We start from the raw sequence: 72,089 nt of genomic DNA on the forward strand, positions 1-72,089 counted from the left end.
AGCAGCACTAGCACCTACTGTAGAATTTCATCTTATGTCACTGTTTTTTTATGACACTGCAGAGCTGGGAAATGTTCACTGATTGACTTAAAAGGAGTCAAGGAGCCTGGAGAAGAGATTCCAAGTGGTAGAAGGTGGTGCAGAGACCCAAGCCAGTGACAGAGTGAGGAGGAACCCTCCACTTGCTTCTTCAGTCTGTAATTTATACTTTGATATTTTGTGTCACCACCTCAGTTGCTGTACTGACACATCTTTGTCTCCTTTTTTTTGCCTATTTAACTATCTTCCCACTTCCTTTAAGAGAACAGAATTCTTGTAAAGATGCCCCAACTGGCAATCGCAAGCGCTCATCAAATATTTGCTGTGGTTGAATAATATGCTGACTCAGAGATAAGAGAATCCCAGAGCAGAGACTAACATTTATAGAGAACTTGATACATGCCAGGCATTGTCTTAAGCACTTTACGTGAATTAGCACATTTAATGTCACAAAAGAAAATCTATAAGGCTTTTATTCTCATACCTATTTTACAAATGGGGAAAACGAGGCACAGCAAAGTGAAGGCTTTTGCCCAAGTTCACGGCACTAGAAGCATTAGTACTGGATTTTGAACCCTAAAAGTCTGACTCCACAAAGATACTAAATGCTTGGGGGTTGAGGGGAGGGGAAATGCATTTTGTTCAGTTGTTTTGTTTTTAGCAGCTGTCCATACAGAGAAGAGGAAGCTCTGTCCATTCCTTATTTCCAGGTTATCTAACATGGCAACTAGAAAATAATTAAATTGGCTGTAAATCTTCAAAGAATTATGTAAAGGCAAGAAGGTCCTTGATGCAGGAAGAATTTCTATAAGCTTCTGACAAGTTCCAGGCTCAGAGGTGGGGCACTTGGATTCGGAAAGTCTTGTATTGGTCTAACCTGCCTGACTCAGGGTACTGCCTTGAGTCCCGCAAGTGATTGAATGCATATATTCAAGTCATAGTAACCCCTACTCTGACCTGCTAGGGAGTAATGATGTCAAGAAGATTCACATTGTTTATAAAGATGCCAGAGAGGCCTGGAGGAACAATGCCAGCCCGCAGCATCTCCTCAATGCAGGCTTGGTGGATGGATCTGTAAATACATGAATGATTCACCTTCCCCTAGTAAGAGATGTTAGCTTTGCAAAAAGCTCATTGTGGGATTGACATCTCAGAATCATATCCTTCAAGGAAATTTTGGGTTAAACACACCTTTTTGTAATCAGGACAATCTTGAGCATTACCTCTTAGGTGAGGCATTTTACCTCATTTTTCCCCCACAAGAAAGAGTTAGAACACTGGGTGTTATACCCGACTAATGAATCGTTGAACACTACCTCAAAAACTAATGATGGACTATATGTTGGCTAAATGAACATAATAAAAAAAAGAGAGAACATGATGAGGAAGATAGTTACTGAGGAGGGATCGCCCTCTATGAGGCTGGGAAAAACCCCTCCAAGTCTGGGAAGGATTTGAACACAACCACATACACATACACCCATATTCTGACAGACTTGCAACCCTCTGAAAAGGAATGTGTTGCAGGAACCAAGTGTACTGAGGCCTTTTGCTAGGAAAATCTCCATTACCAATACTTTCTGAGCCTTCCAGACACCTTGCACATAAAGCAGGAACCAAGCCATGCCCAGTTACCTTATTTAAAGAGGTTCTGGTCCCCAGCTAGCAAAGGCTCTTGTGCTCTCTCTCTGTGACAAGGCCAGTATAAGAAATCATTCTAAACAGTCCCCTGAACCACAAGAGGTCCTTCTGGAGAGGGCCAGCCACAATCCTAGCGCTCCTGATGCACAAACGACTCAGAAGCCAATTGTTACGCTTTCCTACAAAATGAAGTAAAGACGCTTTCTCTTTTTGTACACTGTTAAACTTGAAGGGCTACTGGCCGCCATCAATTTTAACATCTCATGTTACAAATGAAGAAACAGTCCCAGTGAAGGCGCCGGGCTTGCAGCAGTCGGGGACGAAGCTGGGACTGGCATCCCAGTCACCACTGTGGGAGGTACTTCCTTTCTCGACTCCATACCACTTCCTTCTTTCTTATCTACTTTCTCTGGGGTTTTCTTCTCGTTTCATTCACATTTATCATTTCTTCTGTCACTTTCCTTCTCTTCCGCTCTCACTTTCCCTCTCTCTCTTTCTCCCACAGAATTGAGTAAAACAAAAATGGAGTCCACTGGACGTCAGTCTCTCCTAAAAGAAGATAGAACGGAACTCCTAGCCTAGAAAGTGCCAGTTGTGGGGCCCTTTGTTTTGGGAGTGGAAAGGGGTAGAATCTAGAGAGCCTCACCTTCCGTAGTCAAACACCTGTAGTCTCTTCTCCTGGACCTTAATAATGATGGTCATTTTAATAACAACATTAAAAATAATAATAATATGAAGTGAGGCCCCAAACACAGACAACTATGTTCCAAAGCAAAAATAAAACACATAAAATGACAGTAATAGCACTACTACATTATTTATGTCCAGGTGTTAGGCATTAAACTAGCTTCTTCCAATACATAATATAATTTAATCTTCTTTATAAATTCACAGGTATGGTTTTCATTCACCCCACTTTGTAGAATAAGGAAACCTACACAGAGATCATACGAATCTTGTGCAAGAATACTCAGCTTAGGTATTTCTGAATCCAGAGTTTATTTCCAGTGTTATAAGCAGCCTCCTTACCCCCAAAACAAACAAGTACAAAAGCTTTAAAGGAATGAGTAGCTAGACCCAATAACCACGCAAGTATAGACAAGAAACTAAAAATTACAGAAGTCCTGCTATGTGCCAAGTGTCTCCAATGCAACACCAATGGAGGGACAAGAGAGTCTTTGGTTATCTCCCCCAACACACACCCACACTTCCCATCAGTGTGTTTGCATTCTGTAGTATAGCAAAATGACATTATTTCAAGCTTACATAAGGGGTCAGCCTACTCCCCTGGGCAAGCCGTTTACCTGCCCCTGACAAATTTCCAACCAGATTGTTGCCCTCAAACCTCAATTATACTGAAATTCTGCAGGTAGCCTGAATGTATTTGCATAGCCTACAAATACCAAGGGTATATATGTTGGATTCATGAAACGTCCATACAGAAGTCATGGAAACTACTGAGGGTTTCTGTAAATACCACAGCGTTTGTGTTAGTTCAATGTAATACTGAGAATAGTGCTTCTTTCATTTTACAGATGGGAAAACTAAAGCCCAGAGAAGTAAGGTGATTTGCATCATGCTCTACAGCTAATAAATGGTAAACAGAAATATGATCCCAGGTTCATCTAGCTCCAAAATTCATGCTTTATATATATTTTTTTCTTGGATCCTTATTTTTATTTTTTTAAAGATTTTATTTATTTACTTGAGAGAGAGAATGAGATAGAGAGAGAGCACGAGAGGGGAGAGGGTCAGAGGGAGAAGCAGACTCCCCGCTGAGCAGGGAGCCCGATGCGGGACTCGATCCCGGGACTCCAGGATCATGACCTGAGCCGAAGGCAGTTGCTTAACCAACTGAGCCACCCAGGCGCCCCTCTTGGATCCTTATTTTTTAAAAAACCTGCTTTTTCTAAATTATAAAAGCAACATGTATTCATTTGTAGAAAATCTGGGAAATACTATTAAAAATAAAGATGAAAAATGTTTCAATAACACTATAATCCAAACTAATGGCAATATTTTAACATTTTCCCTTCCAATCATATACTATTCAGTAAATAGAATTTCATCAACTGATATTTTTGATTATATTGTATACATGAGGCCATGAATTTAAAAATTCTATAAAAACTTCTTTTTAAAATATGTATATAATATTCAACATATACATAGTTCATCAGCCTTCTTTCTTATTGCTGGACATTTAGGCCATCCCTGATTTTTAGCAATTATAAACAATACTAGAATAAAACCCTTAGTATATAAATCTTGGGCTGAATTATGGATGATTTACTTAGGACTGATTCCCAAATATAAGAATCGGTGCTTTCTGTCATTTCATGCTCCTTCTTTTCTTGAAATTAAGACCCTTCCCCCCTACCACCACTACACACTACCCCAGAAGCTCTCTTTCTGCCTCATTTCTAAACCACTGAGTCAAGTTATTATCATATATGTCTAGACCCTAGGTTTGAAGAATGCAGGGGAAAAAGTCGGGGATCTGGAATCTGGGAAGTCTAAATTCCTGCACCAATTTACTTGTCACTGAAGTGATTCTGGCATGTTACCTGAGGTCTTCAGCTCATGTTTTCTCACCTGGAAAATGGGACACTAAGAGTACCTCCCTCAAAAGATTGATGTGAGGATTAAATCAGTTATAGGATGTGACAAGGGCTTTGTAAACCATCGTGCATTCTGGCAAACATCAGTTGCTGTTTCCTTTAGGAGTGCGACAGAGTTAGACAGCTTTCAAAGATAAAAGAGAAAAACTAGTTTTCTGCTCATTGGCTTTTTTGGCAAACCTAAACCATTATTTTTTTTATAATATAATTTTTTATTATGTTAGCCACCATATAGCACATCATTAGTTTTTGACGTAGTGTTCCATGATTCATTGTGTGCGTATAACACCCAGTGCTCCATGCAATACGTGCCCTCCTTAATAACCATCACCAGAAACCACTCTTTTAAAAATGTTGTATTAAGAAGTGTACATATTGCATGGAGCACTGGGTGTCATACACAAACAATGAATCACGGATCACTACATCAAAAACTAATGATGTGCTATATGGTGACTAAGATAACATAATAAAATAAAATAAATAAAATTTAAAAAAGTTTGAAAACTCTAGGGAGAAATAACAGCTGTCACAAAGAACACTTCCCAAGTCCACCGAGCATTCATGTCATCCTGGAGATTTTGAAAGTTTTTGCTCCCGTGTGGAATTAACAAACCTAAATGTCTCCATCCACAGGCTTGCCAGAGACCTGATGAACCGCACCCCGTGGGGTAGCAGTGTAGGACAGCGCAGTGACCTGAGCCTTGCCCCTCCGCCCTGGGGCGGGCCACAACTTTCAGAGCGACTGATTGGCTTAAGCTCTTTCTTAAGGGACAATTAATGCGGAAGGAGGATGCTGCTAAGACACCTGCCAGCAGAGAAAGGAGAAGTGAGGAGAGAATGTTGGTCTCACCTGCCAGGAAAAAAATGTGATCCAACCTCTATCAGTGCAGAACAGATGCAGGGCAGGCAGAGAAGTGAGAAGCTGGGGATGTGCTCACGATCAGGTTTGTGAGGAGGTAACGAGGCTAAAAAGTGTTCTGGGCAGACATCACATTGCAGTGGAATAAGAAGAAAGGAAAAGAGTCATTTTATGATTCAGTCAGAGGCAAGGATTAGAAATTTCAGGAGTCAACCCAGAAACCTCAGGGGTGCGGTGACAATGAAGCTTGAAGTCAAGCATGCAGGTAATGGGCGCCTTGCAGGAAAGGGTCAGCAGCATCCAGGTGAGACACGTCAAGCAAACGGGAAACCAGTAACAAATGAGAGAAGTGAGGACTCTGTAAAGCAGGAGGCAAATGGGAAATGTAACGTGCCCAGAAAAATCCTCAACATGTATAGCTGGCAGGAGATCCAGAGACACAATCGGGAGGCCGATCAGTGGCTGGTGATCAATCGCAAGGTCTACGACGTTACCGGCTGGGCCAGGAGGCATCCAGGTGGGCACCAGGTCCTCAGCCACTATGCTGGCGAAGACGCCACGGTAAGGAACCCAGAGCTCTGCCCTCTCTCTTCCAGCTGCTGGGTGGCTGGGATTCGGCTCTCTTCCCAAAAGTATTTTGAGTACGTGCTCAAACTCCACAACGGCTCATCTCCTCCCAAACCAATTTCTCAGGATTCCTATCCAGCAAGAACCTGAAAGCAAATTAAGCCTCAAGGTCTACCTCCCACTTTGGGATGAGCTCAGATGTTGACAGTGGATACTATTTGCGTATTTTGGATTTTGTTTTGTTCTTGTTTTGTTGTGTTTTGAATTAAAGTCACTGTCTGTTTTGCCTTGTTTTTTGAGAACAGTTGACACAGTGTTAACATTAGTTTCAGATGTACAACACAGTTCAGCAACTCTATATATTATGCTTTGCTCACCACAAGTGTGACTACCATCTGTCACTGTCTTTTAAGAAGAAAGTAACAAATAGGTGAGTAAAATCTGGGGGAAAAAATGTCTGTGCCCAAGGAGAAATTTCTCAGACTCTTATAAGTGGGGTGTGTAAAAGATAGACAGCGATTCATCTGATAGGTATCAAAATGTTAACAACCATAATGCAAACCTACAATTATAGATGGTGCTTTTCTAACCCAAGTCACAGAATCATCTCAGACGATGTGTTGGCAAAGATGTGGTCCTTCAACCACCTTAGAAATAACTGATAAACCCACTCAGCTTGAGACAGCTGGGTGGATAGATCTGTAATTTGCTGATGATGTTTATCTCCCAGAAATTAGGAAAAGGCCATGATTCTGCATCCAATTCTAGCCAACAAGGAGGAATTGAGTAATAAAGTAGAAACCATCAGAACCTTAGGGGAAAATACCCATGCCACCTAAGGATTCATATCTTAAGAATGAAAATCCTGAGCATGATCAGCCAGGCATTTATTTACTTAGGTAAAGAAATCCAAAAATATTCAGAGAAAAGTTTCTTCCAAAAGAAGATGGCTCAAGAAGAATGGGAGACTCAGAAAGAATGCTGACAAACGTAATATTCCATAGCTAATCAGAATTCGGGGAACCTGAACTTTGTAACTAGTTGTGTGAACACGGGAAAGTTATTGAAATTCTCCCAGCCTCTACTTCATGATTTGCAAAATGGAAATGACCTCACCCATCTGATGGGTTTATGGTAAATGGGCCTAATACTTGTAAAGTGTTTAGCATAATGCCAGACACTTAATAAAGTTTCACTAAATTGTACCTATCATTATTTATCTCACTGGCATCCTTAGCCTCAGAAGTGTAATTATTATTTCCTGTTTACCACCAGCTTAGAAATTCTGATTATATTTGGTGTCATCTGACTGGGAAAAGAGGGGGCCCGTGGTGGAGAAGCTTCATACTCTCTAGTGAAGGAGAGCAGAACATACAAGACCTGCAGTCAGATGCTTACTCTACAACTTTAGAGGTGTTTGCAGGTTGTGCCCTGAAAGGCAACTGTGGACCAAAGAAAGTATAGTCTCTGTGTGGTGGCCCTGGACGCAAAGGTGCCCAAAGGTAGACACCTTTCTTTTATTTACATGGAAACTCTTCTCCAAGCTTCCATCCTCCTCATAAAAGGTGAATAATGATAGTCTTTGCTGTAGGATGATTAATTCATTCACTCATGTAGCCAGCCATTCTAAAACCCTTGTTAAGAGTCCAACCTAATGATTATGGGTACAGGTTTGGGAATGAAACAGGCCTGGCTTGTATCTGAGCTCTACCACTTACAAAGAATGTCTTGAGGGGAGGCTGCTGAAGCTCTTGGAGCCTCAGGTTCTTTATCTAGAAAGTGGGGATAATAATACCTTCATCTTAGCCTTGTGAAAGTCAATAATGCCTATGGTGCTTGACATAGATTAAATACAGAAAAAATGGCAGTGTTTGTGCTTTATTGTTACTTAGTTCTACTGAGATGTGTTGTAATCTTCTCCAAAGAAAAGACAAGACAAATAAGTCCATAAAAAAAAAAAATGGGTACATCAGCTCCTGTTTTTGCATGTATGCGTTATCTTACTGTTTTCCAACTATATGATTTACAACTAATGACACGATGGGGCACCTGGATAGTACAGTCGGTTGAGCATCCAACTCTTGGTTTTGGCTCATGTTGTGATCCTAGGATCATGGGATCCAGTCCCATGTCGGGCTCTACGCTCAGTGAAGAGTCTGCTTAGGACTCTCTCTTCCTCTCCCTCTGCCCTTCCCCAGCCCCAAAAATGGATAAAAAAATCTTAAAAAAAAAAAAAGGAAACTAATGACATGGTGCTAATAATTACAGTCTAGGCCTAGTCTTCTTACCTGAAAAGAGCTTATGGGAAAATTCCAAGTAGGATTGATTATATAATTAACAGTGTATCTACATGATGGGCTATTTTGCAATTATTGAAATGAGGCTTACAAAGCATTGAGGGCAGGACATAAAACACTACTTGGCCACAGGTTTTATGTAAAGCAACAGTAGGAAAGGAACAAAGGCAATCTTGTGATGCATGCACATGAGCAGCATGTCCAGAACAAAGAAAGCAAGTTAAGTATCCTCCTTATCGCTGGACAGTCACACTCTAAGAAGGACGCTGAGAAACTTGAGTTATCTCTTGTGTGGGTCAAAGGTCAGTTTGACAAGGAAGGGATGACAAAAACTTAGAGGAAATATAGAAAAGTCCATTTCAGCTATTTAGAGGACTACCATGTGAAAGACAGAAGCATTGTGTCCAACTCCAAAAGGGTGGTATGGAGCCAAGGGAGGTGACGGTAGGGCAGGAGGAGGAGAGGATGTGCATAGAGGTGCAGTGAAAATGGGATTCACCTCGGGACTAAGCACCCAGCCAGAATGGGCATCCTAGCTTAGCCACTTCCTTAGCTTAGCATAATATTGGCACATACGATGTGCTCGGTTAGCATCAGTGACTATCATGGCATGAAGAGGAGAGGATGGAGAGGAAAGGTAGAGAAGAGAGAGGGTCTTAGAGAGCTGAGCCATGTCTTCCTCTTCTTCCATGACGCAGAGTGACACTGCCCTAGCCCAGCATCCCTCCCCACCGTCAACCACCACAAAACCAACAGGATTTCTAAGCTGTTGACGAAAGGAAAGTAATAATCAATAATCATAGTTGCATCTCTATGGGTTGTCAATACTTCTTAAACAATCTGGTTCTCACTGAAACAATGGTTCCTGTAGAAAAATAGATGGAGAAGTAGAAAGAGAGGGGTGCTGAGGTGCTCACAGGTAAAGACAGGCCGTGAGGAGATGCTTTCTTTCTGAAAGGCCAGCCTGGCAGCTAAGTAAAGGCTGAACTGAAGAAGAGTCAGCCAAAATGAAGGAGGGAGCCCAGGGAACATGTTGAAGGCCTGAACAAGACCTTCACTATAGGAATGGAAAAGAGGGGGTGGGTGCTAATGATACACAGGAGATGTAATCTACAACATGTGGTGAGTGACTGGTTGAATAATCAGGGAGAAGCAGCCTGGCTGACTTGTGCATGTGCAGTATAGGGAAGTAGGTGGCTATATCCATTACAGGATAGGGAAGCCAGGAGGATGGCATTTTCCATAGAAATAGAATAAACAATCCTAAAATTTCTGTGGAACCACAAAAGACCCCAAATAGCCAAAGCAGTCTTGAGAAAGAACAAAGCTGGAGGCGTCACACTCCATGATTTCATTACATACCACAAAACTATAGTAATAAAAACTGTATGGTATTGGCATAAAATACAGACACATAGATCAATGAAACAAAATAGAGAACCCAGAAATAAACTCACACATATATGGACAATTAATTTTTGACAAAGGATCCGAGAATATGGGAAAGGATAGTCTCTTCAATAAAATGGTGTTGGAATAACTGGACAGCTACATGCAAATGAACGAAATTGAACCACTGTCTTGCACCATACGCAAAAATTAAAAATGGATTAGAGACTTGAACACAAGACCTGAATCATCAGGGTAATGCAAATCAAAACCACAATAAGGGATCACCTCACACCTCTTAGAATGGTTATTATCAAAAGACAAGAAATAACAAGTGTTGGTGAAGATGTGAAGAAAAGGGAACACTTGTACTCTATTGATGGGAATGTAATTTGTGCAGCTACTATGGAAACAGTATGGAAGTGCCTCAAAAAATTAAAAATAAAACTACCGCATGATCCAGTATTCCATTTGTGGATATTTATCTGAAGAAAACAAAAACACTAACTCAAAAATATATTTGCCCCCAAGCTCATAACAGTATTACATACAATAGCCAAGACATAAGAACAGCTTAAGTCTCCACCAACAGATGAATGTATAAAGAAAATGTGATATATATATATATGTAAATATATATAATGTGATATATATATGTTATAATATATATATTAGTCAGCCATTAAAAAAGAATGAAATCTTGCCATTTGCAACAACATGGATGGACCCAGAAGGCATTATACTAAGTGAAATACGTCAGGCAGAGAAAGACAAATACCATATGATCTCATTTATATGTGGAATCTAAAAAAGAAAACAAAAAATCAAGCTCATAGATACAGAAAGCAGATTGGTGGCTACCAGAGGCGGAAAGTATGGGGTAGGAGAAAAGGGTGAAGGGATTCCAAAGTACAAACTTCCAGTTACAATAAATAAATCATGGGGATGTCATGTACAGCATGGTGACTATAGTTAGTAATACTGTATTGTATATTTGAAAATTGCTGATATTAAATCTTAAAAGTTATCATCACAAGAAAAAAATTTGGGGAACTATGTAAAGTGACAGATTTTAACTAGACTTATCGTGGTGATCATTTTGCAATGCATACAAATATCAAATCATTCTGTTTACACCTATAACTAATATAATGTTATATATCAAGTATACTTCAATTAAAAAAAGAAAAACAAAAAGACTGCTAAAGAAGGAACAATACACAGCTTCATTACAATATAATTTGAAAAGCTAAAGGAGCTATGGGAGCCCAGAGGAGATCATAAATAACTTTCCTGAGTGAGTTAGGAGAGGCAATATAATCTGAATCTGGAAGGGTAAAGAGGAGTTTTTATAGAGAGAAAATGGAGGAAGGCAGTCAAGGCAAAGGAACCAATATGCAAAGCTTCAGAACATGAGGCATGGAGTGTTTATTGAACGGGGAGAGGTCTGGTGGACAAGATGGTTCGTGAAATGTAATGGTGAATGGTGAGCCTGGAGAGGCAGTTTGGAGCCAGAGGAAAAGTGATCCAGGGGATTAAAACCTAATGTGGAGTGTCTGCTGGTGGTGGCCGCATTGCTGTCTGGTAGAGGAGTGGGAGTTGGTGGCTGCGGCCTTTGGGCTGGGATGAACCGCGCTCTTGGTGGAGGCCGGGGAGCTGAGCCAGAGCCATGGCCAGTACAGTGGTAGCAGTTGGACTGACCATTGCTGCTGCAGGAATTGCAGGTCGTGATGTTTTGCAAGCCATGAAACATATGGAGCCGCAAGTAAAACAAGTTTTTCAGAGTCTACCAAAATCTGCCTTCAGTGGTGGCTATTACAGAGGTGGGTTTGAACACAAAATGACAAAACGAGAAGCAGCATTAATACTAGGCATAAGCCCTACTGCCAATAAAGGAAAAATAAGAGATGCTCATCGACGAATTATGCTTTTAAACCACCCAGACAAGGGAGGATCTCCTTATATTGCAGCCAAAATCAATGAAGCTAAAGATTTACTAGAAGTTCAAGCTAAAACATGAAGTAAATGTGTGATGAATTTTAAGTTCTTGCTAGTTTATGTATACAAGTGCTAGCTTTTTATAATAAAATGCCTCAAAGCTACAAATTTTAAAAATGATTTGGCACAAACTAAAAAAAAAAAAAAAAAAAAAACCTAATGTGGAAAGACATCATTACTACCCGTTCAGCAGATACATACTGATTTTTAGCATCATCCCAAAACAATCTGGCATCATTTCTCTCTAGAGAGGCATTTCAGAAAAAGAATTATGCATGTTAAGGCTGGAATAAACCTTTACAGCTGCATGGCTTTAAAGTCACGAAGTCTTTAGTTCAAATCCCTGCTCTACTATTTACCTATTTATTGTGGCATTGTGGACAAGATGTTTCTCTCCTCTGAGATTTGAAGAGGGAGTCTCACAGAACTTAGGTGTTGATTATGAGTTGGTCCAGAGAGTGCCTTGTACATAGGATACATTCAACAGATGTTGGCACTGTCCCCTGACCCCTTCATTTTACCCCCTCTCCTTTAACAAGATTATACTATTAACCCTATATCCTTTAGCAGGACTATACTTGCCCAAGAGTGTTAATAACATAGCTTATTTTTATAGGTCTTTCAAAAAGAGGATTTCATGACTTACACAATATCCAGCCTCTATTAGGAAATTCTTTTAACTGAATATTCTAAGACTACCTAAATTCTTTTGTTTTACTGCTCATCAGTACAATGAAAAGACTTCCACATAGCAGGACAATGCCTACTATTCTGGAAAACTCTGTAGGTTTTCAGGATCTGTTATCACCATATTGCCTGCAAATCTTGCTGGGAATCAGAAAAAAACAATGAACCCAGAAGAACATTATTGTCAGCACACTGTTCCAGGACTCTGCATGACTGGTCAAAGTAAAATGAAATTTCAATGGCTTACCTTTCTTCTACACTCGTACCTCGATCTATCAGAATGTTTTCCATCCTAATCTGCTCCTACACAAGCAGAATATGATTTTTCACTATGGACAATCTCAAAATACTTTAATCACCTTCTTAATCATTGAATGGCTCTCTTCCTGGTTCAGGGAACTAAGTTTTAGACTTGTAGAATGTGACAGTTAAGAAACACTTTGAAATCATACAGTGTAGCAATTCCCAAGGAAAGTATGCATAAGCAGAACGGACAGTAGGGCCTGGACTGGTTCTAGCAAATACAAAGCCCTTTTTACATCATTGAATCTAGAGATCCTTAGGTGAAGGAAGTCTAAAGAGTCAAAATTGTACCTCTCTAATTAATGGTATTCATTATATAAACACCTTCTAGTAAGTAGGCTTCTATGTAGTTCATCAATGTATCTAAAGTTGCTTTACACTTTGAAGATGGAGGATTCATTATATTCACTAAGTCAGAGCTCATACCACATTAGGCATTGGAATATATGAAGAAAATCTATGAATTGCTGTACCGAAGAGAATGTAGATAGTAAGTTCTTAGCACTAGAAGTATACATACAAGAACGTTGGCTACTAGGTACTGAGAATTTACCATATGCCAACTGGATTCTAGTTTTTTTCACTTAATCCCTACAATAACTTTATGAATTGTTTGGCTATTATCATCACCCTTATGTTAGAGAAAATGGAAGTACAAACAGGTCAAGAGGCTTGTCCACAATTACACAGATATTAAGTAGAAACCAGAATTTAGATGTAGGAATGCCACTCCAGGGTTCACTTTCTTAGTGAAGACTATGGAACACCAGTGCTTTAGAGTCATGTGTAAGACTTCCATGTATTCAAGTTACAATCTTGGTTCTATTTCCTCATTTTTAATCACTCCTGTCCCCAATGCCACACTAGCAGAAAGTCTAGAATCTACCTCTTGGAGAATTCTCCCTCCCCAAAAACTGTTTAAATCCCTGGGATAGAAGAGAACATCTCTTACTTCCAAATATAAGCAGGATATAAGAACCACCACTGCTTCTCATAGACTCTATGAGGTGCTACTTAACATGGAGCTGAGATGGGAAAAAACACAGTTGGTTACCTCTATTCTGTGCCTGGCTGTTACAAGCCCTTGCAGAGATTGTCTTAGCATTTTTTTTAGAAAAAGTGAGGACTCCCCTTCTGTGCCAAACTGTGCCAAGAGTGTACTACTTTAGACAACCCAGACCTCAGAGCTGTGCTCCCATGCTCTCTTGTGCACTTGTCCTACACTACCATTGTCAACTTTAACCTGGCCTTGTTTAGAAATAATGTAATTCAAAGGCCTCATTCCTCTTGGTTTTGGCCAAGAACCAAGAGGGCGATTTGATGGGAGATGGGATTTTCATAGCTAGTCGTGTTTACTCCGTGCCTCAGATAGTGTGAGCAACTTCCACCAAGCCTTATGTTGGGCTTTAAAGAGTCACCATGGCTCATTAACTCAAGCCAACTACTTCTTCTGGTGCTCAACAAAATAAAGAGTGATCTCTTTCAATGCTCAGGAATGTCCTGCCTGAGTTGGTCTTGCCTAGTGAAGCAGTGCATTAAGTAGGTGGATCTCCAGCCTGAGGCTTTCATAGAGGATTTCCAAGGGTAATTGTGATTATTCAACTTGAAACATCCACCTGGAGTTAGACGAAATCCTCTGTAACAGAGTCTACTGATTCCCAAGATGGGTGCAGGATGAGGTAAGGAAGGGGACTATTCTGTAGGTAAGTGTGTGTCTCCTAAGCGTCCAGCAATTCTCTTTGATTTACAGGATGTTTTCAGAGCCATGCACCTGAAGCTTGACATTGTAAGATTGTACCTTAAGCCACTGCTCATCGGAGAGCTTGCCCCGGAAGAGCCCAGCCAGGAGAGAAACAAAAATGTGAGTGAGGTCTTGGGACCCAGGAGCACGTGGAGGGATGGGGACAAGAGCCAGTTGACTCTTTCCTGATATATCCAAGAACTGATCATTTTCCGTGAGACACCAGCCGTCATGCCTCGGTGAGCCTGCCATAGCATGAATGAGTAGATTCTGCATATTTCAAAACAATGTCATCCTCTTGAGACCCTCAGAACACTTAAACTTTTGCGTAAGAAAGGAATGAAATTTTTGGTCCTGCACCAAACAGTAATTCCATGTCTCTGAGTACCTACTTCATGCCAGGCAATGTACACATACAATTTTTTTTTCAGTGGCTGCTTGTAACTGTTTGATGTCTGTGTCTATGTTTCCTGCTAAAGTAAGTTCCATGAGAGCAGGGAATATGTGTATTTTGCTTATCCCTGTGTCCTCAAGAACCCATCTGCACAGGATCAGACATGTAGTAGAGACTCCATAAATAGCTATTGAATGAAAGATGTGAATAGATCCTAAAACATCCCCTTTTAAATTTGGTGAAATTATAGTCCAGGGAGAATAAATTACTTTCTGGAAGTCCCACAGTTGGTGGGTCAAAGAATTCGGACTCCAAGTCACTTCTTTCTGGCCCCAATCCCTTAGGTATTCCCAAGGAAGGGTGTCACTCTTTCTTTCTCTAACACTTTGGCTACCTGAAATACTGTCTTCCAAAGGCCAGGGTCTCTGTAAGATTAATAGCAAATACAAAGCCCTTTTTACATCATTGAATCTAGAGATCCTTAGGTGAAGGAAGTCTAAAGAGTCAATATTGTACCTCTCTAATTAATGGTATTCATTATATAAACACCTTCTAGTAAGTAGGCTTTTATGTAGTTCATCAATGTATCTAAAGTTGCCTTACACTTTGAAGATGGAGGATTCATTATATTCACTAAGTCCGAGCTCATACCACATTATGGTATGATTTTACATAAAGCTTAAAGGGATTTTAACTAATATTGAGCATTTTTTTCTTGCAATTTGTTTTGTTAAAACTGTTTACATTCCGTGTAATTCTTCAGAAATAATTTGTACCAAGTGCTGATCCATATGTCACTGTGAGGAAGATAGAATAAGGATTATGTTTCTGCTTTAAGAAATGAGGAGACAGGGGGCGGAGCAAGATGGCGGAGGAGTAGGAGACCTAGATTTCGTCTGGTCTCAGGAATTCAGCTGAATAGGGATCAAACCATTCTGAACACCTACGAACTCAACAGGAGATCAAAGAGGAGAGTAGCAACAACTATCTGAACAGAGAAGCGACCACTTACTGGAAGGTAGGACGTGCGGAGAAGTGAATCCGAGGCGATATTCGGGAGGATAGACGGCGGGGGAGGGGGCCTCCGTCCGCCGCTTCTGGCAAGTGCTAGAGCCGCGGAGCGCAAAATCGGACCTTTTAGAGGTCGGCTCCACTGAGGGACGTCGCTCCAGTGGCTAAGCGGGGGGTGGAACCCTCGCGGGACACTGGAGTCTCAGGACCCTTGGGGTCACAGAAAGACCGGAGGTGCCTGAGTGCGCCAGAGCTCCCAGGGATCGGAGTGGGGAAGCCGGCTGCAGAGACGGAGCCGAGGCGCGGGCTCTCAGCTCGGGGTGGCCATAAACTGTGATCCGCGGCCCAGTCGGGCCACTGCTCCTGCAGCAGGGACCCAACAAGCGGCAGATCCGGGGAGACTCCCCTTCCTTCCCGGGGAGGAGTGGCGCGGGAACGCACCGCAGGGATCTGCTGGGTTTGGAGACTCCACACGGGGTCGGGTGCCAGAGATAGAAACGCTCGGTCACAGGCCGGGTGAGCACGGAGTGCGGCCGGAGACCGGGGAGATGGGAGTGACTGCTTTTCTCTGGGGGCGCACTGAGGAGCGGGGCCCCGAGTTCTCAGCTCCTCCGGATGGAGATTGGGAGGCCACCATTTTTGCCCTGGTCCTCCAAGGCTGTACGGAGAGCTTGCAGGGAACAAAAGCTCCTGAGATCAAACCCGAGCAGCTTGCTTAGCCCGGACCGACAAGGGCGGGGCAATTCAGCCTCCGGCAAAGACATTTCGAAACCACAGCAACAGGCCCCTCCCCCAGAAGATCAGCAGAACAGCCAGCAAGCCAAGACCAAGTTTACCGATCAGGAGAACGGGAAAACTCCAGCGCTAGGGGAATACTGCACATAGAATTCATGGCTTTTTTTTACCATGATTCATTAGTTCATCAAAGTTAATTTCTGTTAACTGTTTTTTTTCTTTTTCTTTTTCCCTTTTTCAACCAACATCTTATCAATCTCTTTTAAAAAAAAAAATTTTTTTTTATTTTTCATTTTTAGAGTCATATTTTATCCCTTCATAGTAGTTACCCTTATTTTTGGCATATATATATAAGTTGTTCTCTCTTTAAAATTTTGAGATACAGTTTCTTCTAACAGATCAAAATATACCCTAAATCACTAGTGTATGGCTCTGTTCTAGTCTCCGGCCTGATCACATTCTCTCCCTTTTTTTTCTTTTTTCAAACAACTTCTTATCTTATCAAGTCCTTTTATAAAATCTTTTATAATTTTCATCTTTACAGTCATCTTCTATCCCTTCATTCTATCAACCCTTATTTTGTACATATATGTCTTTCTTCCTTTAAAATTTTAGGAGGCACTTTTTTCTAACAGACCAAAATACGCCCAAAATCTAGTGTGTGGCACTGATCTATGCACTAGCCTGATCATATTTGATCACATTCTGCTTTTTTTGTATTGTTCTGTTTTTTGTTTGTATCTTTTTTTTTCTTTTTCTTTCTTTTTTCTTTCTTTCCCTTTTTTTTCCCCTGGTTTCAGGTCTTTTCTGATTTGTATACAGTATATTTGCTGGGGACGTTGTAAATCTGTTAGCATTTTGTTCTCTCATTCATCTATTCTCCTCTGGACAAAATGACAAGATGAAAAAAATCACCTCAGCAAAAAGAACAAGAGGTAGTACCGTCAGCCAGGGACCTACTCAATACGGACATTAGTACGATGTCGGACCTAGAGTTCAGAATCATGACTTTAAAGATACTAGCTGGGCTTGAAAAAAGCGTGGAAGTTACTAGAGAAACCCTTTCTGGAGAAATAAAAGAACTAAAATCTAACCAAGTCGAAATCAAAAAGGCTATTGATGAGGTGCAATCAAAAATGGGGGCACTAGCTGCTAGGATAAATGAGGCAGAAGAGAGAATCAGTGATATAGAAGACCAAATGATGGAAAGTAAAGAGGCTGAGAAAAAGAGGGAGAAACAACTACAGGATCAGGAGGGCAGAATTCGAGAGATAAGTGATTCGATAGGACGAAACAACATTAGAATAATTGGGATCCCAGAAGAAGAAGAAAGAGAGAGAGGGGCAGAAGGTATATTGGAGCAAATAATAGCAGAGAACTTCCCTAATGTGAGGAAGGAAACAGGCATCAAAATCCAGGAGGCACAGAGAACCCCTCTCAAAATCAATAATAATAGGTCAACACCCCGACATCTAATAGTAAAACTTACGAGTCTCAGAGACAAAGAGAAAATCCTGAAAGCAGCTCGGGAGAAGAGATATGTAACCTACAATGGTAAAAATATTAGATTGGCAACAGACCTATCCATAGAGACCTGGCAGGCCAGAAAGGACTGGCAAGATATCTTCAGAGCACTAAACGAGAAAAATATGCAGCCAAGAATATTATATCCAGCTAGGCTGTCATTGAAAATAGAAGGAGAGATAAAAAGCTTCCAGAACACACAAAAACTAAAGGAATTTGCAAACACGAAACCAGCCCTCCAAGAAATATTGAAAGGGGTCCTCTAAGCAAAGAGAGAGCCTAAAAGCAGCAAAGATCAGAAAGGAACACAGACAACATACAGTAACAGTCACCTTACAGGCAATACAATGGCACTAAATTCATACCTTTCAATAGTTACCCTGAATGTAAATGGGGTCAATGCCCCAATCAAAAGACACAGGCTATCAGATTGGATTAAAAAACAAGACCCATCCATATGCTGTTTGCAAGAGACTCATTTTAGACCCAAAGACACCCCCAGATTGAAAGTGAGGGGGTGGAAAACCATTTACCATGCTAATGGACACCAAAAGAAAGCTGGGGTGGCAATCCTTATATCAGACAAACTCGATTTTAAAACTAAGACTGTAATAAGAGATGAGGAAGGACACTATATCCTACTTAAAGGGTCTATCCAACAAGAAGATCTAACAATTGTAAATATCTATGCCCCGAACATGGGAGCAGCCAATTATATAAGGCAATTAATAACAAAAGCAAAGAAACACATTGACAACAATACAATAATAGTGGGGGACTTTAACACCCCCCTGACAGAAATGGACAGATCATCTAAGCAAAAGATCAACAAGGAAATAAAGACTTTAAATGACACACTGGACCAAATGGACTTCACAGACATATTCAGAACATTCCATCCCAAAGCAATGGAATACACATTCTTCTCTAGTGCCCATGGAACATTCTCCAGAATTGATCACATCCTAGGTCACAAATCAGGTCTCAACCGGTACCAAAAGATTGGGATCATTCCCTGCATATTTTCAGACCACAATGCCTTGAAAATAGACTCAATCACAAGAGGAAAGTTGGAAAGAACTCAAATACATGGAGGCTAAAGAGCATCCTACTAAAGAATGAATGGGTCAACCAGGAAATTAAAGAAGATTTAAAAAAATTCATGGAAACCAATGAAAATGAAAACACAACTGTCCAAGATCTTTGGGATACAGCAAAGGCAGTCCTGAGAGGAAAGTATATAGCAATACAAGCCTTTCTCAAGAAACAAGAAAGGTCTCAAATACACAATCTAACCCTACACCTAAAGGAGCTGGAGAAAGAACAGCAAATAAAGCCTAAACCCAGCAGGAGAAGAGAAATAATAAAGATCAGAGCAGAAATCAATGAAATAGAAACCAAAAGAACAGTAGAACAGATCAATGAAACTAGGAGCTGGTTCTTTGAAAGAATTAACAAGATTGATAAACCCCTGGCCAGACTGATCAAAAAGAAAAGAGAAATGACCCAAATCAACAAAATCATGAATGAAAGAGGAGAGATCACAACCAACACCAAAGAAATACAAACAATTATAAGAACATATGATGAGCAACTCTATGCCAGCAAATTAGATAACCTGGAAGAAATGGGTGCATTCCTAGAGATGTATCAACTACCAAAACTGAACCAGGAAGAAATAGAAAACCTGAACAGACCGATAACCACTAAGGAAATTGAAGAGTCATCAAAAATCTCCCAAGAAACAACAGCCCAGGGCCAGATGGCTTCCCAGGGGAATTCTATCAGACATTTCAAGAAGAATTAATACCTATTCTCCTGAAACTGTTCCAAAAAATAGAAATGGAAGGAAAACTTCCAAACTCATTTTATGAGGCCACCATTACCTTGATCCCAAAACCAGACAAAGATCCCATCAAAAAGGAGAATTACAGACCAATATCCTTGATGAACATGGATGCAAAAATTCTCACCAAAATCCTAGCCAGTAGGATCCAACAGTACATTAAAAGGATTATTCACCACGACCAAGTGGGATTTATCCCTGGGCTGCAAGGCTGGTTCAACATCCGCAAATCAATCAACGTGATACAATACATTAACAAAAGAAAGAACAAGAATCATATGATCCTCTCAATAGATGCAGAAAAAGCATTTGACAAAGTACAGCATCCTTTCTTGATCAAAGCTCTTCAGAGTATAGGGATAGAGGGTACATACCTCAATATCATAAAAGCCATCTACGAAAAACCTACAGCGAATATCATTCTCAATGGGGAAAAGCTGAAAGCTTTTCCCCTAAGGTCAGGAATGCGGCAGGGATGTCCACTCTCACCACTGCTATTCAACATAGTATTAGAAGTCCTAGCCACAGCAATCAGACAACAAAAAGAAATCAAAGGCATCCAAATCGGCAGAGAGGAAGTCAAACTCTCACTCTTTGCAGATGATATGATACTTTATGTGGAAAACCCAAAAGACTCCACCCCAAAACTGCTAGAACTCATACAGGAATTCAGTCAAGTAGCAGGCTATAAAATCAATGCACAGAAATCAGTGGCATTCCTATACACCAACAACAAGACAGAAGAGAGACAAATCAAGGAGTCGATCCCATTCACAACTGCACCCAAAACCATAAGATACCTAGGAATAAATTTAACCAAAGAGGTAAAGGATCTGTACTCAGAAAACTATAAAATACTCAGGAAAGAAATTGAAGAAGACACAAAGAAATGGAAAAACGTTCCATGCTCATGGATTGGGAGAACCAACATTGTGAAGATGTCAATGCTACCTAGAGCAATCTACACATTCAATGCAATCCCCATCAAAATACCATCCACTTTTTTCAAAGAAATGGAACAAATAATCCTAAAATTTGTATGGAACCAGAAGAGACCCCGAATAGCCAGAGGAATCTTGAAAAAGAAAAGCAAAGCTGGCGGCATCACAATTCCGGACTTCCAGCTCTATTACAAAGCTGTCATCATCAAGACAGTATGGTACTGGCACAAAAACGGACACATCGATCAATGGAACAGAATCGAGAGCCCAGAAATGGACCCTCAACTCTATGGTCAACTTATCTTTGACAAAGCAGGAAAGAATGTCCAGTGGAAAAAAGACAGTCTCTTCAAAAAATGGTGTTGGGAAAATTGGACAGCCACATGCAGAAGAATGAAACTGGACCATTTCCTTACACCACACACAAAAATAGACTCCAAATGGTTGAAAGACCTAAACGTGAGACAGGAGTCCATCCAAATCCTAAAGGAGAATGCAGGCAGCAACCTCTTCGACCTCAGCCGCAGCAACTTCTTCCTAGAAACATCGCCAAAGGCAAGGGAAGCAAGGGCAAAAATGAACTATTGGGACTTCAACAAGATAAAAAGCTTTTGCACAGCAAAAGAAACAGTCCACAAAACCAAAAGACAACCGACAGAATGGGAGAAAATATTTGCAAATGACATATCAGATAAAGGGCTAGTATCCAAAATCTATAAAGAACTTATCCAACTCAACACCCAAAGAACAAATAATCCAATCAAGAAATGGGCAGAAGACATGAACAGACATTTTTCCAAAGAAGACATCCAAATGGCCAACAGGCACATGAAAAAGTGCTCAACATCGCTCGGCATCAGGGAAATCCAAATCAAAACCTCAATGAGATACCATCTCACACCCGTCAGAATGACTAAAATTAACAAGTCAGGGAATGACAGATGTTGGCGGGGATGTGGAGAAAGGGGAACCCTCCTACACTGTTGGTGGGAATGCAAGCTGGTGCAACCCCTCTGGAAAACAGTATGGAGGTTCCTCAAACAGTTGAAATTAGAGCTACCATCCGATCCAGCAATTGCACTACTGGGTATTTACCCCAAAGATACAAATGTAGGGACCCGAAGGGGTACGTGCAGCCCAATGTTTATAGCAGCAATGTCCACAAGAGCCAAACTGTGGAAAGAGCCAAGATGTCCATCGACAGATGAATGGATAAAGAAGAAGTGGTATATATACACAATGGAATATTATGCAGCCATCAAAAGGAATGAGATCTTGCCATTTGCAATGACGTGGATGGAACTGGAGGGTGTTATGCTGAGTGAAATAAGTCAATCAGAGAAAGACATGTATCATATGACCTCACTGATATGAGGAATTCTTAATCTCAGGAACAAACTGAGGGTTGCTGGAGTCGGGGGTGGGTGGGAGGGATGGGGTGGCTGGGTGTTAGACACTGGGGAGGGTATGTGCTACGGTGAGCGCTGTGAATTGTGTAAGACTGTTGAATCGCAGATCTGTACTTCTGAAACAAATAACGCAACATATTTTAAGAAAAAAGGAAAAGAAGAAGATAGCAGGAGAGGAAGAATGAAGGGGAGTAAGTCAGAGGGGGAGACGAACCAGGAGAGATGATGGACTCTGAAAAACAAACTGAGGTTTCTAGAGGGGAGGAGGGTAGGGGGATGGGTTAGCCTGGTGATGGGTATTAAAGAGGGCACATTCTGCGTGGAGCACTGGGTGTTATGAACGAACAATGAATCATGGAACGCTACACCAAAACAAATGATGTAATATATGGTGATTAACATAACAATAAAAAAATTTAAAAAAAAAAAAAGAAATGAGGAGACAAACTTGCCAAGAAACAACAGAATCTGAGGACAAAGAACTGGTTTGGGACGGACCTCGGACAAACACTTATGCTCGCCCCTCAGGTCCACGTGCATCCCGCACAGCTATGTGTCAGGACGCACAACAATGCATTTGAAAGCAAGGGCTCTGAGGCTGCACATTGGAACTCACAGCCCAGCCCTGCCATAGGTTGTATGGGTTCAGGCCAGTTACTAAACCTCTCCATGACTCAGTTTCTCTCTCTCTGTAAAATAGCAACAACAGTAGCACCAACCTCCTAGGAGATATTGGGGGATTATGGAAAGAGTTAAATGCATTTCAAGTTAGCACAGTGTCTGGAACATAGTACATGCTCAATAAATTTTAGATACTATCATTATCATGAACTCAGCGGTGACACCAGCAATTGACAAACCTCCAGATATGTCCCCATCATTTAGAGCAGGAGGCTTTCGGTTTAAAAAGAGAAAATGATGCAGAACTTAATTGTTTTTCCTAAAATTTTCTCAGTGGAAAAGAAAGTCCACTAATGGTTGAGAGCTATAAGACAATCATTCATTATCTAAAGGAGTATTGGTCTGTGGGAGAAAAGGTCTGTTGTAAATTTTCTTTAGTACATCTATAGGGATACACAGATATATTCATATGTGTGTAAAATAACACATATATACTCAGATATATGCATACAGACAATTAGTTTGAGCACAACACTTGTGTCAGGTGGCATAAGTTGAAGTCCTGCATCTGTCACTGACTTGCTGATTTCAGAGCAGTCACTCTTCTGGGCTTGCTGAACTCCTGCTCTGTACAATAAATGGGTTGGAAAAGATGACCAGGATGGAAGGCACTCTAAGAGATGGCCTCTTAAGATTATCCGTGGCTACCAGAATTCCGAAGTTGATAGCAGCTTGAGAAATGAACCTAGGCAGCAGATCTTTTAAAAGTTGAATCAGTGAATTTTGAAATGAAAATGTTTGCTTCTAGAATTTTGTTCATAGTTTTTTCTTCTGATACTGCAAATGTCTCTCCTTTGGTGTATCTGAACCATCCTGGTCTCTTTCTCATACCCTGGTCACTATGTCAACTGTCCTGGTTTCAAACCCATTAGTCGTTAAGCTAAAAGATATCTCTTTGCAGACCTTGCACTGATTCTCCAGTCTGATTGGCAAGCTGGTAAACCAATACTAGCCTTGTACATACACACACATGCACGTACACCTGTTACACAAACATGGAACCAGGACCCCCATACAGGGCAACAGACAAACACTAACACCACCAGAGATCCTGTCTTGTTTCTAGGGCTCCATCAAGCAGCTCACAGGAAAGTCATCCTTTGAGCTAATCTAAGTGAACTGTATTTTGCTGTCATAATCTTTAATGAAAGATACCTTCACACATACTAAACTGCTGATGACATAGAAAACACTGTGTAAACTGTACCCCTAAGTATGGGGTATCCATATAGACAATAGCATAATCAGAGATCAATCAACACCTGAAACAATACTCATGGTTTATCACTACTCATCTTTCTCTTCTCCAGAAAAAAAAAAATATATATATATATATATATTATCATAACTTTTTAAAAGGTTTTGTTTGCTCATGGTTTTATGTTTTTAATTTTGCCCAATTAAACATATTAATATCAATAAATTTCTATTCATTAAGATTAAGATATTAATAAGCTAATAAAATAGATTATTCACTGTGTTCATTTGTGTTCCCTGAGGGAACTAATTCCTTCCCTGAATATTTATTTCTCAGTCCCAGTTGGTGGAAGATTTCCAAGAATTGCGAAGAACATTAGAGGCCATGAACATGTTCAAGGCCAACCGGGTGTTCTTCTTCCTTCACTTGGCCCAGATCTTGATTTTGGAGACCCTGGCTTGGCTAATGGTGTGGCATTTTGGCAATGGCTGGCTTGTGACAATATTCATTTCCTTCCTTCTCGTAATTTCCCAGGTAAGCAGGTAGCCTAAGCTCAGGCAGTGGCTTAGGGGGAAGGTTCAAAATGTTTCCTTCTCTCTTTAGACTGGCACCAGCTGCTGCCTGACACTTCCTGGCAAGCTACTCATCAGTGTCTGACACACCTTGCCAGACCCCAGTTCTTTTTTCTGTAAAGTGGGATAACAATTGTTTATGGAAATATTCTGGACTAAACAAGTTAATATGTAAAATGCCTAGCACAGTGACTGGCACATAGGAAATACTCAATTCATGACACATTCTACTTTTCACCCAATTCTCTACATACCAGTTTAGTAACTGAAGTCCTTTGTCAGCCATGTAACACTCACTTTTATCTTGTATTCACCTTCCAACCAACAAAGAGATAGAGGCAAACCAAGAAACAGAATCTCAACTACAGAGAACACACTGACAGTTGTCAGAGAGGAGGGGGGTAAGGGGGTGGGTAAAATAGGTCACGGGAACTAAGGAAGGCACTTGTGATGAACACTATGGGGGTTGTATGCAAGTGTTGAATCACTATATTATACACCTGAACCTAATATTATACTGTATGTTAACTAACTGGAATTTAAATTTTTTTAAAAAAAGAACGTATGGATTCCACCATAAATGATAATCAACTGGCACATAGCAGAACATTTGATAAATCTTTGTTGAATGAAGTATGAATCTCTGATCATGGCCTTCTGTGAGCGCAACACTGTTGTGGACATGACAGGAAATGCACCTGGTTCCTGCCTTTGGGAAGAGTCTTCAAGTGCAGGAGATTGATGTTCAAATTGCTAAACATACTACATGACAAAATGACATTAATGACAAGAAGAGGAACAAGCGTGTGCTGTTGAAGCAGAAAGAGGCATTTAATTCTCATTGGAATATCTAGGGAAGGTTTCGATGTTAATTCCAGAATTTTATGTTAATTTTTTTCTTGAAATGTCAACTTGCTTTTATTGAAAAGCAATTCTTTTGGAAACTGGAAAGGTAACAAACATTTTTTGGTGCTTACCATAAGCCAGGCACTTTGTAGGTATTTAAGTTACCCGATGGTCCATGAGTAAGGTATTATTATCCCTACTTATCATATGAAGAGTTGAGGTTCAGATTGCTGAGTATCTTGCCAAGATCCATGCAATACATACATGGTGAAGAACAGTTGAGAACCCAAATCTGCCTGACTCCAAAGGCCGTACTCTTTCTAATTCTCACTGGAAGATTTTGACAGTGGCAAGGAAAATGTTCTAAGCTGTAAGAACCCCATGGACAAAGGCACACAAGCAGGAAAGAATGCAACATGTGGGAAATAGAAAGTGACTGTGGCTTGGGGTCAGAAGAGATCTCCCACTGTTCCTCTCCAAAGGGCTCCTAATAAAGAAGCAGGCTTATTTATTAATTTCTTCTTGACCCCCCTCCCCTGCCAACTTCTCTAACAACAACTTCTCTCTTCTAGGGTCAGAGTTCATTTCTGCAGCATGACACGGGACACCTTTCCATGTTTACGAAGTCCAAGTGGAACCACCTGATGCAGAAATTTCTGTTGAGTCATCTCAAGGTACAGGATGTTAGGGGAGTGTGATGCGATTCTCAAACATTTCCTAATGCAGTGGTTTCCAAGTTTGTGCACTCATGTCAGTAAAAAATGTTTGTGTACAAATAAATTTGCAAATAAGTGTAAATATACTAATAATGTAGATACTATATATATGCTAATATGTATATAATGTTATAGCGTATATGTTAAAATGAGGATGTTAAATTTTTCAGAGGAAAGCTTTATTTTTATTTGAGAAGTTCCAATATCTTTTCTTACCCTAATAAACTCTTTGGCCTAATCCCTGGAACCCCATTAAGAAACCACCTCATTGGAGAAGGACTGTGCCCTGTAAAATCACGAATGGGAGTGTTCATAGAAGGAGACTGAACATTTACTGCTGGGAAGCTACAGGAATCCAGCAAGCCTGATTAGTCTTGGAAGGATAGGGTATGAAGAAATAAAGGAAAGCCTGCAGAATAGATAAAAGTGAAGAGAAAGAGAATGGACAAGAAAGTTCAGATGGCACCATTCAAGAGTTGAGGATTGCAAACCCCAGACTTCTGGAAAAAGCAGTGGTTATGATGGTAGTTGATCTTGTCTCCCCTCACAACCCAAACATAAGCTCTAGGAGGGCAGGCACGCTCTCCTATGTGCCACTGCAATGTAGCTAGCAGAGTTCCTGGCGCATATTATGCCTTCAATAGCATTTGTTGAGTGGATGGATGGATGGATGGATGTGTGAACCAAGGTAACAGTACAGGACTGCTAGAAGTGGGTTCTAGCCTGGCTATGATAAGGCTCCCTGTGTGATCTTGACTGAGTCATATTCTATCTCTGGCTTTCAGTGTTCTCATCTCTAATATTAGGACTTAAACTGAATCTCTGCTTTTCTATGACATTCTGGGATTTATTGACTATGTACTCTGGCCCAAAGGGGGAGAGGTGCGTCTAAGGCTTCCACTAAGCTGAATCTTGCATCCGAGCTAGGTCACTTTAGGAAAAACTCATAAGCACTGACTCAGAGTCTATTTGTTTTGCCCTAACACACTGGTTTTATATTGAACTGGAAGATACTTAAAATCACAGTCTTATCAACCCTCTTTCCAGGTGAGAATACTAAGTTTAAGTAGATTAAATAGCAGAGTTGGATCTAGATTCATATTAGAATTATGTCTGTTACTCAAAATGGTTAGAATAAATAATATATTGTCATTTTGCATGACAAGTCTCATTTAACTGGAAAATTCCTGTAGGTACACTGCTCTGCCTTCTATCCACCAGTGCTAGATTGACAAAGTGTTTCTGTATTCACTCAGAAATCTTTACCACAGAATAAAAACAAAGACAGTTTCTTCTGTCCTTGTGAGAATTAGGTAATGGGCTCTCCAATTCTCTCTGTTTTGAGGAAGTCAGAGGAAAAGGGGGACTCATGTGCCCTGGAGATAATTAACAGTTGATGTGGTGCCACTATAGGTAATATTTCAAGCTCCACCCTTGCTGGTCCTTTTAAAAAGTCACTGCTTTCCCATTGGTCCAAATTCTTCCACTGCTCTCTCTCTCCCTCTGTAAATTGTGTTGCCAGAAACAATTTTGCGCTAGTTGAAATGAATATAACCTTGATGATTCATGAACGGAGTAAGTAAATGGGAAATGCTCTAAAGGCAAATTGAGTGTACTCTGCCCTTTTTGCAGGCAAAACCAGTGATTCATGAGAAAAATGAATATAAGCTTCACTCTGTGCAGGAGAGAAAACTATCTGTGAGAAGGAAAGGCAGGCAGGAGGGAGGTAACAAAGAAAATTATAATATAAGCAGCAACACCTTCACCTTCTATGTACATAGCAATTTTAAATTTCAAAACTTGATTTCATGTCAATTTACCCTCCCCCTGGAAAAGCACAGATATTGAGATCTGGGGGGGGGGGATTTTTTTTCACTCACTGCACTAAGTAAATGTGTATGTCTGGTCTTCATAGTATTTGTGCAATAAAAGAGCCCTTCTGAAAGCACACTGCCAAATATCTGCACACATTTTGGACTTCTGTGCAAATCCAAAATCCAAATGGACTCCCTGTAGCATATCTTTCAACTGCCCTCCCCCAACACCCACACAGTTTGAAAACTCTAAGAATCAAGTACGTTACAGGGACAAAGAGACAAAATATTTGATACTAAGACCTACCTTGAAAATCTGGCCTATCCTGTTTCCATGACTACATCTGAAAATAATTTGGAGGGAGGAGTGTGAAGCATGTAATCCTCTTCTTATCTATTTCACAGATGAGGATTTTGCCCAAGGCCACACACATCCAGTAGCAGGGATTTGAATTCAAGCCAAAAAATGCCTGAAGCCAAGGCTTGGATTCCTTAGACAGCACCAGGAAAGGACCTCACTTGGAAATAAGAAATGACTTAGGGTAGTTTCTAGATGGCATTTGGTGTGGGCAGCCTAGCCTATTTGCATGCAGCTGATAATCTTCACTTCCCCATGGATCAGTCTACCCTTTGGCTCCAGTAATTGTGGCTTCCAGACCTGGGGGGGTGAGGGTAGTGCCTGCTGCTTTAGATCACACCCATAATTACTCTGACCACTGTTCTAAAACTTCAGAACCTTGAGCTGTCAAGATCTGCTCCCCGACCTATCATGAATCAAAACTTGTCTCTCCTATTACCAGTTTCCACAGATAGTCATGACTGCAAAGGTACAGTCAGTTGGTGGAAGAGGCCAAAATGTTGGCTCTCAAAAGATTTAATTAACAAAGTGAATCATTGCTTATCACAGTGTCCTTATGTGCTTACTGGTCCCATTGAGGTTGTATGTTTCATAAGTGTGGGAACCCCATTTTATCACATCTGACTTTATATTCCAAATGCTTGGCTCCATGTCTGATGCATGGGATGTACTTCAAAATAAATAATGAATGGGTCAATAAAAGGGCAAATGCACAGCTGTAAGAGTGAGTGGGGGGGTATGCAGTTTGATGGGAGAAGTGCAGAGTGCAGTGGAGCCCCAGAAGGGGGAATAAAAATTGATGAATACACATTGAGTTTGACATATCATGAGCCATCCAAAAGGAAATATTTGGAAAATGACTGCCCTTTCAAACATGAGGTTCAGGGGAGAGATCTGGGATGGAGGAAGAGAGGTTTCACTAATGGATGGTAGGGAGTGGGTTAGAGGTGAAAAGAGAATATCTCTCCTGATGGATAGGGTTGGGAGGAGTTTGCTAAGAGAGGACTCTGCAAAAGGACCACGGAAAGACAAGGTTAACACTTGCAGATTTTCAAACATGCCCAACCCCCTCTACAGCAGATATCAGTGTCTAGACCAGCATAGTCCAACAGAAATATAAGGCAAGCCCCATTAAAATGACATAAATCATTTTAAATTTTCTAATAGCCAAATTTTAAAAGGTACCTTTATTACCCATATATATATATATATATTCAAAATATTTTCATTTCAACATCTAATCAACAGAAAAATCATTAATATGTATTTTACACTCCTTTTTTCATCCTGAGTCTCAAAATCTAGTATTATACACATACAGCCCATCTTAATTTGACCAGTCATATTTCAAATGCTCAACAACCAGCATGTGGCTCGTGGCTACTGTATTGAACAGTGAAGATCTAAAATACATATAGCCAGTTACTGAGAGAGGTCAAATATGCAATAAAAACACAAATGCTCTTCATTCTTCTGTAGTGATTAATGTAGTAGGGGAAAAGAGGAGAAATTTGGTATCTCAATATGCCAACATTACACATACATCATCTCATGTCTCCACAAACAACTCACGAAGGTACTTGTCATTATATTACATTTACTGAAGATGGAATAGAGCCTCAAAGAGGGTGAAATTTACCGAAACCACACAATAGTATTTATACATCCAGGATATGAAACCACATCAATGTACTCCCAAATCTTAGCTCTCTTAAAACCTTCAGACTGTCATTGAGAGAGAGAAAATCACAAACAACCTAATCAGAGATGATTTGAGCTTGGCATCAATTCAAATATTTTTATTCTAATTTATTTTTATATGAGAGCATTGAAGCCTGAACATCCAATGATCTGAGCCAAGCCCCCCTAAGAAATCATTTCAGATCCATGATTCTTTGAAATACTCATTGAAGTAGGATTCCTAGCACCATTGTTCCCCCAGAGCTAATTAAAATTTAAGAGCTGAGTTTTCTTTATTTGTAAAATAAGAATACTCTTTGCCCTATCCACCTTTAGAATTTTTTTAAATGAGGACCCCCCTCCAAAGAAAGGGAGATGGAAAAACATCTCATTGCAACAGGTTTTTATGAAATTTCATGATCAGGAATTGCATTAGTCTGAATTTGTGTTCCTGGATCACATAATTATTTGTTTGTGGGTTTTGAAAGCCTTTGTCCAATGAGTCATTCTGTGACCCAGGAGCAAGTTCAAGAAGCTCAGATATCTTACTCTGACTTTAGAGATGCATGTAGAAAACTCTGACAGAGAAGGACATTTCAGAAGAGAAATCTCGCCACTAATGAACCCTCTTTTCTCCTCAGGGCCTATCAACAAAATGGTGGAATTACCAACACTTCCAACATCATGTAAAACCAAACATCTACCCCAAAGACCCAGATATTAATGTGGGCCCACTTTTCCTGGTTGGAGATTTACAACCTGTCAAGGTATGTTTAGAATTCCCGAGCACATGAGAAATGTTCCTGGAAGTGGTTCCTGGAAACATCTATGGTCTCGTCCAGGAAAAATTAAGTAGGAGGTTCCCATTTCAAGCACATTCTCAGACCATGTCTCTTTTAAGTCCAGGACACAAACATGAAATAACCGAATCTGGGGTTGTTTGAATAGAAGGAGATGTAGAGCATGTGATTCTATGACCTTAAAGGACATCCAGCCAACCTCCTACAACAGGAAATATGATAACCCATATCATCCTGCTTGAGCAATCCCGGTGACAGATCCCTGTTCAATTGCCATCACTACCTCTGAGGAAACACAAGATGTTAGATAGTGAAACCAGATGACTAAGGTTGACAATGATTCTCCAAAGTTTAATGAGGACATGGAGACATTCATTCAGAAAAAACATGTCAGTACATTCAGTAAGCATTAAATCACAAATACCTGAACAACTAGTTATCTCACCTAATTCTAGCTCAGTTAGAAAAAGCTATGCTGATATTTTTAGTTCATGTTTATTTGGTTCATTTATACATGAACCACAGGCCAAATACTTTGTAGGACACTGAGAGATCTCACCTCTAATTTGGACTTCTTAAACAATAGAAAAAGGAGGGGAAAAGTCAATTCCAGAATTTCTCAGTTGCTGGGTTTTTTTGTAACCTCAACTTAAAATCATCATGTGAAGGACTTTACCAAATTTTTTAGGAGAAAGTCTTACTTCAACAAAGAGGTACAAGGATAATCACAGAAAGGTATTTCTCCTCCAAGGGAAATGATAGATCCTGGTACTTAGAAAGAGGCTGCTATTTCCTAAAAGAATTTAGGAGTTTTATTAAAATAAAAGAGTATAGCTCTGTCAGTTTCTGCCTGCACTTGGCGCCACATAAACCAAAAATTGTGCAGCTTTTTGAAAATAAGTTTTCTCAGCTTTGGAAGACCCAACCTTCTCCAGCTGAATTAAGAACCAGTCTCTTGACTGGATTAAAAAAAAAAAAGTCTTTGGCTGTGATCATGAATTGGTTGCTTTTGACAAATGGCTCCACAATCAAGTTGGACCTCTCTGATGGTTGTGGACTCCTATCACCAAAATTGTGACACTGATTTCTCTAATCATCCCCACAGAGCGAGGATTTGTCTTACTGACTTTTATGAAGCAGGCAGACCCTCTCCAGAAGTACCTTCTTTAGGGCTATGTTCAATACATATGCTACCTCTTTACAAATGATGGAGGTCACCTCTCCAAGTTTTACAGCTGTTCTTGGGACACGTCCCTAGACCTTAGGGTTCTATGTGATATAGTTTCACAGTTACTGTCCAAAGCTTTGCTTAAAATTATTTAAACTCTAAAATTCAGTTATCTTACATAAAAAATGATTCTGAAGAGCCCTGAACTTTCCCTTCCTTCTCATTTTACTGCCAACCTTTCTACCTATGCTCATGTTCTGGAAGATGTAGAGCCCTCCTTTGGAATGATACTCAAAGTCAGTCCTCCATCTAGGTGTGCCATCTCCCAGGAATTTTCCACCTGCTCTTTTTTCCATGTTTCCCACTACTTAAATATCTGGAGGTTTGGGAATAACTGCAAATAGCTCTTATTATATCATCACCGTGATATTTCTTTTTATCTATGACAGTAAGAAAAGAAAGAGTCAACCCTGCTATCCAAATAGGAAAAGAAGTCTATATGTAAGAGGGAAGGTATCAACAGAATGGGGGAGAGAAGAAATCAAATGCTGCCCATAGTGTTGTGACCAAGTGAACTATAGTAAAAATATAGAAATATAAATTTTCATTTATTCATTCATTCTTTCAGCTAAAGATTTATTGTATGTCTACTAGGTATTGGAGATATAATCATTACCTCTGAGCCTCCCCTTGGGGTATTTGCTGCCCTTGTGTGCTGAGCACAGACTAAATTAACTAAGGAGACTCCTAGAAAATGAATCAAATTCCCAGTATTAAGATTATATGTAGGGGTGCCTGGGTAGCTCAGTTGGTTAAGCATCTGACTCTTGATTTTGGATCATGATCTCAAAGTTGTGAGATCAAGCCCCACTTCAGCTCTGCACTGGGCATGGAACCTGCTTAAGATTCTCCCTCTCCCTCTAACTGCCCCTCCCTCCCCCCTAAAAAGATATATATAATATCATTATGCCTTAGAAATAGTAAATCACAGGGGTGCCTGGGTGGCTCAGTTGGTTAAGCGACTGCCTTCAGCTCAGGTCATGATCCTGGAGTCCCTGGATCGGGTCCCGCATCGGACTCCCTGCTCAGCAGGGAGTCTGCTTCTCCCTCTGACCCTCCCCCCTCTCATGTGGTCTCTCTCTCTCTCATTCTCTCTCTTTCAAAAATATATTTTAAAAATCTTAAAAAAAATAGTAAATCACAGTGTGAGATCCATGATAAGAACATAAAGGAGAGAAGATGGGAGAGATAAGAGGGGCCATGCCTGTATCTTTTTTTTTTAAAGATTTTATTTATTTATCTGAGAGAGAGAGAGAATGAGAGATAGAGAGCACGAGAGGGAAGAGGGTCAGAGGGAGAAGCAGACTCCCCGCTGAGCAGGGAGCCAGACGTGGGACTCGATCCCGGGACTCCAGGATCATGACCTGAGCCGAAGGCAGTCGCCCAACCAACTGAGCCACCCAGGTGCCCCGCCATGCCTATATCTTTTACCACATGATCATTTGATAAATATCTGTTGGATGAATGGATGGAGATGGAGACTGGGCTTCAAGCAGAATTCTAAACACCACAGTTAAGATGAGCTAGGAAAACTCAGCAGAAATATCTCTTTTGATCACCACTCCACTCCATATAAGTACAAAAAGTTTCAAAATGGCTTCCATAGGGAATTTTTTTTTTTAATCACCATCCCCATAGTCAAATGCGAGAATTACCCACATTTAATTAAAGCAAAAAGATGCCTCAGTATTTCCTCTTATTACAGTTCTGGTTCTTTTAGTGCCTCAAATTTGACAGCCAACAAACTCTGACCAGATGGCTCTTTCTATAGAGATTTTAGACACACACACACAAACACACACACAGCATTGTCCTTAAGTGTAATGACCAGAAGTCTTGTCTCTTATTTTAGTTTTATTTCTCTCTCCATTCAGTATGGTAAGAAGAAAATCAAATACATCGACTATGAAAAGCAGCACCTGTATTTCTACATGGGTGAGTTTCCAAGTGGCTCCAAGCCACATTCTTTATCATCCCATCAAGTCAAGCCAGATGGCATGTTTGCAGTGCTCTCACAGAGAGACCAGCCCATGTCTTCTTGTGACTGGGAAAAGCAGCATGTCTTATTTTAGGCTTCCTGGAGCAAAACTCTGAAAAGGAAAATGGAAAAGCAAATAGACATTTTTAATGTGCATCTCATGAGATGCTTCAAGAGAGATGGAAGTCACAATGCCAATCAAGGGATCTTGCATCTGGGACTCTTGTCTTTGAAAGGCTCACCACCTTTCAAGAAGAAAAGAATAGTGGTATTTGGATAGGGAAGAAAAAGAGATAAGAAAAGAATGCCAGAGGATTGACAGTGTGAAGCCAGAAAATGTAGTCTCGGGAATAAAAGGCACCTGTAAAGCTTCTGCGTGAAAGAGAGATGGCTACTCCCATGGCCTACCTACAGCTGCAGAAGATATTTTGGTGGACAGAGACATGTAGATACATGTCAGTATATATTTTACTTTTAAGGTAGTAATTAAAATGGCCCAAGCAGCAAAATTTATTAATAGTCTACTACAAACAGCCTAAAATTAGCATGATTTTTTTTTTTACAGAAAGCCAATATTTGAACAATCAACTGTAAAGATGCTTTAAAACACACAAAAAAACCTTCCAACTTTCAAAGTGTATTTTGTAAGATAAAGGGTTTTTAATTTCTAAGCTGGTATCATTGACATCAAAAAGCTCTCAAGAAGAGCATAGCTGTTAAGATATAGAACTTTGTTCAGTTTCTCAGTGGAGAACAGTTGGCATTTCTATTCAACGTTTGAAGTTCAATAATCCTGCAAATGTTTAAACTCCCACCTCATAAACACAAGTCACTGGAAATTCTTTATGATAGTTGCACCCAATATAAGTGAAAATCACATGTATGTACAAATATATATATATAATAAATCTGAATATGGGTTCAAGCTTGAAAGACAATAGGCAGCTAAATAATTCTGATACTGATAAAAATATCATAAGCAAAAATGTTTTGTTGTTGTTGTTGTTTTTAGTTTCAGAGGTAGAATTTAGTGATTCATCAGTTGCATATAACACCCAGTGCTCATTATATCAAGTGCCCTCCTTAATGCCCATCACCCAAATACCCCTTCCCCACACCACCTCCCCTCCAGCAACCTTCAGTTTGTTTCCTAGAGTTCAGCATCTCTTATGGTTTGCCTCCCTCCCAATTTTCATCTTACTGTATTTTTTCTTCCCTTCCTTTATGTTCATCTGTTTTGTTTCTTAAATTTGACATATGAGTGAAATCATATGGTATTTCTCTTTCTCTGACTGACTTATTTAACTTAGCATAATATCTCTAGTTCCATCCTTGTCATTGCAAATTGCAAGAGTTCATTCATTTTGTTGGCTGAGTAATATTCCATTCCATTGTGTATATATACCATATCTTCTTTATCCATTCATCTGTCAATGGACATCTGGGCCCTTTCCATAGTTTGGCTATTGTGGACATTGCTGCTATAAACATTGGGGTGCAGGTGCCCCTTCGGATCACTACATTTGTATCTTTGGGGTAAATACCTAGTAGTGCAATTGTTGGATCACAGGGTAGATCTATTTTTAACTTCTTGGGGAACCTCCATACTGTTTTCCAGAGTGGCTATACCAGCTTGCACTCCCACCAACAGTATAAGAGGGTTCCCCTTTTTCTGCATCCTTGCCAACATCTGTTGTTTCCTGACTTAATTTTAGCCATTCTGACTGGTGTGAGGTGGCATCTCATTGAGGTTTTGATTTGGATTTCCCTTATGCTGAGCGATGTGGAACATTTTTTCATGTGTCTGTTGGCCATTTGGATGTCTTCTTTGGAAAAATGTCTGTTCATGTCTTCTGCCCATTTCTTGACTGGATTGTTTGTTTTTTGGGTCTTGAGTTTGATAAGTTCTTTATGGATCTTTGATACCAGCCCTTTATATGATTGTCATTTGCAAATATCTTCTCCCATTCTGTAGGTTGTCTTTTAGTTTTGTTGACTATTTCCTTTGCTGTGCAAAAGTGTCTCATTTTGATGAAGTCCCAATAGTTCATTTTTGCCTTGTTTCCCTTGCCTTTGGAGACGTGACTAGCAAGAAGTTGCTGCAGCCAAGGTGGAAGTAGTTGCTGCCTGTGTTCTCCCCTAGGATTTTGATTGATTCTTGTCTCATATTTAGGTCTTTCATCCATTTTGAGTTTATTCTTGTGTTTGGTGTAAGAAAGTGGTCCAGTTTCATTCTTCTACATGTGACTATCCAATTTTCCTGGCACAATTTATTGAAGAGGCTGCCCTTTTTCCATTGGATATTCTTTCCTGCTTTGTCAAAGATTAGTTGACCACAGAGTTGAAGGTCCACTTCAGGGTTCTCTATTCTGTTCTATGATCTATGTGTCTGTTTGGGGGCCAGTATCATACTGTCTTGAGGATTATAGTTTTGTAATAAAGTTTGAAGTCCAGAATTGTGATGCCTCCAGCTTTGGTTTTCTATTTCAACATTCCCCTGGCGATTTGCGCTCTTTTCTGGTTCCATACAAATTTTAGGATTATTTGTTCCAGATTTATGAAAAATGCTGATGGTATTTTGATAGGGATTGCATTGAATGTGTAGATTGCTCTGGGAAGCATAGACATTTTAACAATATTTGTTCTTCCAATCCATGAGCATGGAATGTTTTTCCATTTCTTTGTGTCTTCCTCAATTTCTTTCATATGCGTTCTATAGTTTTCAGAGTACAGATCCTTTGCCTCTTTGGTTAGGTTTATCCCTAGGTATCTTATGGGTTTTGCTGCAATTGTAAAAAGAATTGACTTCTTGATTTCAATCACAAGAAAAGATTTGGAAGGAACACAAATACATGGAGGTTAAAGAGCATCCTACTAAAGAATGAATGGGTCAACCAGAAAATTAAAGATGAATTTAAAAAATACATGGAAACAAATGAAAATGAAAACACAACAGTTCAGAACCTTTGAGATACAGCAAAGGTGGTCCTAAGAGGGAAGTATATAGTAATACAAGCCTTTCTCAACAAACAAGAAAGGTCTCAAATACACAACCTAACCTCACACCTGAAGGAGCCAGAAAAAGAACATCAAATAAAGCCCAAATCCGGCAGGAGAAGAGAAATAATAAAAATTAAAGCGGAAATCAACCAAATCAGCAAAGAAGAAGTCAAACTCTCACTCTTTGCAGATGATATGATACTTTATGTGGAAAACCCAAAAGACTCCACCCCAAAACTGCTAGAACTCATACAGGAATTCAGTAAAGTGGCAGGATATAAAATCAATGCACAGAAATCAGTGGCATTCCAATACACCAACAACAAGACAGAAGAAAGAGAAATTAAATCCATGCTCATGGATTGGAAGAAAAAATATTGTGAAGATGTCAATGCTACCTAGAGCAATCTACACATTTAATGCAATCCCTATCAAAATACCATCCACTTTTTTCAAAGAAATGGAACAAATAATCCTAAAATTTGTATGGAACCAGAAAAGACCCCGAATAGCCAGAGGAATGTTGAAAAAGAAAAGCAAAGCTGGAGGCATCACAATTCCAGACTTCTAGCTCTATTACAAAGCTGTCATCATCAAGACAGTATGGTACTGGCACAAAAACAGACACATCGATCAATGGAACATAGTAGAGAACCCAGAAATGAACCCTCAACTCTATGGTCAACTAATCTTTGACAAACCAGGAAAGAATGTCCATGGAAAAAAGACAGTCTCTTCAACAAATGGTGTTGGAAAAATTGGACAGCCACATGCAGAAGAATGAAACCGGACCATTGCCTTACACCACACACAAAAATTGACTCAAAATGGTTGAAAGACCTAAATGTAAGACAGGAGTCCATCAAAATCCTAAAGGAGAACACAGGCAGCAACCTCTTCGACCTCAGCCGCAGCAACTTCTTCCTAGAAACATCGCCAAAGGCAAGGGAAGCAAGGGCAAAGATGAACTATTGGGATTTCATCAAGATAAAAAGCTTTTGCACAGCAAAAGAAACAGTCCACAAAACCAAAATACAACCGACAGAATGGGAGAAGATATTTGCAAATGACATATCAGATAAAGGGCTAGTATCCAAAATCTATAAAGAACTTATCCAACTCAACACCCAAAGAACAAATAATCCAATCAAGAAATGGGCAGAAGCCATGAACAGACATTTTTCCAAAGAAGACATCCAAATGGCCAACAGACACATGAAAAAGTGCTCAACATCTCTCGGCATCAGGGAAATCCAAATCAAAACCTCAATGAGATACCACTTCACACCAGTCAGAATGTCTAAAATTAACAAGTCAGGAAATGACAGATGTTGGTGGGGATGCGGAGAAAGGGGAACCCTCCTACACTGTCGGTGGGAATGCAAGCTGGTGCAGCCACTCTGGAAAACACTATTGAGGTTCCCCAAAAAGTTGAAAATAGAGCTACCACACAACCCAGCAATTGCACTACTGGGTATTTACCACAAAGATACAAATGTAGCAATCTGAAGGGGTACATGCACCCCGATGTTTATAGCAGCAATGTCCACAATAGCCAAACTATGGAAAGAACCAAGATGTCCATCGACAGATGAATGGATAAAGAAGATAAACAATGGAATATTACGCAGCCATCAAAAGGAATGAAGTCTTGCAATTTGCAATGACGTGGATGTAACTGGAGGGTATTATGCTGAGTGAAGTAAGTCAATTAGATAAAGACATGTATCATATGATCTCACTGATATGAGGAATTCTTAATCTCAGGAAACAAATTGAAGGTTGCTGGAGTGGTGGGGGTGGGAGGCATGGGGTCACTGGGTGATAGACATTGGGGAGGGTATGTGCTATGGTGAGCGCTGTGAATTGTCTAAGACTGTTGAATCACAGACCTGTACCTCTGAAACAAATAATACATTATATGTTAAAAAAAAAAAAAAAAGAAGAAGAAGACAGCAGGAAGGGAAAAATGAAGGGGCGGAAATTGGAGGGGGAGATGAACCATGAGAGACTATGGACTCTGAAATAAACTGAGGGTTCTAGAGGGGAGGGGGTGGGGGGATGGGTTAGCCTGGCGATGAGTATTAAAGAGGGCACGTACTGAATGGAGCACAGGGTGTTATACACAAACAATGAATCATGGAACACTACATCAAAAACTAATGATGTAATGTATGGTGATCAACATAACATGATAAAATTTTAAAAATGCACACAAAAAAAGATTAAAGCAGAAATCAATGATATATAAATCAAAAAAAAAAAAAAAACAGAACAGATCAACAAAACTAGAAGCTGCTTCTTTGAAAGAATTAAAAATGCTTTCTTCTTAACCAAAATCAAATTCATGGCAATTCACAAAGAAAGTTTTCATGGAACCCTAAAATACGGTCATCTAAAAAATGCTTACACATTTGAGAAATAAGACAAAATCAGGGAAGGTCCCAAATATTTCCTGTAGATCAGTGTCCTCTACCAGAAAAATGTTGTCCCAGTGGGACTTAGACAAAAATGTCTGAAGACATTTTTGGTTAACACAATGGAGGGGAAGGGATTGGGCTGGTACCCAGTAGGTAGAAGCCAGTGGTTCTGTTAAACCCCCTACAATACACAGGACAGCCCTTAACAACAAGCAGTTACCAGGCCCAAAATGCCAACATTGCTGGGATTGAGAGACTCTGTTGCAGATTATCTGATTTGCCCAAATGTTGGGCACCAGTAGTCATCTGTAACATGCCTGACCAGGATGGCCTGTGGGCCCATTTTTTGAGGTATGGGGGTCAATCCCCACTGCTGCCCCTTCCACTGCTGGAATTCTGCAGCCCCTTCCTATGATAGTCACCTTCTCCTTCTCCTGCACGACCAAAAAGAGGAATGAGGATATCAGTGCCCCACTTTGAAAGGTAGCTCATCTCCAGCCTAACCAGAGGTGTGTTCATATAAGAAAAAAGCTGTTGGAATTTCTTTGCTGAGCCTTCTTCCCTGTCTGTAGTGCTGCAATATGACCTTAGCTTATGAGCAATAAAGGGATGGTGTGGATTCACTGCAGAATGCCCATCTCACAGAACTCTGCCCTTGGGAGCTGTTTCATTGTGTCCTTTTCCTTCAATTGCCAACTTAGCATCTCAGGTACAAGTACGTCATGCTCAAACTGTCAAAGAGAAACAGAGCTGGAATTTTTTAAAGGTGACAGGACAAATTTTATTCAGGCTTCTGTAGTAGGGGAAAAGGACTTCAGTATAAACTGAGCTTAGTTCTGCTAAAACTAAAGGTGGGAGACTTTTTTAAACACTGGGTGTGCTGAGAAAATTACCAAGAGACACTGAGGGGAGGGAAAGTTGGTCAGTGTGATTAGGCCATCTGTGTCTGCTACCTGGTGCTTATGAAAGTTAGGATCCCACTTCCTCCTCCCCACAGAGAGACTGGGAGACAGGGCATATCCTGGACAATTATATTCAAAGGAATGACTCCCAGGTCCTTGAGAAAGATATTTCTGGGTTGTAGGAGATCCATTTCAAAGAGACAGAGAAAGGATTTTACAATTGTAGGTTTTCTAACAGAAATACTCTAAGAAAAGGAAGGTCTGAGACCTATAGTCAGTTTTGGCAGTATTGAACTTTCTCAGGCAGACCTCTAAGGGTCTGGGGTCATCCCAAAGTTGTGGCCTTGAGCTGTTAGAAACTCTGCTCCTGTTGTACTAGTCTCTCAGTGTGGGGTATAGACAAAATTATTTGTGCTAAGAGTTTGTAGAGTTTGAGAGTCTGGAGGCCAACAGTGAGACCTAGTTGAAAAAGAAGGCTCTAACTAAAGTCTGGTCAAGGACAGAGTTGTCAAAACTCAGAGGGACTCCATTAGACACCTTTGTACTCTAGGCAGCTTCACTGGTCCTGGCGGAGAAGCAGGTAAATAACCAACTGGTCAGAAAATGAGTATTGCTTCTGTATTTCTACCACCTTGACATATTGTGACAGGGCCCAATCCTAAGGATTGTGATGGACTGAAGGATTCCATGTACCTTGAGAAAGCATGAAAGTTCAAAGCAGAAGCCTTTCTGGGATGCCTCTATCAAGAATGACTCAAATTTTCAAAGCTTCCTTAGTCTTCTTGAGAGAGCTTGAACCAAATTCCTGTTTCAGCCTCAGAGACTCAAAGACCCCCATGGAGTCCAGGCTGTGGATCTCCACCTTGCATCGCTTCTCAGGGCAACATTCCAGGAGTGACATGCACTGGGGTCACATTCTACTCATTTACTCACCATATTTGTTTGTTGTTGTTCTTTTTCAGTTGGGATCCCACTCCTCATGCCTGTGTATTTCAACGTGAAATCCATGCAACTGATGTACTGCCAAAGGTATTGGGATGTGAGTAACTTGACTCATCCTCTGAAGCTAGATGAGATAAAAAAAGGGACATGAAAATGCTCAGTCCCTTCTAGATGTAGCTTCCTTGGCTAATAAGGCATAAGACTTAGCCCTTGCCCAATGAAGGGGAAATGAAATTGTGCCCAGGACATTTAACTGTCAATCATTCTCTCTGCAGGACATTGCCTGGGTCAGCAGCTTTTACATCCGCTATTTCATCACATTAGGCCCTTTCTATGGAATCTTCGGAACCATTTTGCTCATATATGTGGTCAAGTAAGAAAGCAAGGGTATTCTTTTATTCCCATAACCTAAATGATCCTCTTACCTTCCTTATCTGAGCTGTTTGTAATTAGCAGAAGATTGGGACAGCAGGCCCAATTCCAGCAGACATTTCCATGAAACTATCAAAAAAAAAAAAAAGTTGAAATAGTTGAATAAGAAAAGTTCCTTGAAAAAGACTTTGCCGGCTCTTGTCCTTTTCTTTCCACATGTTTAATTCCCAATTGCAAAATTCCATCTGACCCCCAATTTCTTTAGAATTGTAATCCAACTGGACACCATAATCCTTGCCAAAAATAATGGAAGGACAGGAATTTTTACTGGTTATTTTATGACTAGAGATTTTTCCCAAAACTAAAATGACCAGAGAGCTCTCTTCAACTTTCCAATTTATTCCTTGCCCATTCTTTCACATTATTATTCTAAACCCTACGTAATAATAAGGATATTGACAGCTACTATACATCAGGCACTTGGATAAAGGATTTGTCTGCATTATCCTATTTGATGTAATCCTTGAACAATCCTTTGATGATGTAGGATAGCATCATCTTCATTTTTCTGCTAAGAGAGCTGAAGCTCAGAAAGATTAAATCATTTGTCAAGGTTATAGAGCAAGTAAGGGCCAGTGCCAGTGCCAGAGCTTGAATCCAGTTCTATCTGATGACAAAGCCAAAGTTGTCATCACTTTGCATATGTCCTAGGTATCTTTTGATCCTTGGGCCAATGCTGCAGCAAACTTTGGGGTTACTGCTCCCATACATTAGGCTGCAAGGCTGGTCATGGGACCAAAGCCTAGTGTGTCAGCTCTCTATATAAAGGGCCTCCAAAGAGGAAAACAAAGGACTACCATCTTATTGGAATCTTTGATTCCCTTCCATTTCTTCCAATGCTCAGCCAGATCTGCCAGCAGTTGTACAAGCCCAGTGATAGGAACTGAAATACCCCAAGGAGTCATTACTTCCTCCTTTTATTCTCTGAAAGGTTTCTTGAAAGTCCCTGGATGACATATGTTACCCAAATGAGCCATATACCAATGAAAATGAGCAGAGAGGAGCATCGGGACTGGTTCAGCACCCAGGTAATGTGAAATTCCGAAGAGAAGATCCTTGAGACCATACTGATTTAGTCTGGTTACCTCAAATAATAATAATTTATACTTGTGGAATGCTTACTAGGGGCCAGGCACTGTCCACTGCTTTGCGTGTAACTACATGACATAGGTGCTATGGTTTTACTACTTCATAGATGATAAAATTAAGGCATAAAGAGGTTGAGTAATTTGTGTAAGATCACACAGCTAGTCAGTGGTAGAAAGCAGGTTTTACACATAGGCAGTCTGATTTCAAAGCCATTCCTCTAAACTAAGGGTCAGTAAACTAATAGTCCAAGGGCCAAATCCAGCCCATTGCCTGTTTTTGTAAATAAAATTTTATTGGAATACAGCCATGCTTGTACAGTTACATATTTTCTATGCCTGCCTTCCTTCTACAACAACAAAGCTGAGTAACTATGACAGAGAATCAAAATATTTATTGCCTTGCACTTTATAGAAAAAGTTTGCTGACCCATCCCCCACACAACACAGTCTTACAGGTGAATCTGAGTTCCTAGAATTACAAAATGAATTTTACACCTAGAAGGACCCTGGAATTCACCTCATTTCATTGTATAGATAGAAAGGCCCAGAGAGGAGACATGGCATGTTCTCTGAGCATGCTGTTAATGATTAACAGAGTTATGATCAGTGCAGAATACCCCAGCCTTCTAAGTTTTCCACTGACTGTGTCATAATTAACTGGAGAATCCTGTTATTATACCACTTTGTTCTCCAAGCTCATTCCTAAATTCAGTGGACCTTCAATTAGAGCATAGAGTATTGGTTCTCAAACTTTTTGGCCACAGAACCACCTTATACTCTTAGAAGTTACTGAGAACATCAAAGAGCTTTTGTTTATGTAGATTATATCCACTGATATTTACTATATTTGAAATTGAAAAAGAATTTTAAAACACTCATTTATTAATTAACTTTAAAATAACAAAAATAAAACCAATCAATACACTTTAAACATCAGACTGATGATGCCATCCCATATTTAGAAGCCTCTGGGGAAAAAAATCCACTGTACAGGCATGAGAGTTTGAAAATGAAAAAGGCAAATTCTATCTTAGAAGTATTCTGGAAATAGTTTTGACCTTGCAGATCCCCTGAAAGGATCCTAGAGAACCCCAATGTGTGCTGAAGTACACTTTGAGAAACACTGACATAGAACAACCACAATAATAACATTCAAAATGGCAACCCCAGCTAGAATTAAACCTTAGAAAGGTGTTGAATAAAATAACACTCATAAGAGTTCTTAATCTTGGCAGTCTGGAGAAGCCCATGAACCCCTTCCTAGGATAAGGGTTTTAAATTCATAAAATAAAATATATTAGATTACAAAGAAAACTACTTACACTGAAATGCACTTCTATGCCCAGAACCCAGGGTTGGAACAATTGAATGCCTTACTTCCCATCTAGAAGTCCTTCAAGTGTACTCTATGGAAATGGTATTCTAACCCCTACAATCTCTACCAAAATCCTACAATCCCACTTTCCTCTGCCAGAGTCCTCATCCATGAAAACTTAGCCCTCTGTGTCCAAAGGCTGATGGTGATTTAGCCCCTCAGGTCCCACATACTTCTCCATATCTATTGCCTTGTATAAACTTCTTAGCAAAATGTCTTCTTACCTTTTTAAATCATAAGCTCCTTGAGACCTCACACTGTGTATCTTTTTATCCCTCATAGTTTCTTACACAAAATAGGTACTTGTTGAACAATTAACTTATTAAAGGAATAAATAAATATTTTCTTTAACACTTGGCTCATTTACATCTAATGTAAGATTTTTCTTTGCAGGTCTTGGCCACCTGTAATGTTGAACAGTCCTTTTTCAATGACTGGTTCACTGGGCACCTGAACTTCCAAATCGAGCACCAGTGAGTAATAACAGTCCATGGTAAAAGGCAAGGGCTGTCACTTAGAACAGTGCCCCCATACAGTCCAGAGCAGAGCCCTACACTCAAGATTTCAGAGGGAAAAAATGAACTACAATTTTCTAAAGGCTGCTATCTTTCTATAAACATTAATGGTAAGGAAGGGAAGAAAGAAAAGAAGGTATAACAATTGTGAGTAAAGGAAGTGAAATCTTGAAAAAAATACCAATGACTCATTTTCTAAATCCCCAAGGACTTGGGAATTGGGAATTGTTTTTTGTATTGTTTTGTTTTCTTTTTGCATGTGGTTTGTTGGCAAAACCCAAGAAAAATCATAATACTTGTGTAACCAAGTTGTGTTGAAACTTAATTAAGATTTAATATTAATACCAATCTAAATCTTTAGAGCTGAGGTTACAAAACAATTAACAATGAAATCCCGTTCCTGCTGCAATTTCCAAATGATATCTGGAAATACTTTACCAATGGGCAGTTAGGTGGACGTGCACTAAAGAAAGAAAAAATGATAGTACTTTGAAAGTCAGTCTCTCCAGAATATTGAAGGAAGAGACTTTCCACATCCTTTTTATCTAAGCCATATCCATGATAGTCAGAGAAGGAAAAAGATCTTATAATTACTCATGGGATTTTCTCATTCTTTCTCTCCTGTTAGTCCTTTAAAATCTCAGCAAGGGACACCTGGGTGGCTCAGTCAGTTAAGCATCTGACTCTTGATTTTGGCTTATGTCATGATCTCAGCATCATGGGATCAAGTGCCACACTGAGCTCAGCTCTCAGCCCAGAGTCAGCTAGAGATTCTCTCCTTCTCTTTCTGCCCCTGCCCCCCCATGCCCTCTCTCTCTCTCACTTTCTCTCTCTAAATTAAATAAATAAATAAATAAATAAATAAATAAATAAATAAATAAATAAATAAAATCTTTAAAATCTCAGCAAAACAGTAAAGATTATTATTAATATTTTATCAAAGAGAAGGTTAAAGGCCAAGAAGTTCATCTGGCTGATTAGTGAAAGCCTTGGATAAAACCCATCTCTCCTCACTTCTTATTTCTATCCTAGAACTTTCCCCCACATACCTTGACTGAAACTCTGAAACTTACTGAATACTCAACATATTCATTGTACAGGAGTTAAATGTATATACAGAGAGAGACAGAAGAGTGAGAGGGGTGGTTATCTCCAGCTTTCTAGGTAATTCAAAATGGTAGAAAGCCCTCTACTTTCATTTGACCTGGCCAAAAATAAATATATTTGATAGAGGTAATTCTCTTAGACCTTCCCAAACATTTGCCACCCACAGGGCTTGCAGAGGATTAAGAGATAAGATTAGAGTGTTTTGACAAGAGTTTTGAACTTCCTGGAACAGAAGTACTGTACAATGTCAAGGTTGAGTCTGCATTGCTTATAGAGTTTTATCTAGCAATAGGGAAAGAAAACTCCTTCAGGCTTTTATCTAAGATCTTTTGATCTAAGTTTTATATCTCCTGTCTCTGTTTCCCTAGTCTCTTTCCCACAATGCCACGCCATAATTATCACAAGGTGGCACCCCTGGTGAGGTCACTGTGTGCCAAGCATGGATTGCCGTATGTGAGTAAGCCCATGTTGGAAGCATTTGGAGATATTGTCAGGTAATTACAGAGTCTTTCAGCTCACAGCACTTATTTCCCCACCCTGCTGGTCCCTAGACTGTCACTACCTTGTGAATCATTTACTCAACAACTATTTATTGAAGGGCATCTGTATGCCCAGCATGGACATGAGACCCTTCAGGGAACAACATCAACAATGCAATGATAATAAATAATTCTTACCGTGTTCCTACTGCCTTCTAGGTACTTCTTAGTGAAAATGCCTTGCTTCCCTACTAAATTTCAAGCTTCTTAAGACCAGGGATCTGTGTTATTTGTCCCTGTATCCCCTGCAGAGCCTTCTTATCAGGCTTTATAATTTATGTGCTGGAGGAGACTCTCCAATCATCTTGCTCAGAGTTACAAACTTAGATGCCTACAGGGTCCAGGGACATAAATGTGTGGATCAGAGAGTGATAACTGACCAAGAACAGAGAAACCTGCTGGAACTGAAAATCTGTACTCATCTTGGTGTATTCACAGCCCCCTACAAAAAATTAAGAGCCCATGATCTGGGTGTAATAAGTTTCTCTTTCTTTTCAATTAGGAAAAAAAAAAAGAAAATACCGGTGTCTTGAATGAAGCCAACAAGGCCAGGCCTGGCCTGATCTGACCTCTTGACAGTGCTCCCAGTTTCAGACTCCCCACCACTCCCATTTCCCTCTTCTGCCTTCCAGATATCTGGCTTCTCTTCAGTTGCTACAGAACTCTCTGCCCCTTACCATTTCCTGTCCTTTGCCACCTTTTCTTCTGCCTAGAATGTTCTTCAGCCCACTACCTCCCCTCATATCACCTTCTCAATTTCCATCTGCTTTCCAAGGCTCATAAATGCCTTTTCTTCATCTCAGTCTCCCCTCACCCCCAGGACTAAATCTATCATCCACTCTTGCAACACCTGCTTCTCTTCACTTGTGACCTTTATCATAATCATGATGAAATAACATTATGGATTATATTATTTAATATATGTCTCCCAACCTAGACCAAGAACTCCATGTAGATGAGACTCATGTCTCTCCTACTCATTGCTATATCTCCAAAGCCTAAAAAAATATCCTTCATGTTATACAATATAATAGGTGGGTAGATATAGGATGGGTTGGTATAGAGGTATATGCTTTATCTTTAGGGACTCAGAGACTTTTTTAATACTAGAAAAAAGAACAATTGATGATTTGGAGTACAAAAGAGAATAAAATGAAATAAAAACTCAATCTCTTCCTTATAGGAAAGGTGAACTCATCTGTTAAAAAACAATGCAGTGTATTTGACTCCCTTCACTGGGCAACAGAAAAAAATGTCTATCAGATATAGTTGAAAATGACAACATTGCCCTGAATCAAGTAAAAGATCACATGTTATATGGAGAAACTCCTTGTACATTAAAGTCTCACCTACTGATGATTTTGTTTACCTCTCCTGTAGGGCCTTGAAGAAATCTGCAGCCCTCTGGAGGGATGCTTATTACAAAACATGAAACAGAGCATCAACCTTAACACACATGTAGCTGCATCTCTAAAGAGGGTTCATGAATGTACAAGAGATCTTTCCTGCTTACCTGCTGGTGTCACTGGCATAATTGAGGGTGCCAGGAGTGTGAATTCCAAGGATACATGAAAAGCCCTTCCCTGAAGATTTTCTCTGCAAATGCAAAGCAATGGAAACACAAGGTGGTTAGGGTGACAAAAGGGAAATGGGAGTCAAATTCTTTTATTTCTTCAATAGAACCTTGAACTTAGTCCTACCAATAGACCTAATTGGATCATCTCCATCACTGTGACATAAGCACAGGAACCAGACAAAATTCTACTGATGGGGTGGGTATAGGAAGAAGTGGGCCAAAGGAGAGACCTCTGATGGGCACTTTGGGAAACACTGCAATTGCTCTTAGAAGAGAATGGTGTATTTAGGAAATTTCTATTGGAGTACAAATCTTTGTTTATTCCTTACTTAAATGTGTGAGCCTCCTTTTCTTTAAAAAATGAGTCTAATTAACATTAAAGCCTCCTTAAATGTTTCAATCTTCACTTTGGATTTTCATTATTGTACCTACATGTGTGTAATTGATGTGTATATATATTTTGCTTCTAAATTATAAAATCTCTTAAAGGAGTTCCCTATATCCATGCCCAATAACCACTGATCAAGGAGGTTAAGGTTCTATGTTTTAAAATTATTGGTCTTCTGCTAAAGTATAAACTGTCCCTGAGCATCTGATTGATTTGTCTAATCCTTACCCACCAGAGCAGAATTACTACACCTTGTTATTGGGTAACTCTGATGAAGAAAAGACATTTGTTTTCTGTAATGTAGACATTGGGCTGTGTCAAGGCATTTTTTAACCTTAGCATTGAATTAAGCAAGCACATGTTAGGACAAGAGAGTTTCAATGCTAGAAGCATTAGTGGACTCTCTCAGCACCATACTGATATCTAGCAACTGTGCTTTTGCTCATCTATTCATGGGGTCATGTTAGAGCTGACCCTAGCTGTGGGGAGGGAAAACAAACAGCACAAATTTCCATCTGCAGCTCCAAGCAAGTCAGCATTACGGGTTATCTGTTGTCTGAAATGCTACCAGGAAGTATTTCATTCCCTTTCTCCATACCCTGTAAAATACTCTTTTTCTTTGTTTCTTAATTAAGTCCCTGGGTTCCAGAACAAAGATTCTATGGCAGAAGGAAGTGTGATGACTTGAAAGAAGCCACTGGTGCTAAAGCATTGGGAGCAGAGGCCAGAGTGGTACAAGAAGGACACTGAAGAACAATACATGTGGTTACTCAAAGGTCCAGGAGAGTTAACCATGTATGTCAAAGCTCAGAAAGGAAGAACTGGTCGGGAGGAAGAAACATTGAAATGCTAATAATATCAAATAGGGAAGTTGGGCAGAGGATAGAAAGGAAGAGAGGCTTTATTAACCTCATGATTCTTTATGATATAAGCCCTGCACTGATGTGGCAAGAAACCACATTCAACCTGTTGGTGGACCTACACATGATTTCTCCTGCCTGAAATCAGGGTTGCAAGTGGTTGTGGGGTACAGTGGTTGGTTTTCTCTGCCTTATCTGGCCCAGCTCCCAGACATGCTCCAGCACTGTTTCTTCTCCTGGTCACTTGAAATAACAACCAGACCTCTCTCTGGACAGACTCACTGCCTCAAAGACATCCCTCCATCAGTGTTGAAACTAGCCCACTTGGCCGTTGCCCAAATGAAGTTGGTTACTGTGGGACTGAACAAATCTGGGAGATTGAGACACATTATGTAGGGGAAATCTGTGAAATCAGTTCAAGAAAGTTGCTAAAGAATACAAATTTATGATGGAGTAAATTTTAACCTGCTTAGTGGGTCTCATGTCAGCATTACCGTCATTTTCCTGAACTAACTATCTCAACTGATTTCTCTCCCTCACCCTGTGCTGACTGGTATTTGTAGTTGGCGAGGCATTTTATTACTTCTTGATTTTATTACTTCTACAACAAGCCTCCTAGAGAAGGAGAACCAAGCCCTGTCATGTTCACAGCTTCCCAGACCACTGAGCACTGAGTTAGAATCTAGATGGTCAATACTCAGAGTATTTCATTTCTGTTCTCCAGAACATAGGGTTCTGCTCTATGGCTGCATGAATGAAGTTGGGCCAGACTTCTGCCTCTTTAAACTAAATGACTCCTGAAAGTGTCACCTGGGTGGAGCAATTAGTTGAGCATCAAACTCTCAGTTTAGGTCAGGTCATGATCTCAGGGTCCTGAGATTGAGCCCCGCATCAGTCTCCACACTTGGTGCAGAGTCTGATAAGACTCTCTCTCCCTCTGCCCCTCTCCCCGCTTGCTCTCTCTCTCTCACAAAAAAAAAAAATAAATATAGTAGGAGGAGGGAAAATGACAGAAGAGTAGGGGATCCACATTTCCTCTGGCCCCTGGAATTCAGCTAGATATCTATCAAATAATTCTGAACACCTGTGAATTCAACCTGAGATCTAAGAAAAAAAAATGCTACAATTCTACAAATGGAAAAGCGACCACTTTTTGCAAGGTAAGAGGGGCAGATACGTGAATCTGAAGGGATATACTGGAAGATAAACCATAGGGGGGAAGGGATTCTTCATAAACCAGCACTAGAAAGTGATATAGCAGCAGAGCACAAAATCAGAACTTTTAAAATTCTGCTCCAGCGAAGGATGCCCCTACCTGAAAGGTGCTCAGGTGATGAAGTGGGGCAGAATCCTAGGTGGGACAGTGTGGCGGGGATCTCAAGATCCCTAGGGTAACAGAAAGAAAAGAGGTGCCTGAGTGTGGCAGAGCTCCCAAGCATTGGAGCAGGGAAGCCAGCTACAATTAGCAAGCCCTGGAGTGGCCTCTCAGCTAGGTGTTGCCATAAACCGTGAATGGCTCTCCAAGCAGGGACCCAGCAAATGGTAACCATTGTGAGATGAGGCAACTGCTCCCCAAGCAGAGGCACAGGAAGTGCCTGGGCTGTGGTGAAACCCTCCCATCCCACCCCTGGGAGGACTGGTGTGGGTGTGCACCAAAGGAGTCTACAGAGTTTGGCGCACACAAAAGGGATTGACTGCTTCTCCCTGAGGGCACACGGAAGAATGGGGGTAGACATCATTCAGCTCTGGGGCTGGAGATTGAGGCCCTGCTATTTTTATTTTTATCTTCATCCTCTAAAGCAGTGGGAAAAGGCTTCAGGGAACAAAAGCCACATAGAGCAACCCCAAGCAGCTTACACTGAGCCCTGCCCCCTGGCAAGGGGTGGTGCAACTCCATCGAGGCAAAGACACCTGAGTGTGTACAGGCTCCTCCCCCAGAAGACCAGCGGATCTCAGGTGAATACCAAGTTTATGGAACACACAGAACTGAAAAACTCCTGTGCTAGGGGAAAACAGTATACAGAATTCAAGGTTTTTTCTCATGAGACTCTAGTCTTTCCATTTCAAATTTTCTTTTTCTGTTTCTGTTTTCTTCTTTTTCCTTCTCAACTGATTTTTTATTTTATCAACCCTTTGTTTTTAAGTCTTTTTTTAACTTTCATTTTTACATTTACATTTTATAGATATATTCTTCAGTTTGGGCTTCCTATCATGGTATTCAATTTTATTTTTGTATATATATAAGTTTTTCTTTCTTTACAATTTTGGGATTCATTGTCTTCTAACAAACAGACCAAAATATACCAGGACCAAGTGGATGACCTGGTTTTGTCCTCCTGAGAGATTATATTTTCTCTTTTTTCCCTTTTTTTTTTTTCTTTCTTTTTTGGTTTCTGACCTCTTCAGATTTCTCTAGTGTGTTTTTTGCTAGGGTCATGGTTGATATTTTTTATTTTGTTCTCTCATTCATCTATTCTTCTCTGAACAAAATAACTAGAAGGAGAAATTCACAGCAAAAGAAAGAACCATAGACCTCTCTGCCATACACCTAATCAATATTGATATAAGTAAAATATAAGACCTAGAATGCAGAATAATGATTATAATGTTACTAGCTGGGCTTGGAAAAAAAGTATAAAAGACACTAGAGAATCTCTTAGTGCAGAAATAAAATCTTATCAGGCCAAAATTAAAAATGCTTTAACTGAGATGCAGTCTAAAGATGGATGCTCTAACAACTAGGGTAAATGAGGCAGAAGAGAGCCCCTGATGTAGAATACACAAGGATAGAAAGGAAGGAAGCTGAGAAAAGAGAGAAAAACAACTAATACCACGACAGGAGGCTTTGAGAAATCAGCAATACCATAAAGCAAAATATATTCAAATTACTGGCGTCCCAGGGGAAGAAAAAAGAAAGAGAGGGACAGAAGGATTATTTGAGCAAATCATAGCTGAGAACTTCCCTAATCTGGGGAAGGAAACAGTCATTCAAGTCCAAGAGACAGAAAGAAACCCCCTCAAAGTCAATAAAAACAGATCAACCCCCAGTATATAATAGTGAAGTTTGGAAATTTCAGAGATAAAGAGAAAATCCCGAATGCAGCTCAAGACAAGAGGTCCTTAACATACAAAGGTAGGAACATTAGACTGGCAACAGACCTATCCACAGAGATCTGGCAGGCCAGAAACGGCTGGCATGACATATTCAGGGTACTAAATGAGAAAAACTGCAGCCAAGAATACTTTATCCAGCAAGGCTGTCATTCAGAATTGAAGGAAAGATAAAGAGCGTCCAGGACAAACAGAAACTAAAAGAATTTGTGATAACTAAACCAGCCCTGCAAGAAATATTAAAGTGGATCCTGTAAGCAAAGAGACACACAAGGGACTTTACAGGTAATACAATGGCACCAAATTGATATCTTTCAATAGTTACTCTGAATGTAAATGGGCTAAATGCTCCAATCAGAAGACACAGAGTAATTTATTGGATATAAAAGCAAGATCCATCCATATGCTGTCTAAAAGGGACTCATTTTAGACCCAAAGACACCTCCAGATTGAAAAGAGGGGATGGAGAACGTTTTATCATGCTAATGGACATCAAAAAAAAGCTGGAGAAGCAATCCATATACCAGACAAATCAGATTTTAAGCCAAAGACTGTAGTAAGGGATGAAGAGGGACACTATATCATATTTAAAGGGACTATCCAACAAGAAGATCTATCAACTATAAATATTTATACTCCTAACTTGGGAGCAGCCAATTATATAAACCAATTAATAACAAAGTTAAAGAAACACATTGATAATAATACAATAATAGTAGGGGACTTTAACAGCCCACTCACAGCAATTGACAGATCACAGCAGAAGATCAACAAGGAAACAAGGGCTTTGAATGATACCCTGGACCAAATGGACTTCACAGAGATATATACAGCATTCCATCCTAAAGCAACAGAATACACATTCTTCTCTAGTGCACATGGAACTTTCTCCAGAATAGATCACATACTGGGTCACAAGTCAGGTATCAACTGGTACCAAAGATTGAGATCATTCCCTGCATATTTTCAGACCACAATGCATTGAAACTTGAACTCAATCACAAGAGGAAATTTGGAAGGTACTCAAATATTTGGAGGTTAAAGAGCATCCTACTAAATAATGAATGGGTCAACAGGAAATTAAAGAAGAATTTTTTTAAAATTATGGAAACAAATTAGAATGAAGACAAACTATTCAAAACCCTTGGGATGCAGCAAAGATGGCCTTAAGAGGGAAGTACATAATGATACAAACTTTTCTCAAGAAATTAAAAAAGTTTCAAATACACAAACTAACCTTACACCTAAAGAAGCTGGAGAAAGAACACCAAATAAAACCTAAGTCAAGCAGGAGAAGAGAAATAATAAATATTAGATCAGAAATCAATGAAAAAAAACCCAAAAGAACAGTAGAACATATTAATTAAACTAGAAGCTAGTTCTTTGAAAGAAAATAAAATCAATAAGCCCCTAGCCAGACTTATCAAAAAGAAAAGAGAAAGGACCCAAATTAATAAAATCATGAATGAAAGAGGAGCAATCACAACCAACACCAAGGAAATAGAAACAATTATAAGATCATATTATGAGCAACTATATGCCAAAAAATTAGGCAATCTGGAAGAAATGGATGCATTCCTAGAAACTTATAAACTACCAAAACTGAACAGGAAGAAATTGAAAACCTGAACAAACACATAAGCAGCAAAGAAATTGAAGCAGTAATCAAAAATCCCCCAACAAACAAGAGTCCAGGACCAGATGGCTTTCCAGGGGAATTCTACCAAACATTTAAATAACTAATACCTTTTCTTCTGAAGCTGTTTAAAAAAACAGAACTGGAAGGAAGACTTCCAAACTCGTTCTATGAGTCCACATTGCCTTAATCCCAAAACCAGACAAAGACCCCACCAAAAAGGAGAATTACAGACCAATATCCCTGATGAACATGGATGCAAAAATCCTCACCAAGATACTAGCCAATAGGATCCAACAGTACATTGAAAGAATTATTCAACACAACCAAATGGGATGTATTCCTAGGATGCAAGGGTGGTTCAACATTTGCAAATTAATCAACATGATTCATCACATTAATAAAAGAAAGAACAAAAACCATATGATCCTCTCAAATGATGCAGAAAAAAAGCATTTGACAAAATACAGCATCCTTTCTTGATTAAAACTCTCCACAGTGTAGGGATAGAGGGAATATACCCCAATATCATAAAAGCCATATACGAAAAGCCCATAGCAAATATCATTCTCAACTGGGAAAAACTGAGAGCTTTTCCCCTAAGGTCAGGAACGTGACAGGGATGCCCATTCTCACCACTGTTGTTCAACATAGTACTAGAAGTCCTAGCCTCAGCAATCAGACAACAAAAAGAAGTAAAAGGCATTCAAATTGGCAAAGAAGAAGTCAAACTCTCTCTCTTCGCAGATGACATGACACTTTATGTGGAAAACTCAAAGGACTCCACCCCAAAATTGCTAGAACACATACAGAAATTCAGCAACATGGCAGGATACAAAATCAATGCACAGAAATCAGTTGCATTTCTATACACTAACAAGTAGACAGAAGAAAGAGAAATTAAGGAGTCGATCCCATTTACAATTGCACCAAAAACCATAAGATACCTAGGAATAAACCCAACCAAAGAGGTAAAGGCTCTGTATTCTAAAAAGTCCAGAAGACTTATTTTTTTTATTTTTATGTTATGTTAGTCACCATAAAGTACATCATTAGTTTTTGATGTAGTGTTCCAAGATTCATTGTTTATGTATAAAAACTACAGGAGACTTATAAAAGAAATTTGAAGAAGACACAAAGAAATGGAAAAACATTCCATGCTCATGGATTGGAAGAACAAATATTGTTAAAAGGTCTATGCTGCCCAGAGCAATCTACACATTCAATGCAATCTCTATCAAAATACCATTGACATTTTTCACAGAGCTGGAACAAATAATCCTAAAATTTGTATGGAAACAGAAAAGATCAAGAATAGCCAGAGAAATCTTGAAAATAAAACCAAAGCTGGTGGCATCACAAAGCCATAACCAACAAGACAGTATGGTACTGGCACAAAAACAGACACATAGATCATAGAACTGAATAGAGAGCCCAGAAATGGACCCTCAACTCTATGGTCAACTAATCTTCAACAAAGCAGGAAAGAATATCCAATGGAAAAAGGGCAGCCTCTTCAATAAATGGTGCTGGGAAAATTAGACAGCCACATGAAGAAGAATGAAACTGGATCATTTTCTTACACCATACACAGACATAAACTCAAAATGGATGAAAGACCTAAATATGAACAGGAATCAATCAAAATCCTAGAGAAGAACACAGGCAGCAACTTCTTCGACCTCGGCTGCAGCAGCTTCTTGCTAGACACGTCTCCAAAGGCAAGGGAAACAAGGGCAAAAATGAACTATTGGGACTTCATTGAAATAAAACACTTTTGCACAGCAAAGGAAATAGTCAACAAAACTAAAAGACAACCTACAGAATGGGAGAAGATATTTGCAAAGGACAATCAGATAAAGGGCTGCTATCAAAGATCCATAAAGAACTTATCAAACTCAACACCCAAAAAACAAACAATCTAGTCAAGAAATGGGCAGAAGACATGAACAGACATTTCTCCACAGAAGACATCCAAATGGCCAACAGACACATGAAAAAATGTTCCATATCACTTGGCATCAGGGAAATACAAATTGAAACCTCAATGAGATACCACCTCACACCAGTCAGAATGGTTAAAATTAAGTCAGGAAACAACAGATGTTGGCAAGGATGCAGAAAAAGGGGAACCCTCTTATACTGTTGGTGGGAATGCAAGCTGGTACTGCTACTCTGGAAAACAGTATGGAGATTCCCCAAGAAGTTAAAAATAAATCTACCCCAAGACCAGCAATTGCACTACTAGGTATTTACCCCAAAGATACAAATGTAGTGATCCAAAGGGGCACCTGCACCCCAATGTTTATAGCAGCAATGTCCACAATAGCTAGACTATGGAAAGAGCCCAGATGTCCATCAACAGATAAATGGATAAAGAAGATGTGGTTCATATATAAAATGGGATATTACTCAGTCATCAGAAAGGATGAATATTTACCATTTACATTGAAATGGATGGAACTGGAGGGTATTATACTGAGCAAAACAAGTCAAGGAAAGACAAATACCATATGGCTTCACTCATATGTGGAATATAAGAAACTTCACAGAGGATCATAGGGGAAGGGTTGGGAAACTGAATGATAAGTCATTAGAGAGGGAGAAAAACCATGAGAGAATCTTAACTATAGGAAAAAAACTGAGGGTTGCTGGAGGGAGGGGGTGGGGGGATGGAGTAATTGGGTGACGGGCATTATGGAGGGCATGTGATGTGATGAGCACTGTGTATATATGCAACTGATGAATTATTGAACTCTACATTTGAAACTAATGGTGCAATTTTGTTGACTAATTGAATTTAAATTAAAAAAAGAAAAAGAAATAAATATCAATCAGTCAATCAATCAATCCTGAGAATTAAGTCACAGCCCTACCTAAAATTCTTCAGTGGATACTCATTTGTCTTGGAATAAAGACCAAGCCCTAAGATTGCCAACAGACTTTGCCTACATTGGCCCTCCCCATGCACCCTGCCCCTCCTTATGCCACTCTGGCCCTTGCGCCCTCTGCTTCAGACCCCGTGGCTTCTTCTAGTCATCACATTCCCTTCTGCCACAGGGTTTTTGCTCCTGAACCCAGTGTCTGAACATCTCTGTCACCCTCCTGCCCTCACTTCTCACCTGGTTATGTGCCACTCACCTGCTGATCTCAGGGCAGCCTCCCCACTAAGTCAATGCCTATTGTGATACGCTCTGTAGCCATTACTACAGGTAAAATTTTACATTCTATTGTGTGATGCCTTAATTTGTTTGTCTTCTACCCATGCTTGCAATATCCATGAGAGTAGGAACTGCCTGACATGTTAGAGACACACAATAAAGATGTGAGGAAGGAAGGGAGGTAGGGAGAGAGGAGGGAGAGAAGGAAGAGAAGTACGTGAATGTAATTCTTCCTATTTAGTCAAAAGGTAAATTTTGTCAAATATATGAAAATAACCTCTATATTCTAACTCTGAATTATTAAAATTCTTATCAAAACTTGAGAACATCTACCAAGCAATAAGTACTGAGCAACACCCTTCATGGCATTATTCCACTGAATCCTCATAATAGCACTATGGGGCCAGTCCTATAATCAATCTCATTTCAATTTGCAGCTTAGGTAAGCCAGACAACTTGCCTGATGTCACAGGTAGGAAGTGGTGGAGTAGTTTAAGACTCAGAGATATCTGACTTCATAGTCAACGCTTATTAATTTCTATGCCAAGAAATTCAAAGTAAAGAAGAATTATGTGACATTCATAGACATGGACAGTTGGCATTTCTGGAATATCTCCAATAGCTTGCCAGGAGCTTATGGGCTAAGCATTGAGGTAGTTAGCTTTTCACCTCAGCAGGAACAGGCGTCCCAGGAAAGGGAAGGCCGGAGGAGCATATGACAGGCACAAAACCAACTCAGAAAGGATTCCTGTTGACTAACTTCTACCACTCACCAATCCTAAAAGGGTATCCTGCTCAGAGAAATTTCATTTGGGAGTAGTCAAGCTGAGATTTAAGTTTTCAGAAATGACAGGCACTGCATAAACCTAGAGGAACAGGATGAAGAAATGGATTTGAGGTTTTGTGGTGATTTAACATGAATTCAGCTAAAGGAAAATTCATCTTCCCTGTGTCTATTTTCATGTGGCCTTCCCTGAAGCCCTATTTCCTCTAAAGCCTCATTCCTCTTGGTAAAATGAGGCAGTAAGAACCTGCCTGCACTTTCAGTTGGGCATTAAGTAATGGTGACTGGAAAAGAAGTCAGAACCTAGATTCTAATTACAGCTCCTTAACACCCTACAGTGAAATTGGCCAGGTCATTTATACCCTTCATACTTCAATCTGTGAAATAGGTGTGGTGCCTACTATTACCTGGTCTACATGCATCATAGCATGGTTGGGACAAATGAGTAAGGCAAAATGAGTAAAGCAATAGTTTCATAAGCTGAGAACACCCATTCAGATGCTCATTATTGTTATTTTGTTATAATGAGGTTCCTCCCATTTGAGACCTACCAAAAGCAAGAGAGGCCATAGAGTCACACAGACCAACAGGATGGAAAGACACTAATTTATTTTAATAATGACAGGGACACCTTTCCCTAAACGAGAAGCTTATGAGTCACAAGTGAGAAAATGATTTGTCCTGTGGCAACAAGTAACGCCGATGAGTCACCTTCCACATCTGGCTCTACTAAATCCCTTGGGACCAGCATCCAGATCTCAGGCTGGAGAGATAGAAGAGATCCAGAGGTTCTACTTATCCAAACTCCTGGTTAACCATGTGAAGGCACAACTCTCATTGTTGGAAATCATACCCAATATAAGCGTACCATTTGTTACTTAATCAGTATATTATAAAGGACTCTCTTGACTATTCCCATGCTAATCATCAACCTTAAAGATGCAGAAGGTATAGGACACTGAACTTAAACTGCCTTGATGGCAAGAATATACTCAGGGACATTTTCTTTCCCAGCATCATTTGTGGAAGTTTGCAAACAGGTAGCAATGTTGAAAGAATTTTACAGTGAATATCTGAGTAGCCATCACCTAAATACAACATTAACATTTTAGAAAACTCATCTCATTTCATACCTATCCATCTACCTATCTGTCCATTAATCCATCTGATGTTAGTATGTGCTTCAAAGTAAATCTCCAGAGGTTTACTTTTAAAAATAAGCCTCAGATTAGGCAAACCACAAAACTGTATTTCTCTTCTTCAATAAAGAATTGGTGAAAATTGTGGAGCAGCTTCATCTTGCAATGAATTTTAAGGGAATTTTGCTATAAGAGAAAATAACATTGTTAACTTTCTGCAATATTAAGCCAAAGAGAATAAACATTGGGCATACTTTATCTTTCATTGTTTTTCTATTATTCATACATTTATCTCATCATGGACTTTCATTTGGCAACAGCCTTTTTACTTTTTTTTATTTTTTATTGTTATGTTAATCACCATACATTACATCATTAGTTTTTAATATAGTGTTCCATGATTCATTGTTTGTGCATAACACCCAGTGCTCCATGCAGAATGTGCCCTCTTTAATACCCATCACTAGGCTAACCCATCCTCACACCCCACTCCCTTCTAGAACCCTCAGTTTGTTTTTCAGAGTCCATCATCTCTCATGGTTCGTCTCCCCCTGCCCCTTCATTCTTCCCCTCCTGCTCTCTTCTTCTTTTTTTTTCTTAACATATATTGCATTATTCCTTCCAGAGGTACAGATCTGTGATTCCACAGTCTTGCACAATTCACAACGCTCACCATAGCACATACCCTCACCAATGTCTATCACCCAGCCAACCCATCCCTCCCACCCCCTACCACTCCAGAAACCCTCAGTTTGTTCCTGAGATTAAGAATTCCTCATATCCGTGAGGTCATATGATACATGTCTTTCCCTGATTGACTTATTTCACTCAGCATAACCCCTTCAGTTCCATCCACATCGTTGCAAATGGCAAGATTTCATTCCTTTTGATGGCTGCATAATATTCCATTGTATATATACCACTTTTTCTTTATCCATTCATCTGTCGATGGACATCTTGGCTCTTTCCACAGTTTGGCTATTGTGGACATTGCTGCTATAAACATTGGGGTGCATGTACCCCTTCAGATCCCTACATTTGTATATTTGTGGTATATACCCAGTAGTGCAATTGGTGGGATCATATGGTAGCTCTATTTTCAACTTTTTGAGGAACCTCCATACTGTTTTCCAGAGTGGTTGCACCAGCTTGCATTCCCACCAACAGTGTAGGAGGGTTCCCCTTTCTCCACATCCTCACCAACATCTGTCATTTCCTGACTTGTTAATTTTAGCCATTCTGACAGGTGGGAAGTGGTATCTCATTGAAGTTTTGATTTGGACTTCCCTGATGCCGAGCGATGTTGAGGACGTTTTCGTGTCTGTTGGCCATTTGGATGTCTTCTTTGGAAAAATGTCTGTTCATGGCTTCTGCCCATTTCTTGAATGGATTATTTGTTCTTTGGGTGTTGAGTTGGATAAGTTCTTTATAGATTTTGGATACTAGCCCTTTATCTGATATGTCATTTGCAAATATCTTCTCCCATTCTGTCGGTTGTCTTTTGGTTTTGTTGACTGTTTCTTTCACTGTGCAAACCTTTTTATCTTGATGAAGTCCCAATAGATCATTTTTGCCCTTGCTTCCCTTGCCTTTGGCGATGTTTCTAGGAAGAAGTTAATGCGACTGAGATCGAAGAGGTTGCTGCCTGTGTTCTCCTTTAGGATTTTGATGGACTCCTGTCTCACGTTTAGGTCTTTCAACCATTTGGAGTCTATTTTTGTGTGTGGTGTAAGGAAACGGTCCAGTTTCATTCTTCTGCATGTGGCTGTCCAATTTTCCCAACACCATTTGTTGAAGAGACTGTCTTTTTTCCATTAGATATTCTTTCCTGCTTTGTCAAAGATTAGTTGACCATAGAGTTGAGCATCCATTTCTGGGCTCTCTATTATGTTCCATTGATCGATGTGTCTGTTTTTGTGCCACTACCATACTGTCTTGATGATGACAGCTTTGTAATAGATCTAGAAGTCCGGAATTGTGATGCCGCCAGCTTTACTTTTCTTTTTGAGAATTCCTCTGGCTATTTGGGTTCTTTTCTGGTTCCATACAAATTTTACGATTATTTGTTCCATTTCTTTGAAAAAAGTGGATGATATTTCGATGGGGATTGCATTAAATGTGTAGATTGCTCTAGGTAGCATTGACATCTTCACAATATTTGTTCTTCCAATCCATGAGCATGGAATGTTTTTCCATTTCTTTGTGTTTTCCTCAATTTCTTTCATGAGTGTTTTATAGTTTTCTGAGTACAGATTCTTTGCCCCTTTGCTTAGATTTATTCCTAGGCATCTTATGGTTTTGGGCGCAATTGTAAATGCAATCGACTCCTTAATTTCTCTTTCTTCTGTCTTGTTGTTGGTGTATAGGAATGCCACTGATTTCTGTGCATTGATTTTATACCCGGCCACTTTACTGAATTCCTGTATGAGTTCTCGCAGTTTTGGGGTGGAATCTTTTGGGTTTTCCACATAAAAGTATCATATTATCTGCAAACAGTGAGAGTTTGACTTCTTTGCCAATTCAGATACTTTTATTTCTTTTTGTTGTCTGATTCCTGTGTGTAGGACTTCTAATACTATGTTGAACAGCAGTGGTGATAGTGGACATCCTTGCTGCAATCCTGACCTTAGGGGGAAAGCTCTCAGTTTTTCTCCATTGAGAATGATATTCGCAGTAGGTTTTTCGTAGATGGCTTTTATGATATTGAGGTATGTACCCTCTATCCCTATACTCTGAAGAGCTTTGATCAAGAAAGGGTGCTGTACTTTGTCAAATGCTTTTTCTGCATCTCTTGAGAGGATCATATGATTCTTGTTCTTTCTTTGGTTAATGTATTGTATCACGTTGATTGATCTGAGGATGTTGAACCAACCTTGCAGCCCAGGGGGAAATCCCACTCGGTCATGGTGAATAATCCTTTTAATGTACTGTTGGATCCTATTGGCTAGTATTTTGGTGAGAATTTTTGCATCCATGTTCATCAAGGATATTGATCTGTAATTCTCCTTTTTGATGGGGTCTTTGTCTGGGTTTGGGATCAAGGTAATGGTGGCCTTATAAAACAAGTTTGGAAGTTTTCCTTCCATTTCTATTTTTTGGAACAATTTCAGAAGAATAAGTATTAATTCATCTTTAAATGTTTGGTAGAATGCCCCTGGGAAGCCATCTGGCCCTGGGCTTTTGTTTGTTGGGAGATTTTTCATGACTGCTTCAATTTCCTTAGTGGTTATAGGTCTGTTCAGGTTTTCTATTTCTTCCTGGTTCAATTTTGGTAGTTGATACATCTCCAGGAATGCATCCATTTCTTCCAGGTTATCTAATTTGCTCGCATAGAGTTGCTCATGATATGTTCTTATAATTATTTGTATTTCTTTGGTGTTGGTTGTGATCTCTCCTCTTTCATTCATGATTTTGTTGATTTGGGTCATTTTTCTTTTTGATAAGTCTGGCCAGGGGTCTATCAATCTTGTGAATTCCTTCAAAGAACCAGCTCCTAGTTTCGTTGATCTGTTCTACTGTTCTTTTGGTTTCTATTTCATTGATTTCTGCTCTGATCTTTATTATTTCTCTTCTCCTGCTGGGTTTAGGCTTTATTTGCTGTTCTTTCTCCAGCTCCTTTAGGTGTAGGGTTAGGTTGTGTATTTGAGACTTTCTTACTTCTTGAGAAAGGCTTGTATTGCTATATACTTTCCTCTTAGGACTGCCTTCACTGCATCCCAAAGATTTTGAACAGTTGTGTTTTCATTTTCATTGGTTTCCATGAATTTTTTTAATTGTTCTTTAATTTCCTGGTTGACCCATTCATTCTTTAGTAGGATGCTCTTTAGCCTCCATGTATCTGAGTTCTTTCTGACTTTCCTCTTGTGATTGAGTTCTAGTTTCAAAGTACTGTGGTCTGAAAATATGCAGGGAATGACTCCAATCTTTTGGTACTGGTTGAGACCTGATTTGTGACTTAAGATGTGATCTATTCTGGAGACTGTTCCATGGGCACTAGGGAAGAATGTGTATTCTGTTGCTTTGGGGTGGAATGTTCTGAATATGTCCGTGAAGTCCATTTGGTCTAGTGTATCATTTAAAGTCTTTATTTCCTTGTTGATCTTTTGCTTAGATGATCTGTCCATTTCAGTGAGGAGGGGTGTTAAAGTCCCCAACTATTATTGTATTGTTGTCACTGTGTTTCTTTGCTTTTGTTATTAATTGCCTTGTAGAACTGGCTGCTCCCATGTTAGGGGCATAGATATTTACAATTGTTAGATCTTCTTGTTGGATAGGCCCTTTAAGTAGGATATAGTGTCCTTCCTCATCTCTTATTACAGTCTTTGGTTTAAAATCTAATTTGTCTGATACAAGGATTGCCACCCCAGCTTTCTTTTGGTGTCCGTTAGCATGGTAAATGGTTTTCCACCCCCTCACTTTCAGTCTGGGGGTGTCTTTGGGTCTAAAATGAGTCTCTTGCAGACAGCATATGGATGGGTCTTTTTTTTTATCCAATCTGATAGCCTGTGTCTTTTGATTGGGGCATTTAGCCCATTTACATTCAGGGTAACCATTGAAAGATATGAATTTAGTGCCATTGTATTGCCTGTAAGGTGATTGTTACTGTATACTGTCTGTGTTCCTTTCTGGTGTATGTTGCTTTAGGCTCTCTCTTTGCTTAGAGGACCCCTTTCAATATTTCTTGGAGGGCTGGTTTTGGGTTTGCAAATTCCTTTAGTTTTTGTTTGTCCTGGAAGCTTTTTACCTCTCCTTCTATTTTCAATGACAGCTGAGCTGGATATAGTATTCTTGGCTGCATATTTTTCTCATTTAGTTCTCTGAAGATATCATGCCAGTCCTTTCTGGCCTGCCAGGTCTCTGTGGATAGGTCTGTTGCCATTCTAATGTTTCTACCATTGTAGGTTACAGATCTCTTCTCCCAAGCTGCTTTCAGGATTTTGTCTTTGTCTCTGAGACTCATAAGTTTTACTATTAGATGTCGGGGTGTTGACCTATTTTTATTGATTGGGGTTCTCTGTCCCTCTTGGATTTTGATGCCTGTTTCTTTTCCCAAATTAGGGAAGTTCTCTGCTATAATTTGCTCCAATATGCCTTCTGCCCCTCTCTCTCTTTCTTCTTCTTCTGGGATCCCAATTATTCTAATGTTGTTTCATCTTATGGTATGGCTTATCTCTCAAATTCTGCCCCCGTGTTGCATCAGTTGTTTTTCTCTCTTTTTCTCAGCTTCTTTATTTTCCAGCATTTGGTCTTCTATATCACTGATTCTCTCTTCTGCCTCATTTATCCTAGCAGTTAGCGCCCCCATTTTTTATTGCACCTTATGAATAGCCTTTTTGATTTTGACTTGGTTAGATTTTAGTTCTTTTATTTCTCCAGAAAGGGTTTCTCTAATACCTTCCATGCTTTTCTCAAGCCCAGTTAATATCTTTAAAATCATGATTCTGAGCTCTAGGTCCGACATCGTACTAATGTCCCTATTGAGTAGGTCCCTGGCATTGGTACTACCTCTTGTTCTTTTTGTTGAGGTGATTTTTTCCATCTTGTCATTTTGTCCAGAGGAGAATAGATGAATGAGAGAACAAAATGCTAACAGGGTAAAAACGGCCCCAGAAAATATACTCTAAACAAATCTGAAAAGACCTGAAGCCAGGGGAAAAGAAAGGGAAAGAAAGAAAAAGATAAAAACAAACAAAAACAGAACAAAACAAAAAAAAACAGAATATGATCAAATATGATCAGGCTGGTGCATAGATCAGTGCCACACACTAGATTTTGGGTGTATTTTGGTCTGTTAGAAGAAAGTGCCTCCCAAAATTTTAAAGAAAGAAAAACTTATATATGTACAAAAATAAGGGTTGATATAATAAAGGGATGGAATATGACTGTAAAGATGAAAATTATAAAAAATTTTATAAAAGGAATTGATAAGAAGTTGTTTGAAAAAAAAAGAAGATTTAAAAAAAAAGAGAGAGAATGTGATCGGGCAGGAGACTAGAACAAAGCCATACACTAGAGATTTAGGGTATATTTTGATCTGTTAGAAGAAACTGTATCTCAAAATTTTAAAGACAGGACAACTTATATATATATATATATACATATATATATATATGTATATATATATATGCCAAAAATAAGGGTAACTACTATGAAGGGATAGAACATGACTCTAAAAATGAAAAATAAAAATGTTTTTTAAAAAAGGGATTGATAATATGTTGGTTGAAAAAGGGAAAAAGACAAATTCAAAAAAAGATAGTTAAAAAAATTAACTTTGAAAGACTAACGAATTATGGTAAAAAAGCCATGAATTCTATGTGCAGTATTCCCCTAGCGCTGGAGTTCTGCCGTTCTCATTGATCGGTAAACTTGGTCTTGGCTGGCTGTTCGTGTTAATCTTCTGGGGGAGGGGCCTGTTGCCATGGTTCCCAAATGTCTTTGCCGGAGGTGGAATTGCCCCGCCCTTGTCGGTCCGGGCTAAGCAATCTTAGCTCAGAGAAAAGCAGTCAGTCACTCCCATCTCCCCGGTCTCTGGCCGCACTCCATGCTCACCCAGCCTGTGACCGAGCGTTTCTATCTCTGGCACCCGACCCCGTGTGGAGTCTCCAAACCCAGCAGATCCCTGTGGTGCGCTCCCGCGCCGCTCCTCCTGGGGGACGAAGGGGAGTCTCCCCGGATCTGCCACTTGTTGGGTCCCTGCTGGAGGAGCAGTGGCCCGACTGGGCCACGGATCACAGTTTATGGCAACCCCGAGCTGAGAGCCCGCGCCTCGGCTCTGTCTCTGCAGCCAGCTTCCCCGCTCTGATACCTTGGAGCTCTGCCACACTCAGGCACCCCTGGTCTTTGTGGTACCCCCCCCGAGGGTCCTGAGACCACACTGTCCCGCGAGGGTTCCACCCCCCACTTAGCCACTGGAGTGACATCCCTCAGCGGAGCCGGCTTCTAAGAGTTCCGATTTTGTGCTCCGCGGCTCTATCACTTCTCAGAAGCGGCCGCCGGAGGGCCCTCCCCCGCCGTTTATCCTCCCAAATATCGCCTCGGATTCACTTCTCCGCACGTCCTACCTTCCAGAAAGTGGTCGCTTTTCTGTTCACAGAGTTGTTGCTATTCTTTTCTTCGATCTCCTGTTGAGTTCATAGGTGATCAGAATGGTTTGATCCCTATCCAGCTGAATTCCTGAGACCAGATGAAATCCAGGTCTCCTACTCCTCCGCCATCTTGCTCCATCCCCTGGCAACAGCTATTAAGCACCTACCATGTGTCAGGCTTTGGGCAGGTGATGTGAACAAGAAAAGCTGGAGCCTGGTCTCTTAGACCAGTTTACATTCTGCTGGAGAAGACAGTTAATAAACAAGTAAATGGAAGAAAAAGCAAGATGATTATGTACAAAGAACATAAACAGGGTGTTCTATGAGAGAATGATAAACAGGATGTTAAGGGAAGGTGAATGTGAGAAGAACATGAAGGAGCCTGCCATGAGATCCTGATGAGCAGGATCATCAGAAGCAAGTGCAAAGGCCCTCTTAGCCTTCAAAGAACAGAGTAGGAGGCCTGTGAGACTGTGGAATAGTGTGCCAGGTTCTCTCCTCACTTTTACTTCATTTCTTCATGAATCTATTTTGCCTTGGCTTTTCAGCAGCATTCAAACATAATTTCTATTATTTGTACAAACATCGTTTTCTCTGGGACATCTTCCCAGACTTAACTAACCAGGTTAAGTCTCCCGTGATAAGCTTCAATGCCCTGTGCACCTCACTGATACAACTTATCCCTGCCTGTATACCCACCACACTGAAAATGCCATAGGAGGTGTCACTCATCATTTTATTACCAACCCAGCCCATTGTTTGGCATTGAGTGGGTGCTCAGTAAGTGTTTTAATGAATTAGTTAGTTAGAGCTATGGTACATAAGCCTGGAAAGTTACATTGAGTTCACAATGAAAAAAATCTAAAATGCCAGGCTGGAAAATCTATGCTTGACTTAGTACACTACATGGATCCACAGGGAATCTTTGAACTGGAGAGCAGTGTAATTGGAACTGGGCTCTTGAAGGACACTTCTGGAACCACATAAAGAGAAGATTGGAAGATGAGTGGCATGGAGGAGGGGAGACCGGTGAGGTGACTAATTCAACAACCTGGGTGAGAGATAATGGGAACCTGAATTCGGCTGATGGCATAAATAACGAAATGGAAAAGAATAAGACACATTGTAGAAGCTGGATCCGTGGAACATGGCACATAATAAACATTAGGGAAGCCTAAAGACAACCCAAATTTCGCATTCTAGGTGGTGACATTAACCAAGGGGCAAAAAGTAGAAGATGGAGCAAAAGTGAAGGATTACTCTTAAACATCTTGAGCTTTTGGTACTGAAAGAAAATCTAAGTGGGGATGGCCAGCAGGTAATTGGAGAAAACGCCCTTGCAGAACTTGGAAGGGAAGTAAGGGCAAAAGATACCATCTTGAACATACTCTCCAGAGAGGTCACCGAAAAAGAGAATAGCAGGGGAGACTTGCTTTGACAGAGCATCTTAAGGATAATTTCAGTCAAGTTGGGGGGAGAAAAAATGGACCAGACCAAAAAAAAAGACATTAGCTCAGTCCTTGCAGGAAATATAAGGGAATGTTGGAGGCGGGAGGTGGGAGAGAAGAAAGGCTAGAGGGAGCAGCTAGGAAACAAGTCCAATACCAAGAGAAGGCATCAGAGAGGAAAGCCCATTGCAGTTCATTGACGTTTGTTCAGTTTGCAAAGTTGAGTTCGGTTCATCTCAAGAAAAAATGAAACATCCAGGTTGAGGATTGTACCCTAAACCTGTTGTGCTATATTCTAAAAGGAAGATTTGGCTAATGTTTGCAAGTTGGCCATTGTTCAAGAAAAACACAGATAAGGATTTTATATTTGCATAGCACCCAAAAGTTTTTCTGTAATGGCACAGACATAAAACTAGAATGTTCATCTGAAACACAAGGGTAACTGGAATAGGATGCTCCTCGCACAAGGAGACCTACCAGGAAACTCCGTGCCCGGGGCCCCACAAAGCTGAACTGAGAGAGGAGACGATCAAGGTCTCGGCAAATCAGGGTGTCCCAGCACATCGGTTCTGGTCTACACCAGAGTTCTGGTCTACACCACCACAAGGGACATGTCTGGATTTCACTACTGGTCCTGCCAGATAGAAATGGGAAACAGCCCCTGCAAATGTATCATTTATTAAAAGATTGAGACACTTCCATGTCAGTTGGCAAATAGCCACGACTCTCTACCCTAAGTCCTACCGACTCCCTCTCCGTGATGCCCAACCCCTTCTACCAGGACACACTCCCCCATTTGTCCCAGAATGGAAGTGGGTGTGTGGGTAGGTGCGTAGTAATTCTCCATACCTTTTAAACCCTCTCCAATGTGCTGAGGAAGTAGTTTATTTGCCAAAGACAAAGATCCTACCCAAAATAAAATTTAAAGTCTATTCAGATGAGTTGAGCTTGACCATTTCAATGTGACCAACAAAATCTCCCAACTAAGAACAACCATCAAAGCCACAAAATGTCACTACCTAGTGACAAAAACAGTCAATAAGCTTTATGCTTGGGACAAGCATTCCAAACATTCCTGATAATTGCTGCCCAGAATCCAACTGTCATACCAGATCAGTGCTCCCTGTTCAGTATAACCGAAAAAATGACTAAGTAGCTGGAATTATTAAAGCCTGTAACTTGCAACTCTGTTCAAACAACTGGAAAAGGTTACACAAGAGCAATTTGGGTCCCTTTCTCACTGGGACAAATGCAAACATTGACTTGCACTAAAAGAATTAGTGTTCTGACACATGATTTATTGGGGGCAGGACTAGGCAGAGCTGAAGAGAGGGGGAGTGAGGTGCCCTAAGCCACAATGAGGAGTTTCCAGCCAAAGTAGCACAGCGACCAGAGCCCCAAACTAAGGTTCTCTTAACAATTATGCATCTAGGGGCACCTGGGTGGCTCAGTTGGTTGAGTGTCTGCCTTCAGCTCAGATCATGATCCCAGGGTCACGGGATAGGATCGAGCCATGCGTCGGGTGTCCTGCTCAGTGGAGAGTCTGCCTCTCCTTCTCTCTCTGCCCCCTGCTTGTGTTGTCTCACTCTCTCTCGGGCTCTCTCACTCTCTCTCAAATAAATAAGTGAAATCTTTAAAAAAAATAAAACAAAATAAAAGTTACACATCTAATTAACCATGTGATCATAAGTTTGCGCCTTCCTGGAGATTACCTCCTTTATTCATAAATGTCCAATGTATTTGGGTTTTAAAAATACAACGTATGTTAATGTATCAGAATCAGGTCTGTCACTGCTTCCGTGGTACTAGCTTCTTGACTGTTCTTGCTTCCTCTTCTCCTCTCTCAGCAGCACCCTTGAACTTGATGTCCCACCTACCTGGAATCCCCTAGGTATTTGCACTAGAAGTACCTATTTATCATTCTGATCACCTTCTATCCACTCCATTTCATGCACAGAATACATGTGCTCTCCCTCACCACCATTGCCTATCGTTCCCTAACCACTAACCTGTTTTGCTTCCTTTATAACATTCATGCCATCTGAAATTATCTTCTTTGTTGGTCACCTCATCTCACTGTAATATAGGTTTTAATACAGAAACCTAGAAGAGTGCGTCCTAAATGAGTGGATGAATTTAAATGTGTCTTTGTCATTTATAAAGGGGAAGGAGAATGGGAAAATGACATCAACTCCTTGAGAGCAGTGATTTTTGGCAGATTTGTCTACTATTCTAGCTCTAGCACCAGTGCAAGCCCAGAGCCAGTGCTCAATAGATACTCCTTGAGGGACTGCTTTTTTCCTCCTCAAGCCATCAACCACATCTCCCAGTGGTCCTGCAGAGGGTGCGAGGTCTGGGCCTGGCTGGAATTTCCTGGGGCAAAGCCGCCAGCACTATCCCATGCAGTAGTATTTGCAGAAGGACTTCTTTTTTTTTTAATTTTTTATTGTTATGTTAATCACCATATATTACATCATTTGTTTTGGTGTACTGTTCCATGATTCATTGTTTGTTCATAACACCCAGTGCTCCATGCAGAATGTGCCCTCTTTAATACCCATCACCAGGCTAACCCATCCCCCTACCCTCCTCCCCTCTAGAAACCTCAGTTTGTTTTTCAGAGTCCATCATCTCTCCTGGTTCGTCTCCCCCTCTGACTTACTCCCCTTCATTCTTCCTCTCCTGCTATCTTCTTCTTTTCCTTTTTTCTTAAAATATGTTGCGTTATTTGTTTCAGAAGTACAGATCTGCGATTCAACGGTCTTACACAATTCACAGCGCTCACCGTAGCACATACCCTCCCCAATGTCTATCACCCAGTCACCCCATCCCTCCCACCCCCGACCACTCCAGCAACCCTCAGTTTGTTCCTGAGATTAAGAATTCCTCATATCAGTGAGGTCATATGATACATGTCTTTCTCTGATTGACTTATTTCACTAAGCATAACACCCTCCAGTTCCATCCACGTCATTGCAAATGGCAAGATCTCATTCCTTTTGATGGCTGCATAATATTCCATTGTGTATATATACCACTTCTTCTTTATCCATTCATCTGTCGATGGACATCTTGGCTCTTTCCACAGTTTGGCTATTGTGGACATTGCTGCTATAAACATTGGGGTGCACATACCCCTTCGGGTCCCTACATTTGTATCTTTGGGGTAAATATCCAGTAGTGCAATTGCTGGATCGAATGGTAGCTCTAATTTCAACTGTTTGAGGAACCTCCATAAGGTTTTCCAGAGTGGTTGCACCAGCTTGCATTCCCACCAACAGTGTAGGAGGGTTCCCCTTTCTCCACATCCCCGCCAACATCTGTCGTTCCCTGACTTGTTAACTTTAGCCATTCTGACGGGTGTGAGGTGGTATCTCATTGAGGTTTTGATTTGGATTTCCCTGATGCCGAGCGTGTTGAGCACCTTTTCATGTGCCTGTTGGCCATTTGGATGTCTTCTTTGGAAAAATGTCTGTTCATGTCTTCTGCCCATTTCTTGAATGGATTATTTGTTCTTTGGGTGTTGAGTTTCATAAGTTCTTTATAGATTTTGGATACTAGCCCTTTATCTGATATGTCATTTGCAAATATTTTCTCCCATTCTGTCGGTTGTCTTTTGGTTTTGTGGACTGTTTGTTTTGCTGTGCAAAAGCTTTCTATCTTGATGAAATCCCAATAGTTCATTTTTGCCCTGGCTTCCTGTGCCTTTGGTGATGTTTCTAGGAAGAAGTTGCTGCGGCTGAGGTTGAAGAGGTTGCTGCCTGTGTTCTCCTTTAGGATTTGGATGGACTCCTGTCTCACGTTTAGGTCTCTCAACCATTTGGAGTCTATTTTTGTGTGTGGTGTAAGGAAAAGGTCCAGTTTCATTCTTCTGCATGTGGCTGTCCAATTTTCCCAACACCATTTGTTGAAGGGACTGTCTTTTTTCTATTGGACATTCTCTCCTGCTTTGTCAAAGATAAGTTGATCATAGAGTTGAGGGTCCATTTCTGGGCTCTCGATTCTGTTCCATTGATCGATGTGTCTGTTTTTGTGCCAGTACCATACTGTCTTGATGATGACAGCTTTGTAATAGAGCTGGAACTCCGGAATTGTGATGCCGCCAGCTTTGCTTTTCTTTCTCAATATTCCTCTGGCTATTCGGGGTCTCTTCTGGTTCCATACAAATTTTAGGATTATTTGTTCCATTTCTTTGAAAAAAGTGGATGTTATTTTGATGGGGATTGCATTGAATGTGTAGATTGCTCTAGGTAACATTGACATCTTCACAATGTTGGTTCTCCCAATCCATGAGCATGGAACGTTTTTCCATTTCTTTGTGTCTTCTTCAATTTCTTTCCTGAGTATTTTATAGTTTTCTGAGTACAGATCCTTTGCCTCTTTGGTTAAATTTATTCCTAGGTATCTTATGGTTTTGGGTGCAAATGTGAATGGGACCGACTTCTTGATTTGTCTCTCCTCTGTCTTGTTGTTGGTGTATAGGAATGCCACTGATGTCTGTGCATTGATTTTATAGCCTGCTACTTGACTGAATTCCTGTATGAGTTCTAGCTGTTTTGGGGTGGAATCTTTTGGGTTTTCCACATAAAGTATCATATCATCTGCAAAGAGTGAGAGTTTGACTTCCTCTTTGCCGATTTGGATGCCTTTGATTTCTTTTTGTTGTCTGATTGCTGTGGCTAGGACTTCTAATACTATGTTG

The 72,089-nt window shown here is 40.2% G+C and overlaps 2 protein-coding genes across 2 annotated transcripts; both read left to right on the forward strand.

The window, feature by feature from the left end:
- The first annotated feature begins 5,403 nt into the window (after nt 1-5,403).
- On the forward strand, nt 5,404-47,628 carry LOC113913549 (fatty acid desaturase 2-like protein FADS2B). The gene is made up of 12 exons (XM_027577857.2): nt 5,404-5,724; nt 14,155-14,265; nt 24,221-24,418; nt 25,875-25,976; nt 30,512-30,637; nt 33,773-33,833; nt 41,161-41,237; nt 41,416-41,513; nt 42,504-42,600; nt 44,429-44,508; nt 46,026-46,151; nt 47,577-47,628. Exons 1-12 carry the CDS (start codon nt 5,404-5,406, stop codon nt 47,626-47,628), a joined length of 1,449 nt encoding a protein of 482 aa, XP_027433658.2.
- LOC113914637 (mitochondrial import inner membrane translocase subunit TIM14-like) lies at nt 11,010-11,436 on the forward strand. Its single transcript, XM_035722808.1, has one exon. The coding sequence runs from the start codon at nt 11,086-11,088 to the stop codon at nt 11,434-11,436; it is 351 nt and encodes a 116-aa protein (XP_035578701.1). The 5' UTR covers nt 11,010-11,085.
- Nucleotides 47,629-72,089: the final 24,461 nt, after the last annotated feature.

This window comes from Zalophus californianus, chromosome 11 (assembly GCF_009762305.2).
Source record: "Zalophus californianus isolate mZalCal1 chromosome 11, mZalCal1.pri.v2, whole genome shotgun sequence".
Taxonomy (NCBI): Eukaryota; Metazoa; Chordata; class Mammalia; order Carnivora; family Otariidae; genus Zalophus; species Zalophus californianus.

Coding starts and splice junctions, on each gene's coding strand:
- LOC113913549 (XM_027577857.2), top strand. CDS start 5,404: ATGAAGCTTGAAGTCAAGCATGCAGGTAATGGGCGCCTTGCAGGAAAG. Junction 30,638..33,772: donor GAGATTTACAACCTGTCAAG/GTATGTTTAGAA, acceptor CTCTCCATTCAG/TATGGTAAGAAGAAAATCAA. Junction 44,509..46,025: donor AACTTCCAAATCGAGCACCA/GTGAGTAATAAC, acceptor CTGTTTCCCTAG/TCTCTTTCCCACAATGCCAC.
- LOC113914637 (XM_035722808.1), top strand. CDS start 11,086: ATGGCCAGTACAGTGGTAGCAGTTGGACTGACCATTGCTGCTGCAGGA.